At 47.8% G+C, this 52,615-nt stretch overlaps 1 protein-coding gene across 1 annotated transcript; it reads right to left on the bottom strand.

Annotated features, from left to right (window-relative positions):
* Positions 1 to 11,860: 11,860 nt before the first annotated feature.
* LOC116968000 (myeloid cell surface antigen CD33-like) lies at positions 11,861 to 50,961 on the bottom strand. The gene is made up of 8 exons (XM_033014635.1): positions 50,840 to 50,961; positions 30,707 to 30,782; positions 25,890 to 25,971; positions 25,139 to 25,501; positions 24,399 to 24,692; positions 14,371 to 14,467; positions 13,331 to 13,397; positions 11,861 to 12,052 (listed from the first exon to the last, which is right to left on the bottom strand). The coding sequence occupies exons 3-8, from the start codon at positions 25,927 to 25,929 to the stop codon at positions 11,861 to 11,863; spliced, it is 1,053 nt and encodes a 350-aa protein (XP_032870526.1). The 5' UTR covers positions 25,930 to 25,971; positions 30,707 to 30,782; positions 50,840 to 50,961.
* Positions 50,962 to 52,615: the final 1,654 nt, after the last annotated feature.

Below are 52,615 nucleotides of genomic sequence, written 5' to 3' on the forward strand. Positions count from 1 at the left end.
ACTGGTCTATAATTCCCTGTTTGCTCTCTCCCACCTTTATTATATAGTGAGATAACATGGTCCAGAAGGTACTGGACCTTTGACTAGTCTCCTGTTATGTAAGAGTTTTGTAACTAATGTTTGTGATCGATGAACTCTTGCCATAGAGGTAGTACAGAGAAGGTTCACTAGACTGATTCCTGGGATGTCAGGACTTTCATATGAAGAAAGACTGGATAGATTTGGCTTGTACTCGCTAGAATTTAGAAGATTGAGGGGGGATCTTATTGAAACGTACAAAATTCTTAAGGGGTTGGACAGGCTAGATGCAGGAAGATTGTTCCCGATGTTGGGGAAGTCCAGAGCAAGGGGTCACAGTTTAAGGATAAAGGGGAAAACGTTTAGGACTGAGATGAGAAAAACATTTCTTTTCACACACAGAGAGTGGTGAATCTGTGGAATTCTCTGCCACAGAAGGTAGTTGAGGCCACAGTTCATTGGCTATATTTAAGAGGGAGTTAGATGTGGCCCTTGTGGCTAAAGGGATCAGAGGGTATGGAGAGAAGGCAGGTACAGGATACCGAGTTGGATGATCAGCCATGATCATATTGAATGGCGGTGCAGGCTCGAAGGGACGAATGGCCTCTACTCCTGCACCTATTTTCTATGTTTCTATGACCTTTGACTAGTCTCCTGTTATGTAAGAGTTTTGTAACTAAAGTTTGTGATTGATGAAACACAGTATAAGTGTATTATATACGTGACAAGTATGCTTCGAATGGGTTCAGCCTATGATTGATTTAAGAATTGTGTTAAATGTCATCGCTGCAACTCTGTACAAGCATGTGACCACTGACCTACACACTATAAAAGTCCCTGTATGTCTGTTCATTGGAATAATGACTTGGAAAATTCAAGTGCTTGTTGCTACTTGACTCGTGTATCTCTGACGTCCCCGCCGGCAATGATCAGGAAAGCTTGAGTTGGTTTACCCAACCCATTGTGTGTTGTCTGTTTTAAGTAGAAAACATGTTGGGGAAGTCCAGAACAAGGGGTCACAGTTTAAGGATAAGGGGGAAATCTTTTAGGACCGAGATGAGAAAAACATTTTTCACACAGAGAGTGGTGAATCTCTGGAATTCTCTGCCACAGAAGGTAGTTGAGGCCAGTTCATTGGCTATATTTAGTCAAGTCACATTTATTTATATAGCACATTTAAAAAACAACTCTCGTTGGCCAAAGTGCTTTACATTTGTTATAAGAGGGAGTTAGATGTGGCCATTGTGGCTAAAGGGATCAGGGGTTATGGAGAGAAGGCAGGTACAGGATACTGAGTTGGATGATCAGCCATGATCATATTGAATGGCGGTGCAGGCTCGGGGCCAAATGGCCTACTCCTGCACCTATTTTCTATGTTTCTATGAGGGTTAGAATGGGGGGGATGGATGGAACAAGTCAGGTGGGCTAGAGAGAAGGGAGGGAGTGAAGGGATGCAGGGAGCAGGGCTAGAGAGGAGGGAGGGAGGGAAGGGATGGAGGGAGCAGGGCTGGAGAGGAGAGAGGGTGAAGGGATGGAGGGAGTGAAGGGCTAGAGAGGAGGGAGGGAGGGAGCGAAGGGAGGGATTGAAGGGCTAGAGAGGATGGAGGGAGAGAGTGAAGGGGTGGAGGGAGCGGGGCTAGAGAGGAGGGAGGGAGGGAGTGAAGGGATGGAGAGAGCAGGGATAGAGAGGAGGGAGGGAGGGAGTCAAGGGAGGGAGGGAGCAGGGCTAGAGAGGAGGGAGGGAGGGAAGGGAGGGAGGGAGGGAGTGAATGGCTAGAGAGGAGGGAGGGAGGGAGTGAAGGGATGGAGGGAGCAGAGATAGAGAGGAGGGAGGGAGCAGGGCTAGAGAGGAGGGAGGGAGTGAAGGGATGGAGGGAGCGAAGGGCTAGAGAGGAGGGAAGGAGTGAAGGGAGGGAGGGAGTGAAGGGCTAGAGAGGAGGGAGGGAGTGAAGGGAGGGAGGGAGTGAAGGGATGGAGGGAGTGCAGGGCTAGAGAGGATGGAGGGAGGGAGGGAGTGAAGGGATGGAGGGAGCAGGGCTAGAGATGAGGGAGGGGCTGAAGGAACACAGTGGTGTCAATCGGGTGTGGGACATAAAAACTGACTGCAAAAGTTTTTATAGATATGTGAAGAGGAAAAGAGTTAAAACAAATGTAGGTCCCTTGCAGTCAGAAACAGGCGAATTGATCATGGGGAACAAGGACATGACAGACCAATTGAATAACTACTTTGGTTCTGTCTTCACGAAGGAAGACATAAATAATCTGCCGGATATAGCAAGGGACCGGGTGTTAAGTGAGATGGAGGAACTGAGTGAAATCCAGGTTAGCCGGGAAGTGGTGTTAGGTAAATTGAATGGATTAAAGGCTGATAAATCCCCAGGGCCAGATAGGCTGCATCCCAGAGTACTTAAGGAAGTAGCCCCAGAAATAGTGTATGCATTAGTGATAATTTTTCAAAACTCTTTAGATTCTGGAGTAGTTCCTGGGGATTGGAGGGTAGCTAATGTAACCCCACTTTTTAAAAAGGGAGGGAGAGGGAAAACGGGGAATTACAGACCAGTTAGTCTAACATCGGTGGTGGGGAAAATTCTGGTCAGTTATTAAAGATGGGATAGCAGCACATTTGGAAAGTGGTGAATTCATTGGACAAAGTCAGCATGGATTTATGAAAGGTAATGGGGGGGGGGGGGAGGGAGGGGGCGGGACCTGGTCGTTTGTGACGTTGGGTCCGAGGGGGATGGGGGACCCGCTGCCATTGGCCCCGGCGCTGCCCGTCAGTGTGTGGGGGGGAGGGAGGGGACGGGATCTAGTCGTTTGTGACGTCTGGGCCGCTGGCGCTGCCCGTCAGTGGGAGGGGAAGGGACCTGGTTCTTTGTGACGTCGGGGGGGGGGATGCGGGACCCGCTGCCATTGGCCGCCGGCGCTGCCCGTCAGTGTGGGGGAGGGAGGAGGCGGGAACTGGCTGTTTGTGACGTCGGGACCGGGGGGGCGGGGATGCGGTACCCGCTGCCATTGGCCGCCGGCGCTGCCCGTCAGTGTAGGGGAGGGAGGGGGCTGGACCTGGCTGTTTGTGACGTCGGGGGGGGATGCGGGACCCGCTGCCATTGGCCGCCGGCGCTGCCCATCAGCAGGGGGGGCGGGACCTGGGGGCCGGTCACGTGAGTCGGGGCCCCTGCGTCGCGTCGGGTTGCCGTCTCCCGTCTCCGCGCCCCCGGGAGCTCAGGTGGGAACAGCCGCCGCCGCTCGGCCCCTCGTCCTCTCCCCGCCCCCTCCCCCCCTGCCCCGTGGCCGAGGCGAGACAGTCGGGACCAAAGATTACTGGGCGCCCTCTGTTCCTCCGGGCGCAGCGCCCCCTGGCGGCGGGAGGCCGCGGCGCAGCGTCTTGGTGTCTCTGTCTGTCTCTGCAGCGACCCCTGTCCTATTGACCAAAGATCTTATAGGATCTTTGATTGACAGGGTTGGTTCCCCTGGGTTTGACAGCGCTGGGTCCTAGTGCCCGTCATTCCTCCTCAAGTCAAGTCACATTTATTTCTACAGCACATTTAAAAAACAACTCTCGATGGCCAAAGTGCTTTACATTTGTTCTAAGAATAGTATAAAGAAACAAACGACATACATATACGACGTCTGGCGTGCACAGCCTAAAGTTGCTGGACAACTTGTTCTAGTTCAAGTAGTTCAAGTTTATTGTCATGTATCCCTGATAGGACAATGAAATTCTTGCTTTGCTTCAGCACACAGAACATAGAACATTGACAACAAAACACATGAATAAATAAACTGATAAAGTGCAAAATAACAGATAATGGGTTATTAATGTTCAGAGTTTTGTCCGAGCCAGGTTTAATAGCCTGATGGCTGTGGGGAAGTACACAAAAATGCTGGAGAAACTCAGCGGGTGCAGCAGCATAAAAACCTAGAAACATAGAAAATAAGTGCAGGAGTAGAGGCCATTCGGCCCTTCGAGCCTGCACTGCCATTCAATATGATCATGGCTGATCATCCAACTCAGTATCCTGTACCTGCCTTCTCTCCATACCCCCTGATCCCTTTAGCCACAAGGGCCACATCGAATTCCCTCTTAAATATAGCCAATGAACTGGCCTCAACCACCTTCTGTGGCAGAGAATTCCACAGATTCACCACTCTATGTGTGTGGAAAAAAAATGTTTTTCTCATCTCGGTCCTAAAATACTTCATTCCCCTTATCCTTAAACTGTGTGTGACCCCTTGTTCTGGACTTCCCCAACATCGGGAACAATCTTCCTGCATCTAGCCTGTCCAACCCCTTAAGAATTTTGTAGGTTTCTATAAGATCCCCCCTCAATCTTCTAAATTCTAGCGAGTACAAGCCAAGTCTATTTAGTCTTTCTTCATATGAAAGTCCTGCCATCCCAGGAATCAGTCTGGTGAACCTTCTCTGTACTCCCTCTATGGCAAGAATGTCTTTCCTCAGATTAGGAGACCAAAACTGCACGCAATACTCCAGGTGTGGTCTCACCAAGACCCTGTACAACTGCAGTAGAACCTCCCTGCTCCTATACTCAAATCCTTTTGCTATGAAACAGAGACAATAGGCGCAGGAGGAGGCCATTCGGCCCTTCGAAGCCAGCGCCGCCCTTTAATTGCGATCATGGCTGATCGTCCCCTATCAATAGGGACAAAAGTTTAGGGGTAACATGCGGGTGAACTTCTTTACTCAGAGAGTGGTAGCTGTGTGTGGAATGCGCTTCCAGTGGATGTGGTGGAGGCCGGCAGGTTCGATTTTATCATTTAAAAATAAATTGGATCGGTATATGGACGGGAAAGGAATGGAGGCTTACATAGAAACATAGAAAATAGGTGCAGGAGTAGAGGCCATTCGGCCCTTCGAGCCAGCACCGCCATTCACTGTGATCATGGCTGATCATCCCCAATCAGTACCCCGTTCCTGCCTTCTCCCCATATCCCCTGACTCCACTATCTTTAAGAGCCTTATCTAGCTCTCTCTTGAAAGCTTCCAGAAAACCGGCCTCCACCGCCCTCTGAGGCAGAGAATTCCACAGACTCACAACTCTCTGGGTGGAAAAGTGTTTACTCGTCTCCGTTCTAAATGGCCGACCCCTTATTCTTAAACTGTGTGTGTGTGGCCCCTGGTTCTGGACTCCCCCAACATCGGGAATTGCTTGCTTGCCTCGCCTTTTTAAAAAGTTTGTGTTCACAAAATGAATTTTGGTTGTCAGGTGGCTGCTGCCCAATTGTTTGCCTCGCCTTTTAAAATTAGAACGTCAGCGAACTCTGTGAACTTTCTCTCTCCTTCAGTGTCTCGGCTACGGTGAGATCTCGGCCTAGCTGAAAGAAGCTTTGCTGAACTGAGCGTAGGATTTCTGGAGTTGAACGACAGCCTCCGACGATCTGACGAGCGATATCTGGCCCTGAACTCCAAGCTAGACATCTGCGTGTACGAGAACTCGAGGCTGAATCTCTCGGGCCAAAGTTGCGCTGGGAATCTTTCCGTCTCGATGACGAATCTCTCTGCCTATCGCTCCCTCCACTCCGAATCCCTCCAGGAGGTTAGCCATCTGAAGAGCGAAATCCAGAACCTTAACGGAACCAATATCCAGCTCTGTACAGATGTCCAGAGCTATCTCCAGAGACTGAAAGGTCACACACACACACACACACACACACACACACACACACACACACGCACACGCACACGCACACGCGCACGCACACGCACACGCACACACACACACACACACTTATTTAAAGACCAGGGGAAAAAGATGAGTGTGGGGGGGGAGGTGGGATTAGTGTGGGGGGGGGGGCATATACAGGCATTCCGGGGGCTGGGGAGCGAGTGGGCGGTGGGACTAGTGTGGGAAAAGATGGATTTCTGTTTTAGTTTCATCCCAATGTTTTCCCACACACAGGTCCTCCAGGACTGTCAGATTTGCCAAAGACTCTTGCAAAACTTGTAATGGTGGGAACTGCGGACAAAATGGATTCATTTGCCAGACGGCCGCTCGTTCGTTTCCCGAAATTCCTTCTGGATTATGGAATATTTGCTCAAAAATCACATTCTTGCTTTCTCCCCATATCCCTTGATTCCGTTAGCCCCAAGAGCTAAATCTAACTCTCTCGAAAACATCCAGTGAATTGGCCTCCACTGCCTTCTGTGGCAGAGAATTCCACAGATTCACAACTCTCTGGGTGAAGAAAGTTCTCCTCATCTCAGACCTAACTGCCCCCCCCCCCCCTTAATTCTTAAACTGTGACCCCTGGTTCTGAACTCACCCCAACATCAGGAACATTTTTCCTGCAGTTACAGTAAGTGAAAATCTAGCAGGCAAGCAGGATGCTTTCTCCAACCACCCCCATTTGAAACATAGAAACATAGATAATAGGTGCAGGAGTAGGGCATTCAGCCCTTCGAGCCTGCACCACCATTCAATATGATCATGGCTGATCATCCAACTCAGTATCCTGTACCTGCCTTCTCTCCATACCCCCTGATCCCTTTAGCCACAAGGGCCACATCTAACTCCCTCTTAAATATAGCCAATGAACTGTGGCCTCAACTACTTTCTGTGGCAGAGAATTCCACAGATTCACCACTCTCTGTGTGGGAATTTTTTTTTCTCATCTCGGTCCTAAAAGACTTCCCCCTTATCCTTAAACTGTGTGTGGCCCCTTGTTCTGGACTTCCCCAACATTGGGAACAATCTTCCTGCATCTAGCCTGTCCAACCCCTTAAGAATTTTGTACGTTTCTATAAGATCCCCCCTCAATCTTCTAAATTCTAGCGAGTACAAGCCGAGTCTATCCTGTCTTTCTTCATACGAAAGTCCTGACATCCCAGGAATCAGTCTGGTGAACCTTCTCTGTACTCCCTCTATGGCAAGAATGTCTTTCCTCAGATTAGGAGACCAAATATGATCATATTGAATGGCGGTGCAGGCTCGAAGGGCCGAATGGCCTACTCGTGCACCTATTGTCTATTGTTTGTATGGGATGTTTTCCACATCTCCGCTACACTGTAAAGCTGTGTGTTGGTTCACAAGGCAATGTCTTCCTTCACATTCAATTGTCACCTGATGGGTCTATTAATATTGATTATTCCAGGGCTACAGAGTTTGTGATCGCCTGTCTACAACATGGCTGAAGCTGGTGACTGGGGAGGTGATTCAGTGGCCTTTACAGCAAAGGAACAAAAAGGTTAGTGAGCCTTCTGTGACTTATATATGATGCCCTGACAGTGGGTGTACACCTGATGCAAGAAATGAGGTTCACACTGAAGTGGGAATAGGGAAGGGGGTGAGCCCCAAGAGTTGACATCTACAGGGACATCACAGTCACAGGTGGGCGGATGCAGGATGATAAATCAGCCCTCTTTTTGGAAACAAATGATCTGAGTTGCTGCAAAAGTGACAATCCTGGCCACACACTCATCTCCCCGCTACCTTCAGGGTACTGATTGGGGATGATCAGCCGTGATCACATTGAATGGCGGTGCTGGCTCGAAGGGCCGAATGGCCTACTCCTGCACCTATTGTCTACTGTCAAATTTCCATGAGTGCATGAGAAAAAGATTTGAGGAAGGACATCCTTGTGATTGAGGGAGCCCAGCGTAGGTTCACCCCATTGTTCGAAGGGCTGAATGGCCTACTCCTGCACCTATTGTCTATTCCCTGTGGCCCAGCTAGAGAACATGTTCAGGTGTGATGAATGGTGTGGGAGCGGGGACCGTTCACTGCCAATACGTGATGTTAAAACTGCATCTTTTTCTCATACACTCATGTAAGTTTGACAATAGACAATAGGTGCAGGAGTCGGCCATTCGGCCCTTCAAGCCGGCACCGCCATTCACTGTGATCACGGCTGATCATCCCCAATCAGTACCCCATTCCTGCCTTCTTCCCATATCCAATGACTACACTATCCCCTAGAGCTCTATCTAACTCTCTCTTAAATCCATCCAGTGATTTGGCCTCCACTGCCCTCTGTGGCAGGGAATTCCACAGATTCACAACTCTCTGGGTGAAAAAGTTTTTTTCTCACCTCAGTCTTAAATGACCTCCCCTTTATTCTAAGACTGTGTGTGGCCCCTGGTTCTGGACTCGCCCAACATTGGGAACATTTTTCCTGCTTGTCCAGTCCTTTTATAATTTTATATGTTTCTTTAAAATCTCCCCTCATCCTTCTAAACGGCAGTGAATACAAGCCTAGTCTTTTCAATCTTTCCTCATATGACAGTCCCGCCATCCCAGGGATTAATCTGGTGAACCTACGCTGCACTGCCTCAATCACAAGGATGTCCTTCCTCAAATTAGGAGACCAAAACTGTACACAGTACTCCAGATGTGGTCTCACCAGAGCCCTGTAAAACTGCAGAAGAACCACTTTACTCCATTACTGAAATCCTCATGTTATGAAGGCCAACAGGCCAAAACTAAACACTATACTCCAGATGTGGTCTCACCAGGGCCCTGTACAACTGCAGAAGAACCTCTTTGCTCCTGTACTCAACTCCTCTTGTTATGAAGGCCAACAGGCCAAAACTGCACACTATACTCCAGGTATGGTCTCACAATGCACCCATGGAAGTGTGAAGTGAGGGCCAGTGGTGAAAGATTTCTCAGATGATGTTTTCCTTCCCCTCCTGTGTTCACAGATATAAACTCGGCAATCTCTGCTTTCATGTCAAACTGCGATGATCACCAGCTCTTACAGTTGACGAGATTCTACCAGGACCGACTGGAGCAGGCGGAGTGTGGAGGGAATTAGCCTCATGGTAATGAGCACGGATCACTTCACTGGGCAAGAGTGTCACGTAAGTGTAACGGACGCAGATTGTGTGTTGCTTCTAAATTTAACACAGACTGAGAGAACCAATGTAAAGGAATATCCGGGGCCCATGTTGATCAAACTCACAAAGGAGTGTGGAGATGCAGCAACACTGAGCCTGTATTTGACCGACACCAGCTCACAGCTCCAACACAATTCACCAATTGTCTTCAATTTCCATGTTGCCCATTTGGGCAAGTGACTTCCAGTGATAGAAACATAGACAATAGGTGCAGGAGTAGAGGCCATTCGGCTCATCGAGCCTGCACCGCCATTCAATATTATCGTGGCTGATCATCCAACTCAGTATCCTGTACCTGCCTTCTCTCCGTACCCCCTGATCCCTTTAGCCACAAGGGCCACATTTAACTCCCTCTTAAATATAGCCAATGAACTGTGGCCTCAACTACCTTCTGTGGCAGAGAATTCCACAGATTCACCACTCTCTGTGTATGAAAAAAAAATGTTTTTCTCATCTCAGTCCTAAAAGTTTTCCCCTTTATCCTTCAACTGTGACCCCTTGTTCTGGACTTCCCCAACATCGGGAACAATCTTCCTGCATCTAGCCCGTCCAACCCCATAAGAATTTTGTACGTTTCTATAAGATCTCCCTCAATCGTCTAAATGCTAGCGAGTACAAGCCAAGTCTATCCAGTCTTTCTTCATATGAAAGTCCTGCCATCCCAGAAATCAGTCTGATATTAAAAAAAGGCTCAGTGGGGGAGGACCACAGTCTTGGGTCCTTCCGCTGCTGGACATGGGGGGCAGGGTGTGGTGGAGACGCTCCTCAAAAATAAGGGAAGGGATTCCACGCCAGTGGGCCACATGAGTGGCAAGGGTGTGGGATAAATGTGTGTAAACATTATTTAATGTATGTATAGCCTCCGAGAATGTTGGATGGAGTCTTGTAATGATCATCTATTGGATATATTTATTTCTCAAATAAAGTATATTTTGAAATTTAAAAAAAAGGAATCTTTAGAAAGGACACAATCGTGACTTTTACAAGATATTCAGACAGGAATGTAATAGGAAGGGTTTAGTTTAGTTTAGAGACACAGCAAGGAAACATAGAAAATACGTGCAGGAGTAGGCCATTCGGCCCTTCGAGCCAGCACCACCATTCAATATGATCATGGCTGACCATCCAAAATCAGTACCCCGTTCCTGCTTTCTCCCCATATCCCTCAATTCCGTTAGCCCAAAGAGCTAAATCTAACTCTTGAAAACATCCAGTGAATTGGCGTCCACTGCCTTCTGTGGCAGAGTATTCCCAGATTCACAACTCTCTGGGTGAAAACGATTTTCCTCATCTCAGTCTTAAATGGCCGACCCCATATTCTTAAACTGTGTGGCCCCTGGTTCTGGACTCCCCCCAATATCGGGAACATTTTCCTGCATCTAGCCAGTCCAATCCCTTAAGGATTTTATATGTTTCTATAAGATATCTTCTCATCCTTCTAAATTCCAGTGAATGCAAGCCCAGTCGATCCATTCTTTCATCATATGTCAGTCCCGCCATCACGGGAATTAACCTGGTGAACCTACGCTGCACTCCCTCAATAGCAAGAATGTCCTTCCTCAAATTAGGAGACCAAAAATCAAATAAAAGAGATGTTTAAAACATAATTCTGAGACATGTGACTGTAATGGTTCAGCATTTTTATCTCTTTGTTTACAAATGCAACAAATCCAAATCCTCTGCAGAAAACATGTAATGATATAAAAATAGTATCAGGATTAATCTTGCACCTGCTCCACTATTAGATGACCATGACTGATTAGTTTTAGTTTAGTGTAGTTTAGAGACACAGCGCGGAAACAGGACCTTCGGCCCATCGAGTCAGCGCCGACCAGCGATCCCCGCACACTACACACACCAAGTCAAGTCAAGTCAAGTCACTTTTATTTCTATAGCACATTTAAAAAACAACTCTCGTTGACCAAAGTGCTTTACATTGGTGGAGGTACTAACGTTATACAACAGTGGTTCATAGATTAAGTACATACATAAATACATACATATAGCCCTCCCTCAGAGGACGTCAAGAAAGGCTTGAGAGTAAAGATGCGTTTTAAGTCTCGACTTAAAAGAGTCGATGGAGGGGGCAGTTCTGATGGGAAGAGGGATGCTGTTCCACAGTCTAGGAGCTGCAACCGCAAAGGCACGGTCGCCCCTGAGCTTATGCCTAAACCGAGGGATGTTCAGTAACCCCAAGTCTGCCGGTCTGAGGGACCTGGAGGTGGTGTGGTGGGTAAGCAGGGACAATTTACATTTACTGCAAGCCAATTAAACTACAAACCAGCCCATCTGTGGGGTGTGGGAGGAAACCGAAGATCCCGGAGAAAACCCACGCAGGTCACGGGGGGAGCATACAAACTCCGTACAGACAGCACCTGTAGTCAGGATCGAACCCGGGTCTCTGGCGCTGTGAGGCAGCAACTCTACCGCTGCTCCACCGTGCCGTCCTTTGTCAGATTTCCAGCGTCTGCATTTCATTATTATTATTACTCACCAATGCCACACAGAGAGCTGCTTGCTATGAAACTTGTTATAGAACATGGTGCTACAAGAGCAAGAGCTTCAGAATAGCATTAGCAACAATCCCACAGGATTCTCAAAATATAAAGGTCTTCATTTAATAGCTACGAGTGGATTTTGTAACTGCAGGTAAAGACTGTGTTTAACAGACTATCATTTGATAGAAGCAATTATTGTCAATGTTAATAGTTACCCGCGGAACAGTCTGTTCTAAAGAAACAAAGGCTTTTTTAAAGAGATACAGCGGGGAAACAGGCCCTTCAGCCACCGAGTCCGCACCGACCATCGATCATCCGTTCACACACTAGTTCTATGTTATCCCACTATTTCATCTACAGAGGGTTAATTAATCTATGAAACCCAAGGTAGTTAAGGCTGGTGCAGCGCTCTCTCCCCATCACCTCTCCCTCCTCACCGCCCCTCCCCTCCCTCCACACCGCCCCTCCCTCCATCCTCCCTCCATCCTCCCACCTACCCCTTCCCCTGCTTGGAGTGGAACCAGAGCTCTGCGTATTCCAACCCCTCGTCACTGTGCCCGGTGTCTCCGCTGCTCAGCACCTCCCGCAGGTTGGCGTACACGACCGCTTGTTCTTCCCCCTCTCCCGATTCCCCTCCTCCTTTCAGCTCCACTGGGGCCGGCCCGTTCTCTCCACTCCCCGCGCTCTGGAAGGAAAGGGAAGCAGACGGGCAGTTGTGGGTTTAGTACAGAGCAGTGTGGCCCGGCATTTAATACAATCAGCGAGAAGGTTCACAGCTCCTGAACTCCCACAGACCCAGGTTCAGCCATGTTGTTTATGTTCTCCTCTCACACCCTCTCCCTCTCTCTCTCTCTATCTCTCCTGCTCTCTCCCACTCCCTCTCTCTCACTTTCTCTCTCTCCCTCTCCTCTTTCTCTCACTCTCTCACACTCACGCGCTCTGTCTCTCAAACTCGCAGTTTCACACTCTCTCTCTCCCCCTCTCGCACTGTCTCCTTCTCTCAAACTTTCTCTCACACTCACACCCCTCTCTCACACACTCTCACATAGTTAGATAAATCAATATTCATACCCCCCGGTTGCTAAATACTTTAATTCCCCTTCCCACACTGACCTTTCTGTCCTCGGTCGCCTCCATTGACAGAGTGAGGCTAAACACAAATTGGAGGACCAGCATCACATATTCCGCTTGGGCAGCTTACAGCCCAGTGATATGAACATTGATTTCTCTCACTTGAGGTAGCCCTGTGTTCCCTCTCTCTCCATCCCTCCCCCACCCAAGTCGCACCAGCTTCTCGTTTTCACCCAACAAACCGCTAACAGTGGCCTGTTTCCTTTATCATTGTTACTTTGTTTACATCTATCTTTCATTCATTGTTCTTTATCTCTCTCTACATCATCATCTATATAGAGTCATACATTGTGGAAACAGGCCCTTCTGCCCAACTTGCCCACACCGGCCAACATGTCCCAGCTACACTAGTCCCACCTGCCTGGGCTTGGTCCATATCCCTCCAAACTTGTCCTGTCCATGTACCTTTCTAACTGTTTCTTAAACTTTGTGATAGTCCCAGCCTCAACTACCTCCTCCAGCAGCTCGTTCCATACACGCACCACCGTTTGTGTGAAAAAGATACCCCTCAGATTTTTTTCCACCACCTTGAAACCTATGTCCTCTGGTCCTCGATTCCCCTACTCTGGGCAAGAGACTCTGTGCATCTACCCGATCTATTCCTCTCATGATTTTATACACATCTATAAGATCACCCCTCATCCCCCTGCACTCCAAGGAATAGAGTCCCAGCCTCCTCAACCTCTCCCTGTAACTCAGGCCCCTCGAGTCTCGACCGAAACATCACCTGTTCCTTCTCTCCAGAGATTCTGCCTGTTCCACTGAGTTACTCCAGCTTTTGTGCCCACGTTTGTATCATCTGTAGTTGAGATTAAATGCAAAGTTCCACTACCTGATTGGTGGCAGAGTGTGGGCAGTAGATCACATTGGTGTCTTGGTTTCCTGAAGCATCTTCCCTCCTGCAGCAACAGAAGATCACACCAAGTTTACAGCACATCAGCAAAGTCCAAGTACAAAGTTGCAGTTGTATTAGACGTTGGTCGTGAAGTCATGAGGTCATTAATGATAGGAGCAGAATTAAGTCATTCGGCCCATCAAGTCTACTCTGCCATTCAATCATGGTAGATCTAACTCTTCCTCCTCATCCCATTCTCCTGCCTTTTCCCATAACCCTGACACCCGTACTGATCAATAACCTATCTATCTTTGCCTTAAACATTTCGATTGGCTTGGCCTCCACAGCCTTCTGTGGCAAAGAATTCCACAGATTCACCACCCTAGGACTGAAGAAACTCCTCCTCCTCTTCCTGAAAGTAGTCCTTTAATTCTAAGGCTGTGGCCTCTGGCCCTAAACTCACTTTCCCACCAGTGGAAATATCCTCTACACATCCACTCTATCCAGGCCATTCACTATTCATTAAATTTCAATGAGGTTCACCCCTCATCCTTCTAAACTCCAGCTAGTACAGGCCCAGTGAGTGTCAAACACTCATCATATGTTAATCATTCTCGTAAACCTCCTTTGGACCCTCCAGAGCAAATCCTCCCTCAGATATGGGGCCCAAAATGGCTCACAACAGTCCAAAGGTCATCTGTCGCTGGCTCTGATTTGTTCTGACTTTTTCAACCTTTCAGTCTGAAGAAGGTCCCAACCCGAAATGTCACCTATTTCTGAATCCCCAGAGATGCTGCCTGACCCGCTGAGTTACTCCAGCACTTTGTACCTATCCATGTTCTCCAGAGATGCTGCCTGACCCGCTAAGTTACTCCAGCACTTTGTACCTATCCATGTTCTCCAGAGATGCTGCCTGACTTGCCGAGTTACTCCAGCACTTTGTGTCTGTGAACAGGAGTTAGCCTGGCAGAAGCAGTCATAAGCAGATGACAAAGAGATGGATTTGGAAGTAAAAATGTGGATTTATTTAAACTTACCGCAGTATATACTTGTAGATGATGAATCCAGCTAGCACAGCCATCAGTATTATCCCTGCTGTGAGCAAAACTGCCTTCCAAATACTGAAGCTTTTATCTGTAAAAACAAGAGGTGTGTTTTCAGTTTTTACAGTTTAATTTATTGTCACGTGTAACGAGGTACAGTGAAAAGCTTTTGTGTCGTGCTATCCAGTCAGCGGAAAGGCAACACATGATTACAATCGAGCTGTCCACAGTGTACAGATACAGGATAAAGGGAATAACGTTTAGTGCAAGGTTAAGCCAGCAAAGTCCGATCAAAGATAGTCCGAGGGTCACCAATGAGGTAGATATTAGTTCAGGACTGCTCCCTAATTGTGGTAGAATGGCCTGAAAACAGCTGGGAAGAAACAGTCCCTGAATCTGGAGATGTGCGTTTTCACACCAGTTCCCTTATCATGTATCTAAACACTGTAAACAGCTTGATTGTAATCATGTATGGTCTGTACACTGACTGGTTAGCACACAACAAAAGCTTTTTACTGTAGCTCAGTAAACATGACAATAAACTAAACTGTAACGTAGTCTTATAGTAGTGTATAAATCATGAGAGGATTAGATCGGGTAGATACACAGAGTCTCTTGCCCAGAGTAGGGGAATCGAACACCAGAAAAAATAGGTTTAATGTGAGGGGGAAAAGATTTAATAGGAATCTAAGGGGTAACTTTTTCACACAGAGGGTGGTGGGTGTATGGAATGTGCTGCCAGAGGCCGTTGAGGCAGAGACTATCCCAACATTTACAAAACAGTTATACAGGTGCATGGATAGGACTGGTTTGCAGGGATATGGACCAAGCACAGGCAGGTGGGACTAGTGTAGCTGGGGCAGGTTGGCTGGTGTGGGCAAGTTGGGCCAAAGGGCCTGTTTCCACAATGTATCACTATAACTCTATGAGAGGATGTTTAGACGGATATGGGCTTGTTTTCATGCGATGTCACTATGACTCAATGATATCTTGCCTGCCGCAGATGTTAGTTTCTAGTTGTTGTGCAAGACGTTGGTGAGACCGCATTTGAGGTATTGCGTCCAGTTTTAGTCACACTGCTCTAGGACGGAAGCTGGAAAGAGTGCAGAGAAGATTCATGACAATAGACAATAGATGCAGGAGTAGGCCATTCGGCCCTTCGAGCCAGGACCACCATTCGATGTGATCATGGCTGATCATCCACATTCAGTACCCCGTTCCTGTCTTCTCACCATATCCCTTGACTCTGCTATCTTTAAGAGCGCTATCTAACTCTCTCTTGAAAGCATCCAGAGAATTGGCCTCCACTGCTTTCTGAGGCAGAGAATTCCACAGATTCACAATTCTCTGGGTAAAAACGTTTCTCCTCATTTCCGTTTTAAATGGCCTACCCCTTATTCTTAAACTGTGGCCCCTGGTTCTGGACTCCCCCAACATCGGGAACATGTTTCCTGCCCCTAGTGTCCAATCCCTTCACAATCTTACATGTTTCAATAAGATACCCTCTCATCCTTCTAAATGCCAGAGTATACAAGCCCAGGCGCTCCATTCTATCAAGATATGACAGTCCCGCCATCCCGGGAATTAACCTTGTGAAACTACGCTGCACTCCCTCAATAGCAAGAATGTTCTTCCCCAAATATGGAGATCAAAACTGCACACAATACTGAAGACGGATCGGATACTTTCAAGAGAGCTAGATAGAGCTCTTAAAAGATAGTGGAGTCAAGGCATATGGTGAGAAGGCAGGAACGGGTGTCTGAATGTGGATGATCAGCCATGATCAAATTGAATGGCGGTGCTGGCTCGAAGGGCCAAATGGCCTACTCTGCTCCTATTGTCTATTGTCAAAGTACCGGTTCAACTCGTCTGCCATTTCCTTGTTCCCCATAATAAATTCACCTGTTTCAGTCTTCAAGATTCCAACTTCGGTCTGAACTAATTTTTTCCTCTTCACATACCTAAAGAAGCTTTTACTATCCTCCTTTATATTCTTAGCTAGCTTACCTTCCTACCTCATCTTTTCTGCCCGCATTACCATTTTAGTTATCTTCTGTTGCTCTTTAAAAGTTACCCAATCCTCTGGCTTCCCACTCATCTTTGCAATGTTATACTACTTCTCTTTAATTTTATACTGTCCTTGACTTCCCTTGTCAGCCACGGTCGCCCCTTACTCCCCTTGGAATCTTTCTCCCTCTTTGGAATGAACTGATCCTGCACCCTCTGTATTATTCCCAGAAATACCTGCCATTGTTGTTCCAATGTCATCCCTGACAGGGAATTTTTCCAGTCAACTTTGGCCCGCTCCTCCCTCATGGCTCCATAGTACCCTTTGTTCAACTGTAATACTGACATTTCTGATTTTCCCTTCTCCCTCTCAAATTGTAGATTAAAACATATTAATCGTCGACTAGGTGCAGCTTCTCGTAGACATTGTGTTGTCTTTGGGCCGCCAGGAAATTGTGTCCCCCCCATGTTTTAAAAGTGATTTCCGCCCATGAGAAGAGGGAGTGGCCGGGGTGAGACTGGTCCTTGATTAGGCTGCTGGCCTTGTCGAGGCAGCGTGAGGTGTAGATGGAGTCGATGGTAGAGAGGTTGGTTTGTGCGATGGTCTGTGCTGTGTCCACAACTTTCTGCAATTTTTTGCGGTTAGCACGCAACTAAAGCTTTTCACTGTACCTCGGTACACGGGACAATAAGCTAAACTGAACTAAACGAACCACAGATGCACCTTGAACCATCCCACCACAACCAGAGAGCAGTGCTGAACTACTATCTACCTCATTGGTGATCCTCGGTCTATCCTTGATCGGACTTTACTGCCTTTACCTTGCACTAAACATTATTCCCTTATCGTGTATCTAAACACTGTAAACAGCTTGATTGTAATCATGTATGGTCTGTACACTGACTGGTTAGCACACAACAAAAGCTTTTCACTGTAGCTCGGCGCACACATGACAATAAACTAAACTGTAACGTAGTCTTATAGTAGTGTATAAATCATGAGAGGATTAGAGGTCGTTGAGGCGGAGACTATCCCAACATTTACAAAACAGTTATACAGGTGCATGGATAGGACTGGTTTGCAGGGATATGGACCAAGCGCAGGCAGGTGGGACTAGTGTAGCTGGGGCATGTTGGCTGGTGTGGACAAGTTGGGCCGAAGGGCCTGTTTCTACAATGTATCACTATAACTCTGTGAGCGGATGTTTAGACGGATATGGGCCTGTTTTCATGCGTTGTCACTCTATGACAATGATATCTTGCCTGCCGCAGATGTTAGATTCTAGTTGTTGTGCAAGACATTGGTGAGACGGTATTTCAGGTATTGCGTCCAGTTTTAGTCACACTGCTCTAGGAAGGAAGCTGGAAAGAGTGCAGAGAAGATTCATGACAATAAACAATAGGTACAGGAGTAGGCCATTCGGCCCTTCGAGCCAGCACCGCCATTCAATGTGATCATGGCTGATCATCCACATGCAGTACCCCGTTCCAGCCTTCTCACCATATCCCTTGACTCCGCTATCTCTAAGAGCTCTATCTAACTCTCTCTTGAAAGCCTCCACAGATTCACAATTCTCTGGGTAAAAAAGTTTTTCCTCATCTCCATTTTAAATGGCCTACCCCTTATTCTTAAACTGTGGCCCCTTGTTCTGGACTCCCGCAACAGGAACATGTTTCCTGCCTCTAGCGTGTTCAATCCCTTCATAATCTTATATGTTTCAATAAGTTCCCTTCTCATCCTTCTGAATTCCAGTGTATACAAGCCCAGCCGCTTCATTCTATCAACATATGACAGTCCCGCCATCCCGGGAATTAACTTCATGAACCTACGCTGCACTCCCTCAATAGCAAGAATATCTTTCCTCAAATTTGAAGACCAAAACTGCACACAATACTCCAGGTGTGGTCTCACCAGTGCCCTGTACATCTGCAGAAGGACATCTTTGCTCCTATATTCAACTCCTCTAATGAAGGCCAGCATGCCATTGCCGTTCTTCGCTGCTTGCTGTACCTACATGCTTACTTTCAGTGACTGATGAACAAGATCTCTTTGTACTTCCCCTTTTCCCAACTTGACACCATTCAGATAATAATCTGCCTTCCTGTTTTTGCCACCAAAGAGGATAACCTCATATTTATCCACATTAAGTTGCATCTGCCATGCACCCGCCCACTCACCCAACCTGCTGAGGTCACTCAGCATCCTCATAGCATCCTCCTCACAGTTCACACTGCCACCCAGCTTTGTGTCATCTGCATATTTGCTGATGGTGCTTTGAATCCCTTCATCTAAATCATTGATGTATATTGAAAATAGCTGCGTTCCCAGCACCGAGCCTTGCGGTACCCCACTAGTCACTGCCTGCCATTCTGAAAGGGACCCGTTAATCCCTACTCTTTGTTTCCTGTCTGCCAACCATTTTTATATCCATGTCAGTACCCTACCCCCATTACCATGTGCTCTAATTTTGCCCACTAATCTCCAATGTGGGACCTTATCAAATCTATCAACACTATTACTAAAACTCTCATCTTGTCCTCTTCCCGTTTGCGTTGTTTTTAAATTTGCGCAAAAACGGTACCCAATATCGCTCGGATATATCGCCACCTTACTCACCGTCCTCTGCTCCAAGCGCACCAAATTTTGTTCTGATTACAAGTTATGAAGGTTTAAAAAATCGTGAGATCAGCAGATCGGTCTTCTCGCCTGTCAGTCACCATGAAGGTTACGCCACTTCTGGCACCCGCTGTTAATCATCGGGTGGGGCCCTTGTCCCTCTCAAATTGCAGATTAAAACATATTATGGTCACCACCTCCTAATGGCTCCTTTACCTCGAGTTCCCTTATGATGTCCGGTTCATTACACAACACTAAGGTGTAGGTGCGACATGTTGGTTGGTGTGGGCAAGTTGGGCCGAAGGGCCTGTTTCCACACGGTATGTGTAGGAGTCATTTATGTTTCGGCCAGCTACTGTTGGCATATTATATTAGTTTGTCTAGATATTTCTAGCGCTATTATTTTGGACACTTGGTGGCGGTCATTTGATGAATGGAGGGGTGTAACACATGTGCTTAGTGGACAGGGAATGATTCAGACCAGCTACAGGAGGTGGAGGGTACACAGTTCACATAGACAGGAAGTTACAACTTGTATGAGAATAAAGGGAACCTGGTATGTTCATATCTTTGTTTGTACAACTACTTCAATAAAGAATGACTGGAATATCTGTTCTTTTTTGGTCTGTGTAAGATCACTCCTACTTACCTGTGTAGTAATGGCAATGGAAAGTTGGACATTGTAAAAGTTAGAAATGGCCATTACAGTATGACTCTCTGGCTCTCTGACTTCCCTCGCCCATAAATGTCCTCACCTTCCATCGACAGATACAGCGTGAGCATGGCTTCCCCGTGCCGGTTTCGGACTGTGCACACGGCTGTCACGTACTCCCCTCCCGCACCCCCTCTCAGAGTGAGGGAGCCATTCACCAGATGCCCGCTTGCCACCTGCCAGATGTGGAGACGTCCGTGGGTTTGATTTCCGCTGAGGTTGGCGAGGGGGAGGCGCCAGGTGAGCTCTCCGGGTGGGTTGCACCTGGCCGCACACACACAGGTGACACTCTCAGGTGTGTGAGTGCATCCCGAATCCCGGGAAATCTCTGGCGCATCTGGAGAGGGAGGAACAAGACACGAGAGAGTTGTGAATCTGTGCGATTCTGTGCCACAGAAGGCAGTGGAGTCCAATTCACTGGATCTTTTTCAAGAGAGAGTTAGATTTAACACTTAGGGCTAAAGGAATCAAGGGATATGGGGAAAAAGCAGGACTCGGGGGTACTGATTTTAGTAGATCAGCCAAGATCATATTCAATGGTGGTGCTGGCTTGAAGGGCCGAATGGCCTACTCCTGCACCTATTTGTCTATGTTTCCAGATCAAACGCAAAATGCTGTAGTAAACTCAGTGGACAGGCAGCATCTCTGGAGAAGGAACTGCCCTATCTGCCTCCATCACTGCCCTTGGCAGCGTGTTGCAGATGCTCTCCATGGTTAAACAGTTTACCAGGGAGTACAAGTACCTTATACAAAAACCACCAGTCTGAAGAAGGGTCTTGCCCCAAAACGTTACCTATTCCTTCCCTCCAGAGATGCTGCCTGTCCCGCTGAGCTACTCAGGCATTGCAATAACCAACCTGATCTCCCAGTGGCTCAGCACTTCAACTCTTCCTCACATTCCGAATCCGACCTTTCTGTCCTGGGCTTCCTCCATGGCCAGAGTGAGGCCCACCGTAAATTGGAGGAGCAGCACCTCATATTTCGCTTGGGCAGTTTACACCCCAGCGGTATGAACATTGACTTCTCTAATTTCAGGTAGTCCCGGGTTTCTCCTCTCCTTCCCAGCTCTCCCTCAGCCCACTGTCTCTGCCTCTTCCTTTCTTCTTCCCGCCCCCTCCCCCCCCTCCACCCTCACATCAGTCTGAAGGGCCTCGACCCGACACGTTGCCCATTTCATTCGCTCCATAGATGCTACCTCACCCACGGAGTTTCTCCAGCATTTTAGTCTACTCCAGCATTTAGTGTTATATCTTCATTAAACAGGACTGATCCAAGAACTCTGAGGCCCCGTACAAGAATGGGCAGAGGATTCTGAGAAGGCTCCGCTCCTTCAACATCAGCAGCAAGAAGCTGCAGATGTTCTACTAATCGGTGGTGGCCAGTGCCATCTTCTTCGCTGCCGTGTGCCGGGGCAACAGGGCGAAGGCTGCGGACGCCAATGGGATCAACAAGCTCATCAGGAAGGCCGGCTCCATCCTGGGGCGGAGTTGATTTACAGGTTGGTCTTGGAGGGGAGGATGCTCCTCAAACTGTGGAACATCCTGGACAATACAGCTCACCCCCTCTGTGACACATTGGTCAACCTGAGGAGCACCTTCAGCAACAGACTGGTTCCACCAAGATGCAGCACAGAACGCCACAGGAGATCCTTCTTCCCTGTGGCTATCAAACTGTACAACTCCTCCCCCTTCTGTCGTAGTGTAGACTGAGACTGACTCGCCTCCCCACCACCCCCCTCCCACGTAATCTTTGCACAGCCCCCAAGCCTTTCCACTCGTCACTTTAGTTTCATATTTCAAGTATTTTGTGTTTGTGTATTTTGTGTATTTAGTATTCTCCTGGGATAAATAAAGTTCCATCGTGTCGTATCGTATTGTAAAAGTTGCCCCGCACATCTCCTTTACAATTCCCCCTCTCACCTTAAAGCTCTGCCCTCTCAACCTTGACATTTGCACCATGTGAAAAAAGATTCTGACTGTCTACCTTCTCAATGCAACATAGTTTTATATATTTCTATCAGGTCTCCCAACAGCCTTTCAACTGGGTGGTGAATCTGTGGAATTATTTGCCACAGACGGCAGTGGAGGACAAGTCAGTGGTTATATTTAAGGCAGAGATAGAGAGATTCTTGATTAGTACGGGTGTCAGAGGTTATGGGGAGAAGGCAGGGGAATGGGGCAGGGGAGGGAGAAATAGATGAGCCATGATCGAATGGCAGAGTAAACTTGATGGGCCGAATGGCCTTATTGTGCTCACATCACTTATGAACATGAATTTCAGAGAAAGTCTATCCAACCTCTTCTTTAGTTTAGTTTAGAGATACAGCACGGAAACAGGCCCTTCGGCCCACCGTGTCCACGCCGGCCAGTGATCCCCACGCACATATACTATCCTGCCCACACTAGGGACAATTTACAAATATACCAAGCCAATTAACCTACACACCTGTATATCTTTGGAGTGTGGGAGGAAACCGGAGCACCCGAAAAAACCCACGTAGGTTATGCGATGAACTTGCCAACTCCGTACCGACAAGCACCCGTAGTGAGGATTGAACCTGGCTCTCTGGTGCTGTGAGGCAGCAACTCTACCGTTGAACCACTGTTTGCCCCCCTTAAAACTCCTTATTGGTAATACTCTCTAAACTAGGCAGCGTTCTGCACCCTGACCACATCCTTCCTGTAATGGGTTGACCAGAACTGCACACAATGATTCAAATAATTTTATCTAATCTTCCTCATCTTAGAAGAGGAGAGAGGAAATATAGGAAGTATGTTGTCAAGCAGGAAAGGGTGCAGAGAAGATTCATGAGGATGTGGCCAGGACTAGAGGGCCTGAGCTATAGGGAAAGGTTGAGCAGGCTAGAACTCTCTTCCTTGGGGCGCAGGAGGATGAGGGGTGGTCTTATAGAGGTGTTTAAAATCATGAGAGGAATAGATCGGGTAAATTCACCGAGTCTCTTGCCCAGAGTAGGTGAATCGACGACCAGAGGACATAGGTTCGAGTGTGTGTGTTAGTGAATTCCAGCATCCATCATGGGCCAATAATCCATCTGCCTTTACATAGACATGACAGTGTGTGTCTACACACATTCTACAGTGAGGGTCACATCCCTCTCTGCTGTCCCATGTTCATTCTCCGCCACACACTGATAGACCCCAGCATCCTTCCCTGTCAGCTGAGGGAATTGAAAAGACTAGGCTTGTATTCACTGGAGTTTAGAAGGATCATGGGGGATCTTATAGAAACATATAAAATTATAAAAGGACTGGGCAAGGTAGATGCATGAAAAATGTTCCCAATGTTGGGTGAGTCCAGAACCAGGGGCCATAGTCTTAGAATAAAGAGGAAGCCATTTAAGACTGAGGTGAGAAAAAACTTTTTCACCCAAAGAGTTGTGAATTTGTGGAATTCCCTGCCACAGAGGGCAGTGGAGGCCAAGTTACTCGATGGATTTAAGAGAGAGTTAGATAGAGCTCTAGGGGCTAGTGGAATCAAGGGGTATGGGGAGAAGGCAGCCACGGGTTATTGATTGGGGACGATCAGCCATGATCACAATGAATGGCGGTGCTGGCTCGAAGGGCCGAATGGCCTCCTCCTGCACCTATTTTCTATGTCTATGTCCATCCACAGCTCGTTGCTGGAACGTGTTGTGTTCAGCATGACACCGATGTCTCCACATCAGATTAGACGCTGGGAAACTCTGGAGGGAGCAGAGGATCGCTGCAGAGTTTCCTTCCTTTATACTGACCCAGGAATTGTTCACATTGTCGGGGGAAGTGATTGAGAGATTCTGGGGGGCGTCTGCAAACAGGTAACATTCAGCAACCAGTTTTACGGCACTTTCGCTGATCCTTGTAAAAGACTTTAGTCTTCAGACTGTAGAGATACACTGCGGAAATAGGCCCTTCAGCCCACGGAGTCTGCGCCAACCATCGATCACACATTCACACACTAGTTCTATGTTTAGGGAAATGAGAGATATAGACGATGGTGTAGAGACATATAGAACAAAGAATGAATGATATGCAAAAAGTTAATGATGATAAAGGAAACAGGCCGTTGTTAGCTTTTTATTGGGTGAGAACGAGAAGCTGATGAGACTTGCGTGGGGGAGGGATGGAGAGAGAGGGAATGTCGGGGCCACCTGAAGTTAGAGAAATCAATATACATACCACTGGGCTGTAAACTGCCCAAGCAAAATATGAGATGCTGATCCTCCAATTTGCATTTAACCTCACTCTGACAATGGTGGTGCCCGAGGACAGAAAGTTCAGTGTGAGAATGGGAAGGAGAATTAATGTGTTTAGCAACCAGGAGATCAGGTAGGTCCTACATCTCTCTACATCATCGTCTATATTTCTCGTTTCCCTTTCCCGTAACTTTCAGTCTGAAGAAGGGTCTCGACCCGAAACGTCACCCTTTCCTTCTCTCCAGAGATGCAGCCTGTCCTGCTGAGTTTCTCCAGCTTTTGGTGTTGATTTGATTATTACGGGTGTCAGAGGATATGGGGAGAAGGACGAAGAAAGGGGTTAGGAGAGAGAGATTGATCAGCCATGATTGAATGGCGGAGTAGAGTTGATGGGCCGAATGGCCTAATTCTGCACCTATCGTCTATGACCTTATATACCAGCACTGCTAATAGATTATTGCTGTTCCTGCACAATAAACGATCTCCGTACTTACATTCCACAGTCAGTGTGAGGGTCTGCTCCGATGACACAGTTGGGTATGTGACTCTGCAGGTGAGGTTTTGCCCGTGATGTTTGAGCGCTGGGGTCAGGGACAGAACAGAAGTATATGTCAGAGTGTCACCCTGCTGAGTTACGCTGTGTGAGGCTGACGGTGGTTCATCAGCGTGGGTGACCCAGGTTAAGGCGGGGGCCGTTCCATTACACGTGGTGCTGAAGGAGCAGGTCATGTTCACAGGCTTTCCTGCCACCAATTCAGCAGGGAATATCGTGGGTTTATCTGTGAAATCTAACACACAGAGAAACAAATACTGTTAGTTAAATATCACTGGATACATCGGTTCACATCGAAACCCCAGTCCCACACGAGCAAGGATGTTTTTACAAGGTATAGAAGTGTGAAAACGCACACCTCCAGATTCAGGGACAGTTTCTCCCCAGCTGTTATCAGGCAACTGAATCATCCTATCACAACCAGGGAGCGGTCCTGAACTACTATCCGCTTCAGCAGATAGACTATACATGATTGCAATCGAGCCATTAGCAGTGTATGGATACGTGATAAGGGAATAACGTTTAGTGCCAGCAAAGTCCAATCAAGGATAGTCCGATGGGTCACCAGTGATGTCGACAGTAGTTCAACACCGCTCTCTGGTTGTGGTAGGTTGGTTCAGTTGCCTGATAACAGCTGGGAGAAACTGTTGAGTGAAAGAGTGAATTATACAGAGCACTTACCAGCAACACTGAGCTGTGTTACAGGGTGGTAGTTGCAAAGGTTTACCCCTCCGAATTCAACTCTGAAAAAATAAGGACCTGCATCTTGCTGTGTGACGTTGTCTATAACCAGGGAACAGTCGTTGTCTTTCAGGATTCCTGACAGCCGGGTCCGATGCTGAAACTTTGTTGATTCTAGACTGTGATCCCCGGAGTGGAAGGCTAGAGGACCCTTGTGCGACTCACTGTTAAACCAGATTCCAGTCCGTGGATCATTGTTCAGGATCGACGGGTATCTGTAGTGACACGGAATCCGTGCACACAAACCATTCTGCGCTGTCACAGCTCTGGGATTGTCCGCACTCCACTCTCCCGACATCACGGCTGAGGAGAGAAGGAACAATCTTTAGCAGTGAACACCCTGTCAGTTCACTGGACTTTCCACACCTTTTATCCTGCGCTGTGGACCCGGTGTGAACAGAGCGTAGTAGAGCAGCATCGTGGCGTAGTGGTAGAGTCTCCCTCCTCACCGCCCCTCCCCCAGTGCATCACTCCCTCCTCACCGCCCCTCCCCCAGTGCATCATGCCCCCTCACCGCCCCTCCCCCAGTGCATCACTCCCTCCTCACCGCCCCTCCCCCAGTGCATCATTCCCCCCTCACCGCCCCTCCCCCAGTGCATCATTCCCTCCTCACCGCCCCTCCCCCAGTGCATCACTCCCTCCACCAGTGCATCACTCCCCGTAAACACTTCTGAGTTGCTGCTGATGGTACCTTGGAGAAGGGAGAGGAGGAAGAATGATCTCCCGATCATTGTCTGATCCCAGATATCCCGTCAGTTACCCGATCTCCCGGTCTGGAAGAGAAAGTTATTGCAGTAAAACTCCAGCAACCAATATACATTAAGCAACATGGATGCAATGCTGAGGCTCTATGAGGCGCTGGTGAGGCCACATTTGGAATATTGTGAGGAATTTTGAGCCCCGCGTCTGATGAAGGATGTGCTGGCTCTCGAGAGGGTCCAGAGGAGGTTTACAGGAATGGTCCCAGGAATGAGTGTGTTTACATATGATGAGCGTTTGTCGGCACTGGGCCTGTACTAGCTGGAGTTTAGAAGAATGAGGGAGGACCACATTGAAACTTACCGAATAGTGAAAGGCTTGGATAGAGTGGATGTGGATAGGACTTTTCCACTAGTGGGAGGGGTCACAGCCGATGAATTCAACGTTCTTCTAGGAAGGAGATGAGGAGGAATTTCTTTAGTGAGAGGGTGGTGAATCTGTGGAATTTTTGCCACAGAAGGTTGTGGCGGCCCAGTCAGTGGATATTGTTAAGGCAGAGATAGATAGATTGTGAATTTGTACGGTTGCCAGGGGTTATGGGGAGAAGGCAGGAGAATGGGATTAGTAGGGAGAGATGGATCAGCCATGATTAAAAGGCGGAGTAGATTTGATGGGCTGAATGGCCTAATTCTGCTCCTATCACATGCCTGTAAATATCACCAACAGCATACGCTGCACCAACTACATTGAAGCTGTGGTCAATAAAGCAAACTGATGTCTCATCGTGCTCAAAAGATGAAGGAAGTTCAGCTTTTCTCCAGTGACTCGCACCAACTTCTCCACATGAACTGTGAAAGAACACTGTTAGGTTGCATTACACTTTGGTTTGGGACCAGCTCTGCCCAAGACCACAATAAATTGCTCAGAGCTTAGTTTAGTTTAGAGATACAGCACAGAAACAGGCTCCCACGACCCACAGACCATGCCGACCACTTCACACACTAGTTCTGTGTTTAGTCTAGAGATACAACGTGGAAACAGGCCCTTCGACCCATCGAGTCTGTGCTGACCAGCGATCCCCCGCACACTAACACTATCCTACACACACTAGGGACAATTTACAATGTTGCCAAGCCAATTAGCCTACAAACCTGCATTTCATTGGAATGAAGGGGGAAGGGGTGTGTGAGGAGGGTGTTTGTGGGGTTGCGTGGCTAGGGGGTGTCGTGTGGCTAGGGGAGGGCGTGTGTGCGGGTGTGGGGGAGGGCGTGTGTGGGGGGTGAGTGTGGGGGGTGAGTGTGGGGGGTGAGTGTGGGGGGTGAGTGTGGGGGAAGTGTGGGGAAGGGGTGTGGGGAAGGGGGTGTGTGGGGGTGGGGAAGGGTGTGTGGTGGTGTGTGGGGGAGGGAGTTGGGGAAGGTGGGGTGGGGAGGGGGATGTGTGCGAGAGGTACGGGGGGTGTAGGGGACGGGGGGGTGTAGGGGAAGGGGGGGGTGTAGGGGACGGGGGGGTGTAGGGAAGCGGGGGTGTAGGGAAGGGGGGGTGTATGGGGACGGGGGGTGTAGGGAAGGGGGTGTAGGGAAGGGGGGTGTAGGGAAGGGGGGGATGTGTAGGGAAGGGGGGGTGTAGGGGACGGGGGGGTGTAGGGGACGGGGGGTGTAGGGGACGGGGGGTGTAGGGGACGGGGGGTGTAGGGGACAGGGGGTGAAGGGGAAGGGGGGGTGTAGGGGACGGGGGGTGTAGGGGACGGGGGGTGTAGGGAAGGGGGGGGGGTGTATGGGGACGGGGGGTGTAGGGGATGGGGGGGATGTGTAGGGAAGGGGGTGATGTGTAGAGAAGGGGGGGTGTAGGGAAGGGGGGGTGTAGGGGACGGGGGTGAAGGGGACGGGGGGTGTAGGGGACGGGGGGTGTAGGGGACGGGGGTGAAGGGGACGGGGGGTGTAGGGGACGGGGGGGTGTAGGGGACGGGGGGGTGTAGGGGACGGGGGGGTGTAGGGGACGGGGGGGTGTAGGGGACGGGGGGGTGTAGGGGACGGGGGGGTGTAGGGGACGGGGGGTGTAGGGGACGGGGGTGTAGGGGACGGGGGGGTGTAGGGGACGGGGGTGTAGGGGACGGGGGGGTGTAGGGGACGGGGGGTGTAGGGGACGGGGGGGTGTAGGGGACGGGGGGGGGGTGTAGGGGACGGGGGGGTGTAGGGGACGGGGGTGTGTAGGGGACGGGGGGTGTAGGGGACGGGGGGGGTGTAGGGGACGGGGGGTGTAGGGGACGGGAGGGGTGAAGGGGACGGGGGGTGTAGGGGACGGGGGGGGGTGTAGGGGACGGGGGGGGGTGTAGGGGACGGGGGGTGTAGGGGACGGGGGGGTGTAGGGGACGGGGGGGGGGGTGTAGGGGACGGGGGGTGTAGGGGACGGGGGGTGTAGGGGACGGGGGGTGTAGGGGACGGGGGGTGTAGGGGACGGGGGGTGTAGGGGACGGGGGGGTGTAGGGGACGGGGGGGTGTAGGGGAGGGGGGGGTGTAGGGGACGGGGGGTGTAGGGGACGGGGGTTGTAGGGAGCGGGGGGGTGTAGGGGACGGGGGGTGTAGGGGACGGGGGTGTAGGGGACGGGGGGTGTAGGGGACGGGGGGGTGTAGGGTAGGGGGGTGTAGGGAAGGGGGCGATGTGTAGGGAAGGGGGGGATATGTAGGGAAGGGGGGGATGTGTAGGGAAGGGGGGGATGTGTAGGGATGGGGGGGGGATGTGTAGGGAAGGTGGGGCGTGTAGGGAAGGTGGGTGCAGGGGAGGGGGATGTGGGAGTGGGCTCAGTAGCCCACACTGCGCTGCTTTAGCTTTATTCTCGGCAGCTTCTGGACGGGTGACATCTGAACCGTTTTTGAGCAAATTTAAAAACAACAGAGAGGGGAAGTGGTCAAGATGAGAGTTTTAGTAATAGTGTAGACAGAAGATAGATTGTATCAGGATGCATCGCAGCTTGCTTTGGGAACAGCTCCATCCAAGATCGCAACAGGTCCTTCGGCCCACCATGTCCATGCCAACCCTTTTTTCAGCCCATCTATTGGTATGGTTGTATAATTGCCACGTGTACCAGAATTCAGTGTTTGCACAAAACCCAGGCAAGTCGTACTGTATAAGGGCATAAGTGATAGGAACAGAATTAAGCCATTCGGCCCATCAAGTCTGCTCCACAATCAATCATGGCCGATCTATCACTATCTCGTAACCTCATTCTCCTGCCTTCTCCCCATAACCTCTGACACCAGTACAAATCAAGAATCTATCCGTCTCTGCCTTAAATAATCCACTGATTTAGCCTCTACAGTCTACTGTGGCAAATAATTCCACAGATTCACCACCCTCTGACTGAATATATCCTTCCTCATCTCCTTCCTAAAAGAACATCCTTTAATTCTGAGGCTGTAATCTCTAGTCTTAGACTCTCCCACTAGTGGAAACATCCTCTCCACGTTCACTCTATCCAAGCCTTTCACTATTCTGTATGTCCCCCCCTCATTCTGCTAAACTCCAGCGAGTACAGGCCCAGTGCTATCAAACGCTCATCATATGTTAACCCACTCATTCCTGGGATCATTCATGTAAACCTCCTCTGGACCCTCTCCAGAGTCAGCACATCCTTCCTCAGATATGGGGCCCAAAATCGCTCACAATATTGAGTACAATATATACTGAGAGTCGTGGGAGAGGGAGACACAGAAATACCTTTCTGTCCTGGGCCTCCTTCACTGTTAGAGTCAGGCACAACGCAAATTGGGGAACAGCACCCCATATTACGCTTGGGCAGCTTACATCGGTATGATTATCTACTTCTCTAACTTCGTAGCCTTGCTTTCCCTCTTTCTCCATCCCTCCTCTTTCCTATTCTACAACCAGTCTGACCGTCCCCTTGATTAAATCTTATCTCTGTTTGCTTCGTTGTCACCTTCTCCTAGCTAACAATGATCTATTCTACATTTTCATCCAACCTCATTCTCTTTGCCTTGTTTTCACACCTTTCACTTCCTTATCTCCGTGTCTCTCTCCCGTGACTCTCAGACTGAAGAACGGTCTCGACCCAAAACATCACCCATTCCTTCTCTCTGATTCTCAGATTCGGGGACAGTTTCTTCCCAGCTGTTATCAGGCAACTGAATCATCCAACCACAACCAGAGAGCAGCGCTGAACTACTGTCTACCTTTTTGATGACCCTCGGACTATCCTTTATCAGACTTTGCTGGTTTTACCTTGCACTAAACGCTATTCCCCTATCTGTACACTGTAAATGGAACAATTGTAATCATGTGTAGGAAGGAACTGCAGATGCTGGTTTAAACCAAAGTTAGACACACAATGCTGCCTTAACTCAACGGGGCAGGCAGCATCTCTGGAGAGAAATAATGGGTTTTCACACCTTACCCTTCCATATCTCTAAACTCTGGATAGAAGAAATGGGTGTCACTTCGGGTCAAGACCCTTCTTCTATCCAGAGATGCTGCCTGTCCCACTGAGTTACTCCAGCATTTTGTGTCTATCTTTGATTGTAAACATGTGTTGCCTTCCCTCTGACTGGTTAGCTTGGAACAAAGGCTTTTCCCTGTAACTCGGTGCACGTGACAATAAACTAAACTAAACTCTCCAGAGATGCTGCTTGTCCCGCTGAGTTACTCCAGCGCTTTGTGTCTATGTTTGGTGTGAATCAGCATCTGCAGTTACCTCAATACACAAAGTATTTCAGTGATCAGACTCTGCATAAAGTCGCAACTCTGCCGAACTGGTGGTTGTTCGTGGGAACGAGCGACAGACACGGAATTACATACCTGGGTTCTGTCCGCTGGTCGAGTATCGACTGACAAACACTCAGGGAGCCAGTGTCCTCGTCCTCAGCGGCCGTCACTGTGTGGAGAACACAAATATGTAGAGGGATAGATTAGCATCTGGAAACAGAAGTAAAATAAGGAAGTATTATTTTATCAGCAAACGGTTAAGTAAGTAAGTAAGTAAGTAAATAAGTTTATTGGCCAAGTATTCATATACAAAGAATTTGCCTTGGTGCTCCACCCACAAGTAACAACATGACATACAGTGACAGTTACGAATGACTCAGAAAACACTAAACATTAATAATAATAACACATTAATGATAAAACACCATTGATCAAGCATGTGAACCAACATAATACCAGATCAAAGGGAGGCTACAGATTTTTGGCCGTTGAGTAGAGCAACTATTCGTGGATAAAAACAGTTTTTATGTCTGGCTATGGCAGCTTTGACAGTCCGGAGTCGCCTTCCAGAGGGAAGTGATACAAAGAGTTTGTGGCCAGGGTGAGAGGGGTCAGAGATGATCTTGCCCGCTCGCTTCCTGGCCCTTGCAGTGTACAGTTCATCAATGGAGGGAAGGTTGCAGCCAATAACCTTCTCAGCTGATCGGACGATTCGCTGCAGCCTCCAGGTGTCGTGCTTGGTGGCTGAGCCAAACCAGACCAAGATGGAGAAGGTGAGATGGTCGTGTAGTATTGGACCATTATTGCCTGTGGCAGATTGTGCTTCCTCAGCTGCCGTAGGAAGTACATCATCTGTTGTGCCTTTTTGACTGTGGGGTCGATGGTAGCCCCCCATTTAAGGTCCTTGGAGATGATGGTTCCCAGGAACTTAAAAGACTCCACAGATGTGACTGTGGTGTTGTTGATGGTGAGTGGGGTGAGGGGAGGGGGAGCTCTCCTAAAGTCTACAATCAATTCCACTGTCATAAGAGCATTGAGCTGTAGGTTGTTGCGATGGCACCAGGACGCCAGCTGTGACACTTCCTGTCTGCAGGCAGATTCCTCCCCATTCTGAATCAGTCCAATCAGGGTTGTGTCATACACAAACTTGAGACGCTTGACAGAGTTGTCTGTGGAGGTGCAGTCGTTGGTGTAGAGAGAGTAGAGGAGAGGAGAGCGCTTTGCGATGCTCCTATGCTGAGCGTTTGCGGGTCCGAGATGTGCTTTCCCAGCCTCACAAGCTGCTTCCTGTCTGTCAGGAAGCTGGTGATCCACCGCCAGAGGGGTGCACGCACAGTCAACAAGGAGAATTTGGAGTGTAATAGCACTGGCACAATGGTGTTGAATGCAGAGCTAATATCAACAAATAGGATCCTCGCATAGGTCCCCTGGCGGTCTAGGAGCTGTAGGATGAAGTACAGGCCCAGGTTGACTGCATCATCCACAGATCTATTGGCCCGATATGCAAACTGCACAGGGTCCAGCAGGGGGGTCGTGATATTTTTCAGCTTGGCCAGCACAAGCCTTTCAAGTGTCTTCATGACCACAGAGGTCAGTGTGACAGGCCTGTAGTCATTAAGACAAGTAATCCTTGCCTTTTTGGGTACAGGGACAATAGTGGAGACTTTGAAGCAGGCAGGGACAGTACATGTTTGCAGGGACTGGTTAAAAATGTCTGTATTGATCGTTGTTTGGCACAGAGTTTAAGAGTAGAGGGGGAAACATTGTCAGGTCCTGGAGATTTCCGGCTTTTTTGTCTTCTGAAAAGCCTCTCTGCCTCCTCTATTTTTATTGTTGATGATTTGATGTTGTTCAGCAAGGAGGGTGTGGGTAATTGGGTGTGAAGTGGTGATTGGAGGGGGGTGGGTGCAGAAGGGCCCAGTCTTTGCAGACTGAGGTCAGGCTGTGAGTGGGTGTGAAGTGTTGGTTGTGGTGGGAAATGGTCCAGTCTTTTCATACTGCAGTCTTGCCTTAAGTAGGTGTGAAGTGGTGAATGGGAAGGAGTGGGTGCAGGGTCGATTCTTTGCAGACTGGGGTCTGGCTGTGTTAGTTGGGGAGGGGGGGGGAGGGTGTACCAGGGTTACGTTTCTGATTTTCAAACCTGCAGTAAAATTCATTCAGGTGGTTGGTCAGCTGACGATTGTGCAAGAGCGGGGGACTATCCTCTTATAGCTAGTAATTTCTTGCAAGCCCTTCCAAACTGAAGAAGAGTCATTTGCTGAGAACTTGCTCCTCAACTTCTCAGAGCACCTTTCCTTGGCAGCTCTGATTCCTCTTCTCAGCTTGTACTTGGCCTGCCTGTAGAAGTCTGCATCCCCGCTCCTGTAGGCCTCCTCTTTAGACCGCCGGAGCTGTCTGAGTTCTGCAGTGAACCAGGGCTTGTTGCTGTTGAACCATGTCCGGGTCTTAGTTTGAATGCAACTTTCCTCGCAAAAGCTGACATATGATGATACAGTGTGATGATACAAAGCCAGGTCTCGGTGAAACACAGGGCAGCAGCTCGAGAGAAGTCCTTGTTTGTCCGATGCAGGAGTTACAGTTCGTCCACTTTGTTCTTGAGAGAACGTACGTTTGCCAGGAATATGCTCGGGAGTGGTGTGCGTGATCCTCGTCGCAAGAGTCGGGTGAGTGCTCCAGAGCGCTTCCCACGGGTCCACCTCCATCTCAAGACCTTGAACGCAGCCACAGCCCCGCCGACGAGTATGTCCAAATAATCCAGCGAGTGAGAGAAATCCGGAACGGTGTTTGGAGGTACCGTATGTCCGATGTTTATGAATACATCTCTCATGAAAGTAATCTTTGTAGGGTTTTCACAGACGACACAAACGAACAAACACATACAAAACAGCAAGGAGCAGTACACCGTGGCTGCCATCGTTGGCTCCAGCAGGAGCAGCTACACTACAAGCAAGCTACACTGCAATAAATTAATCTCTTAAAGATATTGTGGATACCACTGGTAAGAATGGAGACAGACAATCCTGTTTAAAAACCTACACTTGTGAATACCATGAAGAGCTGGAAGTGTGGAGAACTTAAAATCTACCAGTCTATTAACAAACTATTCAATTCAATTCAATTCAATTCAACTTTAATGTCATTGCACAAATACTGAGTATGGGTACAACGAAATGCAGTTTTGCGTCAGTCCGTAGTAGTGCAATATAGAAAAAAAAAAAAAAAAAGAGGATACAGAACAATAAAAAATACAGAATAATTAAACAATGGGGACGGAGGGACCGGAGGAATCTATCGACGGGACTCCAAGTTCAGCAATGCGACGGTATGATTGTAGAAGCTGTTCCTCATCCTACTGGTACGAGACCTGAGGCTCCTGTACCGCCTCCTTGATGGGAGGAGGGCAAACAGTCCATGGTTGGGGTGGGAGGGGTCTTTAATGATCTTCCTAGCTCGTTTCAGACACCGTTTTCGGTGGAGGGCATCCATGGCAGGGAGCGGGGCACCGATGATGTGCTGCGCGGTTTTCACCACCCGTTGTAGTGCCTTCCTGTCCGCAACAGTGCAGCTGCTGTACCATACCGTGAAGCAGGTGGTCAGGATGCTCTCGATGGTACACCGGTAGAAGTTGGTCAGGATCTGGGGGGACAGGTGGGCTTTCTTGAGCCTCCTCAGGAAGTAAAGGCGCTGCTGTGCCTTTTTGATCAGCTTGGAGGTGTTGAGGGACCAGGACAAATCCTCCGAGATGTGTACCCCGAGGAATTTGTAGCTGGAGACGCGCTCCACCTCAGTCCCGTTTATGTGGATGGGGGTATGTCTGCCCCCTCTGACCTTCCTGAAGTCGACAATAAGTTCCTTCGTCTTCTTGGAGTTGAGGACGAGGTTATTATTGGCACACCAGGTTGTCAGGTGCTGGACCTCCTCTCTGTAGGCTGACTCATCGTTGTCACTGATCAGTCCTACCACCGTGGTGTCGTCAGCAAACTTAATGATGGCGTTGGATCCGTACTTAGGGATGCAGTCGTGGGTGAAGAGGGAGTAGAGGAGAGGGCTGAGCACACAGCCCTGTGGCACGCCGGTGTTCAGTGTTATAGTGGTGGAGGTGAGGTTGCTAGCCACCCGACTTCATTCCATCAATTAAGTTAACATGTTAAAAATATTTTTACGCAAAGTTCTCGATTTAAAAATCTCAGGATGTTAATAATAGATACAAGCAAGCTACACTACAAGCAAGCTACACTGCAAGCAAGCTACACTGCAAGCAAGCTACACTGCAAGCAAGCTACACTACAAGCGAGCTACACTACAAGCAAGCTACACTACAAGCAAGCTACACTGCAAGCAAGCAGCTACACTACAAGCGAGCTACACTGCAAGCGAGCTACACTACAAGCAAGCTACACTGCAAGAAAGCTACACTGCAAGCAAGCTACACTACAAGCGAGCTACACTACAAGCAAGCTACACTACAAGCAAGCTACACTGCAAGCAAGCAGCTACACTACAAGCGAGCTACACTGCAAGCGAGCTACACTACAAGCAAGCTACACTGCAAGCAAGCTACACTACAAGCAAGCTACACTACAAGCAAGCTACACTACAAGCAAGCTACACTACAAGCAAGCTACACTACAAGCAAGCTACACTACAAGCAAGCTACACTACAAGCAAGCTACACTACAAGCAAGCTACACTGCAAGCAAGCTACACTACAAGCAAGCTACACTACAAGCAAGCTACACTACAAGCAAGCTACACTACAAGCACGCTACACTACAAGCTACACTACAAGCAAGCTACACTACAAGCATGCTACACTACAAGCAAGCTACACTACAAGCAAGCTACACTGCAAGCAAGCTACACTGCAAGCAAGCTACACTGCAAGCAAGCTACACTACAAGCAAGCTACACTACAAGCAAGCTACACTACAAGCAAGCTACACTACAAGCAAGCTACACTACAAGCAAGCTACACTACAAGCAAGCTAACCCATTTAACCCCAGATGGGACATGACTTTGACTTATTGGAGGGAGTGCTGTACTGTGGGAAGAGCCCCTCACTATCTCTGCAAACCTATTCTGGCTGTGACCCTATTACTGGTCTCTACAACCCCCTCCCCACCAGCCCCTACACCCCTCTCTGTCAAATTGGAGGTATTTAATCTAACGGGTGTGCCAGCTTCCTGTTCCACAGTGCCATGGTTAGGTTGCTGATTTGGATAAGACTGCACTGATTCAAGAATTGTTTAGGAAAGAACTGCTGATACTGGTTTGGACAGGCAGCATCTCTGGATAGAAGAAGGGTCTCCACCCGAAACATCACCCATACCTTCTCTCCAGAGATGCTGCCTGACCCGCTGAGTTACTGATTCAAGAATGTCTGGAATTGTGCAAGGCAAGTTTACTCAACTAACTATGCAAAGTTTTATAATGAATTAGCAGAGGGTCAGAACCAAGAACAGAGAACAGCACAGGAACAGCCCCTTCGACCTAAAATGTCCGTGCCGAACATAATGCCAAATTGATGTTCTTTGCCTGTACATAATGTGGAATTCTCTGCATGTCCATGTGCCTATTTAAAGGCCACCAAAACACCACTATCACCGCTGCGTCGACCATCACCCCTAGGCACCACCACTCTCTGGGTAAAAAATAATCCCCACACATTTTAGATCGCGTTAAGTTTAGAGATACAGCGTGGAAACAGGTCCTTCGGCCCATCAAGTCGGTGCCAACCAGCGATCCCTGCACAGTAACACCATTCGATACACACGAACAATGGCGGACTGGCCAGGGTGTCAGCTTGCAAGTGGCAAGTGGGCCCCTGATGAAGTGGGCCCCATATATCAAATAAAAATGCAACAAAGAAACAAACACAGACAACTGTTTTAGTAATCAAAAGGAATAAGAAAAAAAAGAGAACAGGACACAAATAAGCAGTGCATGAAAATAGTGCACTAGACGTGGCCTTTACCATCCTTTTATATATTTTTTCGAGTTTCGTAAAATAATTATTGGTAAACAATATCCAAGTTCCATCTCCCAGATGTACTGGAGGACAGAGGATCTAAGGGGGTAGATGAACTGAAAGAAATTTTCATTAGACGAGGAATAGTATTGGGTAGGCTAATGGGACTGAAGGATGATAAATCCCCTGGGCCTGATAGTCTGCATCCCAGGGTCCTCAGGGAGGTGGCTCTAGAAATAGTGGACGCATTGGTGATCTTTTTCGAATGTTCAATAGATTCAGGATCAGTCCCTGTGGATTGGAGGATAGCTAATGTTATCCCACTTTTCAAGAAAGGAGCGAGAGAGAAAACGAGGAATTACAGACCAGTTAGCCTGACGTCGGTGGTGGGAAAGACGCTGGAGTCAATTATTAAAGAGGCAATAATGGGGCATTTGGATAGCAGTTAAAAGGATTAGTCCAAGTCAACATGGATTTATGAAAGGGAAATCATGCTTGACTAATCTTCTGGAATTTTCTGAGGATGTGACAAGTAAAATGGATGAAGGGGTGCCAGTGGATGTAGGGTATCTAGACTTTCAGAAAGCCTTCGATAAGGTCCCGCTCGGGAGACTGGTGACTAAAATGAGAGCACATGGTATTGGGGGTAGGGTGTTGACATGGATAAAAAATTGGTTGGCAGACAGGAAGCAAAGAGTAGGAGTGAACGGGTCCTTTTCAGAATGGCAGGCAGTGGCGAGTGGAGTGCCGCAAGGCTCGGTGTTGGGGCCGCAACTGTTTACCATATATATTAATGATTTGGAAGACGGAATTAGGAGCAACACTAGCAAGTTTGCGGATGACTCAAAGCTGGGTGGCAGTGTGAACAGTGAAGAGGATGTTAGGAGGTTGCAGGGTGACCTGCACAGGTTGAGTGAGTGGGCAGATGCAGTATAATATAGATAAATGTGAGGTTATCCACGTTGGCGGCAAAAACAAGGGGGCAGATTATTATCTCAATGGGAGGTACACAAAATTGCTGGGGAAACTCAGCGGGTGCAGCAGCATCTATGGAGCGAAGGAAATAGGAGACGTTTCGGGCCGAAACCCTTCTTCAGACAGACTGATCTCAATGGGGTTAGGTTAGGTAAGGGGGAGGTACAGCGAGACCTGGGTGTCCTTGTACGCCGGTCACTGAACGTTGGCGTGCAGGTACAGCAGGCAGTGAAGAAAGCTAATGGAATGTTGGCCTTCATAACAAGAGGATTTCAGTATAGGAGTAGAGAGGTTCTTCTGCAGTTGTATAGGGCTCTGGTGAGACCACATCTGGAGTATAGTATACAGTTTTGGTCTCCTAATTTGAGGAAGGACATCCTTGTGATTGAGGCAGTACTGCGTAGGTTCACCAGATCGATCCCTGGGATGGCGGGACTGTCATATGAGGAAAGATTGAAAAGGCTAGGCTTGTATTCACTGGAGTTTAGAAGGATGAGGGGATATCTTATAGAAACATATCAAATTATAAAAGGACTGGACAAGCTAGATGCAGGAAAAATGTTCCCAATGTTGGGCGAGTCGAGAACCAGGGGCCACAGTCTTAGAATAAAGGGGAGGTCATTTAAGACTGAGGTGAGAAAAAACTTTTTCTCCAAGAGAGTTGTGAATTTATGGAATTCCCTGCCACAGATGGCAGTGGAGGCCAAATCACTGGATGGATTTAAGAGAGAGTTAGATAGAGCTCTAGGGGCTTGTGGAGTCAAGGGATATGGGGAGAAGGTAGGCACGGGTTATTGATAGGGGACGATCAGCCATGATCACAATGAATGGCGGTGCTGGCTCGAAAGGCCGAATGGCCTCCTCCTGCTCCTATATTCTATGTTTCTAAGTTCAACTACATGAGAATTCAAACGTAAATTACTAGTTATGCATAGTACTGATCTCATTTACATGAATCGACAACAACATATGTCAGAAATACTCCGCAATCTATCAATGTGGTTAATGATGGCACCTTAGATAATTTTTTTGCAGCATCTCTAATTAAAAGGAAAGAAGAAGTATTGAAGCAGAGAAGTATTGTCATGAGGATTCTAGACATCATGAAGATGTTAGGCAAGCAAGCACTTCCTTTTCGAGGTCACAGAAATGACCTCTACATTCTAGATAATGAGGTTCTGAATCAAGACAATTTTTTAGCTACAGTGCAGTTGATGGCAAAATATGACCACATTATGGCAGCTGACGTTTCTGCAGTGCAAAACAAGTCTAAACAAAGAATCAAATGATTAGAGCAACAAGGAAAGGCTCAAAGTAAAGGCCATGGTGGACTTGTTACATACCCGAGTAAAACAACTATAAACATGTTAATCAAAATTATGAAGAATATAATACAAGAAAGAATTAGTCATGAAGTTTCTCAAGCAAAATATTATTCTATTCAGGTTGATTCAACACAAGATAAAATTCATCTATCGATTGGTACAAATACATCGATAGATGCTCCTGAACACAACATCAGTGATGTAACCTGGGGTCATTGGATGTTTCGGGGCTTTCAACATCAGACACCCTCACCCAGGCGACCCAGCCGTGGTTGATCAGACCACGACTTGTGTTCAGGTGGCATTCGCTCCTCCCCATGGACTTCCTCTCCTGACCCAGAGCCATATCGAGGCCTTCTCCGCTGCCTCTGTGGTGTTCTTGATGGCCCTTCTCCTTGCCACTCCGTTTATGCCCAGTGCACTCAAGGCTTTGTAGAGCGATTGCCCTGCAAAACCTCTGCAGCCAACCTCGATGGGCATATACCTTGCCTTTCAGCCCTGCTTGCGGCAGTCTATGACCAGTTCTTCATATTTGGCCATCTTCCTCTCGTGGGTCTCCTCCAGACGGTCCTCCCACGGCACTGTCAGGTCCAACAAGACGATGTTTTTGGTCGCCTCTGAGACCAGGAGGATATCTAGATCAGGGTGGTCGTGGCAATGTGCTGTGGGAACTTGAGTTGTTTCACCAGGTCTACGGAAAGCTGCCAGTCCTGCGCAGTCGCCAGGATTCCTGATGGATCCCTGGCTGCTGTGGTTCTTGGCAGCTGCACTCCAGCCTTCACGAAGGTGATCATCTGGGTGGTGGGGCGTTCTCGTCTGCAGCTGCTGATTCCCATGCTGATGGCTTCTGCAATGGGTTTGAGAACCTGGTCGTGACGCCATGTGTACCGGCCCTGCCCAAGAGCTTTTGGGCAACAGCTCAGGATGTGTTCCAACGTCCCCTTGCCTGAGCATTGAGGGCAATCTGGAGATTCCGCTTTGCCCCAGACGAAGAGGTTCGATGGGCTGGGCAGGACATCATACACTGCCTGGACCAGGAACTTGATGCACTGTGGTTCAGCTTGCCAGAGCTCAGCCCATGTGATTTTTCGGATGTTACTGCTTGGTGTTATATCCGTAAGGGGCGATGCTGCTAAGGCTCCTGGGCAGTCCCAGCCACCTTCTGAGAAAGCTGCTGACTTTTCTCTCCAAACTCTCTACGATGGATATTGGGACTTCGTAGACAAGCAGTGGCCAGAGTATCCTTGGCAGGATACCATGCTGGTAAATCCATGCCTTGAACTTGCCTGGAAGCCCCGATCGGTCTCAACCAACTCTCCAGCTCCTGATAGGTTGCCTGGACAGATGCTGTATCCTTCAGGCTGCTGTTAAACACCTTGCCAAGAATTTTCACTGGCCTTTCGGAGACAGTTGGGATTGGTGTCCCTTCGATGTTGACGCGGAACCTGTCCATGACTTTGTCCTTCTTCAGCACCAGTGACCTTGATTTTCCTGGCTTAAACCTCATCCTTGATGATCCAATCAGTTTCTCCAACCCCTGCAGGATCCACCTGCCTCCTGGCACTGACTCAGTGGTGACAGTCAGGTCGTCTATGAAGGCTCTGATTGGCGGTTGGCGCATTCCTGACTTGGTCCGAGGGCCCCGGCATTCTGGCTCAGCAGACTTGACGATCATGTTCATCGCCAAGGCAACAAGGATCACAGAGATGGTACAGCCTGTGATGATCCCAACCTCCAGTCTGTGCCACTCTGATGTTACTGACCCTGATGAGACTCTCATGCTGAACTGGTTGTAATAGTGCAGGATGAGATCTGCCACTTGGCCCGGCACATGATGCTTGGCCATGACTGTCTGGATCAGCTTGTGCGGGATGGAGCCGTAGGCGCTGGCCAGGTCAAGCCAGAGCACTGTCTGGTCACCCTTGTTCTCCCTGGCTTCTCTGATGAGCTGGGACACCACTCCCATGTGCTCTAGACACCCCGGCACTCCAGATAAGCCTCCCTTTTGCACTGAGCTGTCGATGTAGCCATTGCTGGAGAGGAAGTTGGTCAGCCGCCTCGCCACTATGCTGAAGACAATATTGCCTTCAACACTTAGCAAGGAGATGATTCTGAACTGATCGATCATTTAGGAATCTTCCTCCTTTGGGATCCAGACTCCTTCAGCGAATCGCCACTGCTGCACCACTTTTCCTCTCCTCCAGATGACTTTCAGGATCTTCCACAGCAGTTTCAGTAACAAGGGGCAGTTCTTGTAGACCCTGTAGGGGACTCTGCCCGGGCCAGGGGCTGAGCCAGCTCTTGCTCTCTTCACAACGTCCTGGACCTCTTTCATGAGTGGCTCTCTACTATCAATCTCCTTGATGGGTGGAGGTGGTTTTATCAGGATGTTGCATTGGCCCAGCTCCTGCTGCCTGACGGGGTCACTGTAGGTCGTCTGGATGTGCCGGTCGATCTCCTCCTTAGAGCAAGCCAAACTCCCACTGCGCTTCTGCCCGAGTAGTTGTTTGGTCAAGCCGAAGGGGTTGGCTATGAACGATGCTCGCTTCCTGGCTCTTTCCTTCCGGCGTCTTCGGTGCCACTGAGCTCTACGGAGGGTCATCAGCTTCTTCCTCGGGATGGTTCGCAGCTCAGCCAAGGGGGGACATTGCTCTTCCCTGGCCTCTTTATACTGCTTCTTGAGGGACTTCAGCTCCTGCCGGATCTTGTGGATCTTTGTTGCTCCTTGGTTCATGGTGAAAGGTGTTCTGGCCGGCTTCTTCTCCACTTCTCCAAACCTTTCCACTGCTAGGCTGATGATGATTGTCGTCATCGTCCGCAGCCTTCGGTCCACGTCTCCCTTCGCAGTTGCTTCTAGCACCTTGTCGACGTCCTCGTCGAACTGATGCCAGACTGCCGTCTTGCAGGCCTGAGACCATCTGACTCGAACCTTTTCCGGAGAACTGTTCCGAGGGACTAGTTGCGCCACTTGGAGGCTTCAGGCTCTATGGGGTGATTCCGGGCCCGACTCCTCCTGCGTCTCACCAGGTAAAATACCTGTGCGTTGTGACACTCCCTGTCCCTCCAAACACTTCATCCGGTGTCTGGTGAATCTTCAGGCCTCGGCTGTTCTTGCAAACCTTTCCACATCTGCATTTGATACTCATAGTCGGTTGTCCATTGCCATTAGTCGTTAACCTTTGATCCGTCCAATAGAGGTGCTCATCCTCCCCCTCTTTCGGGCACCCCTGGGGATATTTTTCCATGTGTTTTTCTGTAGCGTGATTTGGGTCTCCTCCTCTCAGAGGATGCGGTTTGGGCTGCCAACCTGCCCAGCCCCGGTTGCCGTCTTTCCGAGCTGTCCACTGTCTCTCCAGTCGTCACCACCCTATTCTTGGTTGTCAACCAGTCTAGTCCTGGTCGCCACTGGTTTCACTGGTTTCACCAGCACATTGATTGATACAAAAACATCAATAGATGCTCCTGAACACATCATCAGTGATCAGTAGCATTATTATTCGGTATGTGATTAAAGGTATTATCAGTTGTGCCAAGTAACGATGGTACAGGACAGGGACTTTTTGATCTATTGATTGAAACATTACAGCATCTTAAAATCGACCACCGAAAATGTTTACATGATAGCACAGATGGCGCTACAAGCTACCATGGCCAGTATAATGGTTTACAAAGTAAAATTGCTGATGTGGCTGATCAACATGTTCATATATGGTCCTATGCCCATGTCTTGAATTTGGTGATAACTGAAACAACAAAATGTTGTGTGCCTGCAGTTTCTTTTTTCAATTTGCTCCAGAATATAGCAACTTTTGTGAAAGCATCATACAAGAGAATGGCTGTATGGATAGAAGGTGTTGGAAAACATCTAGGGCAAGAAAAAATGAAACGATTAAAGCTAATTGGTGAGACCAGATGGTCAGGAAAATCCAATGCAGCAACAACTATATTTGGACGTTTTGATGATGCCGCTGCCAGTACTTTCGTAAATCTATTGACATGCTTATCAATGATACAAGATTCAGAAAAGTTGAGGCAAAAACAAAACATGAAGCAAATGTTTTACTTCAAAGTCTTCTAAAGTTTGAGACCATATTGACAGCATTTACTTACTTGTATATATTTGAAACTACAACCCCGTTATCAAGTTATCTACAGACAAGTGGTTTAGATATGTTTACTGCATGGAGTTTGGTAGATTCAGCTACAACAAAGTTGAAGGAACAGACAAGAACATTTGATAACGTTCACAGCAAGGCTTTGGAATTTGTAAATAAGTGTAATGACAGGATTTCACAGATGAATATGGATGAAAATCAAACATTGGAAATTGATGCATTGGAAACAGCATTGCCAGTTAAGAGGCAGAGGAAGAAGAAAAGAATGGCAGATGAGTGTATTGATGATGAAAGAAATTCCTCAGATTCTCTCGCTGATTTTCGAGTAAATGTGTTTAACCCAATAATGGATTGCATTGTCCAGTCACTAGAATCCCGCTTTGTACAACACAAACAGTTGTATAAAGATTGGACCCAGCAAAGTTTAAAACTATTGCAGAGAAGGGCCTTGAAGATGAAGCATTGAAAGGTATTATAGAAACATAGAAACATAGAAAGTAGGTGCGAGAGTAGACCACCAGGTCCGTCGAGCCCGCACCGCCATTCGCTCATGGCTGAACACTAAACAGACACACTTACCCACAAACAGTAGACACAAGACACAGAACACAAGACACTACCCTCCCCTTTATACCGCTATCACCCCTCTCCACCCCAAGAACCTCGTGATCTCCTGGGGGAGGCAAAAAACCGGATATAAACCCAGGTCCAATTCGGGGGAAAAATCCGGGAAATTCCTCTCCGACCCCAATCCAGGCGATCGACACTTGTCCAGGAGATCACTCAGGTCTTACTATACTAACCATACCTAGGTCCATATCCCTGCCCTCTCCCCGTAGCCCCTTATCCCCTTGGCAGCTAAAAAACCATCTATTTTAGTCTTAAATATATTTAACGTTTCTGCTTCCACTGCTCCCTGGGGCAGTGAATTCCATAAATTAACCACCCTCTGGGTGAAGAAGTTCTTCCTCATCTCAGTTTTAAAAGAGCCCCCCCTTATTCTGCAACTATGTCCCCTAGTTCTAGTTTCCCCGATCATTGGGAACATCCTCGGTGCATCCACCCGATCAAGGACCCTCACGATCTTATATGTTTCAATGAGATCGCCTCTCATTCTTCTAAACTCCAAAGAGTAGAGTTCCAGCCTACTTAACCTTTCCTCATATGTCAATCCCCTCATTGCAGGAATTAATCTTGTAAACCTTCGCTGCACTGCCTCCAGGGCTAGTACATCCTTTCTTAAGTATGGACCCCAGAACTGTACACAGTATTCCAAATGTGGTCTCACTAATACTGTGTACAGCTGCAGCAAGACCTCCGTGTTTTTATACTCAATCCCCCTAGCAATAAAGGCCAGAACTCCATTGGCCTTCCTGATTGCTTGCTGCACCTGCATACTAACTTTTAGTGATTCATGTACTAATACCCCTAGATCCCTTTGCGTTGCATTACAACGCAGCTCCTCCTCATTTAGAAAATAACTTGCCCTATCATTTTTTTTCCCAAAGTGAATGACTTCACATTTATTAGTATTAAATTTCATCTGCCAAGTTGTTGCCCACTCACCTAACTTATCTATATCCTTTTGCAGACTCTTCCTATCCTCCTCATCCCCTACTTTTCCTCCCATTTTTGTATCGTCCGCAAATTTTGATATATTACACTTGGTTCCCTCCTCCAAATCATTTATATAAATTGTGAACAACTGGGGTCCCAGCACCGACCCTTGCGGAACCCCGCTAGTTACCGGTTGCCATCCCGAGTATGAACCATTTATCCCCACTCTCTGCTTCCTATTTGTTAGCCAATCCTCTACCCATGCTAATATATTACCCCCAATCCCATAATTTTTTATTTTTAGCAAAAGTCTCTTATGTGGCACCTTTTCAAAAGCCTTTTGGAAGTCCAAGTATACCACATCCACCGGTTCCCCTTTATCCACCCGGGTTGTTACTTCCTCAAAGAATTCGAGCAGATTCGTTAAACAGGACTTCCCCTTCACAAAACCATGCTGGTTCTGTCCGATGAAGTCATGTTTATCCAAGTGCCCCGTTAGTGTTTCTTTAATAATTGTCTCTAACATTTTACCCACCACCGATGTTAGACTAACCGGTCTATAGTTACCCGCCTTCTGTTTACTTCCTTTTTTAAATATAGGTGTTACATTGGCCATTTTCCAATCCACTGGGACCGTTCCTGCCTCCAGGGAGTTTTGGAAAATTATCACCAATGCATCCACAATCCCCACCGCTATCTCCCTCAAGACCCTTGGATGTAATCCATCAGGCCCAGGGGATTTATCCTCCTTCAGTCTCATTAATTTCCCTAATACCACCTCCTTGGTGATCTTAATAGTATTTAGCTCCTCCATTCCTACCGCCCCCTGTTTATCCAGCGTTGGAATATTTTTTGTGTCTTCTATGGTGAAGACTGATACAAAATACTCGTTTAATGCCTTTGCCATTTCCATGTTCCCCACCAACAACTCTCCAGTCTCACCCTCCAATGGACCAACGTTCACCTTAGCCACCCTTTTTCTTTTTATATAGCTATAAAAACTCTTACTATTAGTTTTTATGTTGTTCGCTAAATTCCTTTCATAGTCTATTTTCCCCGTCTTAATTAATCTCTTAGTTATTTTTTGCTGACCTTTAAATGCTTCCCAATCCTCTACCCTCCCACTATCTCTGGCTACCTTATATGCCCTTGCCTTCAGCCGAATACTATCCTTTATAGTTTTACTGAGCCATGGCTGACTGTTCTTACCCTTACCCCTTTTTTTCTTCATAGGAATAAATTTTTCTTGAAGGTTATACAGTAGACCCTTAAACGTACACCACTGCTCATGTACCGTCTTATTCTTGAGTCTGCTATCCCAGTCAACTTTGATCAGCTCAGTCCTCATACCTTCATAATCCCCCTTATTTAGACTAAGCACCCTAGCCTGAGTTTCAACCTGCTCCCCTTCTATTTGAATATGGAATTCGACCATATTGTGGTCACTTGTTCCCAACGAGTCCCTAACTATGACATTTTTAATTAATCCTGCTTCATTACACAGGACCAGATCCAAGATTGCCTCCCCCCTTGTCGGTTCTGTGACATACTGTTCTAGGAACCCGTCTCTAATACATTCTATAAACTCTTCCTCTAGTCTACCCTGCCCAGTTTGGTTTGCCCAATTAATATGAAAATTGAAGTCCCCCATGATTACAGCAGTTCCCTTTTTACATGCGTCAACTATTTGCAGATTTATGTTCTGACTAACAGCGTCACAGCTATTTGGAGGTCTATAAATTACACCCACTAGTGTTTTTTTCCCCTTGTTATTCTCTATCTGTACCCAAGCTGTTTCACTATCCTGATCCTTCAACGCAATATCCTTCCTCTCTATTGCCGTTATTCCCTCCCTTATTAAAAGGGCCACCCTCCTCCCTTTCTTTCCTGTCTATCTTTCCTGTTTGTCGACTACCCCTCTATATTTAACTCCCAGTCCTGATCCCCTTGCAGCCATGTCTCCGTAATGGCCACGATATCATAACTATATATACTTAATTGCACCGTTAATTCATTTATCTTATTTCGAATACTCCGTGCATTTAGATAAAGCACTTTCAGATGATTTTTACTACCCTTCCTTTCCGTTTTTGCCCCTTTTACATCTAGAGCTTTATCTTCACACATTCTATCTCCTGTCACATTTTGATTTTCCGCTTCCCCACTGATACCCTGCTCTATTTCCTCTACCCCTGCCGTTATTACCCCCCTTGATACCTCCCCCCCGCTACTTAGTTTAAAGACCTCTCTACTGCCCTAGTTATATGACTTGCCAGGACCCCAGTCCCAGCACCGTTCAGGTGAAGTCCGTCCTTACAGAACAGATCCCCCCTGTCCCAGTACTGGTGCCAGTGGCCCAAGAAACCAAACCCATTTTTCCCACACCAGTCTTTGAGCCACGCATTCAGCTTTTTAATTTTACGTACCCTCGCCGATTTGGCCCGTGGCTTAGGTAGCAATCCGGAGATCAGTACCCTCGAGGTTCTGCTTTTTAATTTATTCCCTAACTGCTCAAACTCCTTCAGCAGATCCTCCTTCCTCGTCCTTCCTATGTCATTGGTCCCCACATGGACCACGACCACTGGATCCTCCCCCTCCCTCTGCAAATTTCTCTCCAGCATCGCAGAGATATCCTTAACCCTAGCACCGGGTAGGCAACACAGCCTTCGGGACATGTTCTGCTGGCCGCAGAGAACCTTATCTACCCCCCGAATAATACTATCCCCTATCACTACGGCATTTCTTCTAACTCCCCCCTCTTGAATGGCCCCCTGATCCACGGTGCTGCAGCCAGGTTGCTCATCCCTCCCACAGCCCCTGATCCCGTCCTTACATTGAGTAAGAGCCTCGGTCATGCTCGTCAGGGACAAGGGCTGTGGCTCCTGCCGCATCTCCTCCTGGTTCCCCCTACCTGCCTCGCTTATGGCCACACCTTCCTTTCCTTGCTCACTGCCTACTGAATTAGTTAAACTGGTCGGTGTGACCATCCCCTGGCACAAAACATCCAGGTAATACTCCCCCTCCCTGATGTACCGCAGCGTATGAAGTTGGGTCTCCAGCTCATCAATGCGGAGCTCGAGTTCCTCTAGCCTCAAACACTTACTGCAGCTGTAGGGACCTTCTACATCAATGGTGTCGACAAATTCCCACATCTCACAGTATTGGCACATCTCCTGGCCGCCCATCTTATATAAGTAATTAACTGGTCCTATTTAAGAATCCCCTACCCGGATTACTGTATTGATACACCCCTTATTTATATAATCCTACCTCCTATAAATGGGAAAGTACTCACCCCAGCCGTAAATTACCTACTGGTTTGGCTGTCTAGTGGTAATTCCGTCCGCTCTTCCTGTCTGGTCCACTGCTCCCTTGCAGTGCGTGGCAAACCTCTTTGCCTCTGTTAGTCTCTCGAGCCGCGGCTCCGTCCGTCCTCCCTCGGCGACAGCACCTGTGGCACCTGCAGAGAAGGGCCTTGAAGATGAAGCATTGAAAGGTATTATTAAGCTGTTACCACAAATCTGCAAAGATCAAGTAATATTGGAATTGTTTTCTTTTGCTTCAAACTTTGATGTATTAAAGCTATTGCTTAATGATGGTGAGAATATGGATTCCAGTTGCAACAATTGTGAAATTTGCAGCACTTGCCCATCGTGTGTTCTAAAAATTCTGGTATCCAACAGACTTCATAACAAGGCATATGATAACCTTTATGAACTTTATAAAGTCATCTGCACACTATCAGTTACTCAAGTCCAATGTGAGAGGACATTTTCAAAGCTAAAGATCATAAAGACAAGGTTAAGAAATTTGCTGTCTGAGGAGAATTTGGAATCATACATGTTGCTATCCATTGAAAAGGAATTGTTAGATGAATTGGATGAAGAAGCAATTATTGGCAGATTCGTACAATCATCAGCGAACACAAACGATTGCTCTTAATATAGTGGACCATGCAATGCTCTATTGTGCTTTTGAACTATGTTAATATGTAAATTGTGCAGTAAACTATTTAAAAATATCAACCAATTACTTAAACATTTTAAAAAGTAAATAAAGAATTCAATTATAACATTCTGTATTTACATTTGGTATCTACTGCCAGTAATATGTACAGTACATATACACTGTAATTACTAAGAAATACACATTTTTTCCACAACAATTTAATTGTACCCTTTTTTCCATATGTATTTTTTGAAAAATTTATTTATTCGTTATGAAAATTAAATGATAGCATTGTAGTTGTGGGTGGGCCCCCTTTGTCTCCTGGCAACCAATAATTTTAGACCCAGTCCGCCACTGTGTGGCTGAGTGAGTTTGCTAACGACACAAAGGTTGGAGGAGTTGCAGACAGTGAGTAAACTGTCGGAAAATACGGTGGGATGAAAATCAGATGCAGAAATGGGCGGAGAAATGGTAGACGGAGTTTAATCCGAGCAAGTGTGAGGTGCGCACTTTGGAAGGATGAAGGCACAAGGAGAGGGTGTAGAGTTAATGGCAAGACCATTAACAGCATTGATTTTTTTAGTTTACTTTAGAGAAACAGCACGGAAACTATGCAGCACACACTGGAAACAATTTACATTTATACTAAGCCAATTAACCAACAAACTGTAGCTCTTTGGAGTGTGGGAGGAAACATAAGATCTCGGGGAAACACACACACATTCGTCCAAACTCCATACAGACAAGCACCTATAGTCGGGATTGAACCTGGGTCTCTGGCGCTGTTAGGCAAGATGCGGGTGATCGTGGGCTTGTCCCAACATCTTATTCCTGTGATCTTCAAAGGAGGAGTTGTGGTGACCACAGGCTTCTTTTGCAGTCCACCTTTGCCATAAGCAGTGCCGGCAGTGCAGATTTCTTCCTGGCAGCTCAACCTTTGAGCTTGAAGAAGTGATGATAGCAGTCTCTCGATTATCCTGGCGGGCAGTCTATGCCTGTGTGTATGTGTGTGGGTACAGTCCCTCGTTGTCTGTCGGCCAGAAGAATAACTGGCACCTCAGGCTTGCCAAGGCCACTCTATAAGCCTGAGGTTGAAGCCTTGTGTAGGCTTCTTTCCAGCAGTCCAGACCTGACCATTGCTGGTGGTCTCTGGTTTGGCCTAGTGGCTTAGTCTTCCTTGAACCTGCGATGGGGGATCGCAAGGACGGCATGGTGGCGCAACGATAGAGTTGCTGCCTTACAACTCCATGGACCCAAGTTAGATTCTGCCTATGGGTGCTGTCTCTATTGTGTTGACACGTTCTACCTGTGACCGTGTGTGTTTCCTCCGGGTGCTCCGGTTTCCTCCCATATTCAAGAGACAGACAGGTTTACAGATTAATTGGCCACTGTAAATTGTCCCTAGTGTGTAGGATAGAACTAATGTACAGGTGATCGCTGGTCGGTGGGGACCTGGTTCCTGTTTCCACATTGTATCTGTGATTCAACTAAAACGAAAACTCTGACTTCTTTCTGGTCCTCTCCCGGTCTGTCCATCAGGCTAGAATGCATGTGTTCCCGCCAGGGGCGGTGAGGAGGGAGAACTGTGCTTTGGGAGGGGTGGTGAGCAGGGAATGCTGCATTGTATTATGGAGAGTGAGGAGGGAGATCTACACTGTGGGTGGAGGGGGTGAAGGAGTGCCGTGTTGTGGAAGGGATGATGAGGAAGCGCTGTTCTGTGAGAGGAACTGTTCACTCCTTACCCTGTCTCCCCATCCCTCAGTCCCTCCTGACTTCCCCTCAAACCCTCATCCATCACAACTCAGACCCTCCTACCCTCTGTCCCTCACAACAGTCTCTCCTCACGGAGTCCCGATTCGAAACGTGGCCTATCCATGTCCTCCACAAATGCTGCCTGACCCACTGAATTACTCCAGTGCTGTGTTTATTTGTAATCCAGCATCAGCAGTTCCTTGCGTCTCGCCCCCATTTCCTGATGCTGCTCTCGCTCTCCCTTCCGCCCACACTCACCGGGGTCCCACACACACACACGCACTCGTCGCCCACCGCGGGAACCTCACAGCGGACGGAGGAGCAGGGTCCACGTCACAAGCGCATCGTACACAGACAGGGGAAACAGCTTGCATGAAACGTGTGTGTATCGATGCAGCGTTGCTGAGGGTGAAGCCGGCCGGCCTCAGACACATTCTCAAAGTATACCAGCGGAGTAAAATGGAAGGATCGAACCGAGGACCTGGTCTCAGAAAGCATTTAGATTTCACGTAGGAGAAAAAAACTCATATCAGCATGCATCATTAGAAAAAAGCAAATAAAAGGGAAGTAATATTTTCCACAAACCCCAATGGCAAGCACGGCTTCATAATTCTGCTTCATGTTCTTATAATGGACCTTCACCCAGTCACTTATTTCTTCAAACTCTTCCATGGAAAAATAGCCAGCAATGTCTTTGAACGTCAACATCCTGGAAAAACAAATATTGTACCTGATACACTTTGGTGCACAATCTGAAATAATCAGATATTAATTCCAAAACTGATTTAAAATATCAATTGTTTATTGACAATAAAGGAATCTAATCTAATCTAATCGAATCTAATACAGGACAATTCCAGGATAAAGTGTCAACAACTTAAAATAAAGGGTAACTTCGTCAGGATAGAAATGAGATATTTCTTCACTCAGAATATAGTAAGTTGTTTTATAGGGTTGAAATAAATCAGTTGTTATTTGCATTCCAGCAAGATCAAAATATTATTGATTCCAAGAAGTAATAAACCGTATCACAGTAAGAGAGGAAACTGCATTTGGGGTACAGGTCAGGCGTGATCTGCCTGAATGGTCCAGACCCAAAATGTTGCCTGTCAAGATTCAAGATTGCAGCTTCCAGCCAACAGACATCAGTGTCTACATCTCTGGCAATGAATACAGTGACTATCATGGGCTTCCGCTGCACTGAAGTCAGGAGCATCACCCAGGGGCTGCTGCAAAACCACTATTGTAAAAAAGAATAAGCTGTCGGAGATAAAATCGGAGATAATCAGCAAGCCAGGCAGCATCTGTGGAGGTAGAAACTGAGCGAATGTTTCAGGTTAATATTCTTTCCACACAGATGGGGAAAGTTGCCAGATAGAGACAGACATCTAGAGGGACGAGGGAGTTGATCTGAACGACCTCCAGGTTCAATATTAATGTCAGTGATCAAATCCAGAGCCCAGGGAACTCATTCACTCCTCACTGACACCAGTTCCTGGGGTTGTGATGGTCTGAGAAGGAGCAGATGCATTTCCCCCGTTCCCAGGCACCACGAGAGGACATTTATCCGGCATCTTCTGCCCACTCTCCATGTCAAAGCTACCTGGAGTCTCAGCTCTGAGCCCTGCGTCCCAGACATGATCTTGTCTCTTTCAGCAGCACTTCGGTCTCCCTTCCTGAGCTCAGACACCCACTTCTCCTCACATCACCTACACCTCGACTAAACCCCTCGCCTCAACCAATTCTCACACCTCACTACTAAACCTCGCCTCGATTAAATTTCACCTCACACCTAAACCTCAACTCACTAAACTGCACCTCTACTAAACTTCACCTCAACTAAACCTTGACTAAATCCTTGCCTCGACAAAACTTTACCTCACCTCAACTAAACGCCAAAGAAATCCATCCTTGTGGGGACATGGAACATCTGAACCATGTTCCAGGCTGCCACAATTGCCGACAAAATGGTGCGCTACCATCTCAGTCCTGGGCTTGGCTGAAATAAGATGGACGCAGTCAGGGGGGACCAAATTGGTCAGCGGGCAGTCCCTTATCTAGGAATGTTACAACATTTTGAGATTTTAAAAATCAAGCCTGTGATTTATCCCATCAGATAAAGCATAAAAAGAAGTTTAATTTGACACCTAATTCACTTTTATATCTTCAGTATTAAAAAAGTTATGGCCATTTTAATACTAAGAAATTAGCATCTTGTTCCCTATTGCTTTTCCATTAACTTAACACAAAAGCTGTGATAGAGGACAGTAAAAAGCCCATAACTTACTTAAGAATTAAGAGAACTGAATGAAATGTTCAGTTATTATAGATTGAAGAATTCTGAAATCCGTAACGCTGTCG

The sequence above is a fragment of the Amblyraja radiata genome, chromosome 43, assembly GCF_010909765.2.
Source record: "Amblyraja radiata isolate CabotCenter1 chromosome 43, sAmbRad1.1.pri, whole genome shotgun sequence".
Classification (NCBI taxonomy): domain Eukaryota; kingdom Metazoa; phylum Chordata; class Chondrichthyes; order Rajiformes; family Rajidae; genus Amblyraja; species Amblyraja radiata.

What these genes read in the sequence shown, in the direction of transcription:
- LOC116968000 (XM_033014635.1), bottom strand. Translation starts at nt 25,929, where the DNA reads ATGATCGGGAGATCATTCTTCCTCCTCTCCCTTCTCCAAG. An exon ending in CCTCCTCTCCCTTCTCCAAG is followed by an intron (nt 25,502 to 25,889) that starts GTACCATCAGCA and finishes TTCTCTCCTCAG; the next exon opens with CCGTGATGTCGGGAGAGTGG. An exon ending in AACACAGCTCAGTGTTGCTG is followed by an intron (nt 24,693 to 25,138) that starts GTAAGTGCTCTG and finishes TCTGTGTGTTAG; the next exon opens with ATTTCACAGATAAACCCACG.